Source organism: Rutidosis leptorrhynchoides, chromosome 5 (genome assembly GCF_046630445.1).
Source record: "Rutidosis leptorrhynchoides isolate AG116_Rl617_1_P2 chromosome 5, CSIRO_AGI_Rlap_v1, whole genome shotgun sequence".
Classification (NCBI taxonomy): domain Eukaryota; kingdom Viridiplantae; phylum Streptophyta; class Magnoliopsida; order Asterales; family Asteraceae; genus Rutidosis; species Rutidosis leptorrhynchoides.
Window position 1 is genome coordinate 63,609,902 of NC_092337.1, and position 72,089 is coordinate 63,681,990.

Sequence of the window (72,089 nt, forward strand, 5' to 3'; positions counted from 1 at the left end):
GTCCTTTGCAATTTCAACATTTATTATTGTGTACATAATAAATATTTACTTCCGCGAAACAATCTTTTACTTGTATAATCAATATACCTTACGAATCTTTCAAGTTCGCCGAAACGTTCATTGGGTAAAATATTGCGTTTAAGAATACGCCAAAACGTGTTATAGCGAAGCATCTAAGTTGGGCAAATTCACAACTTAGGAAATTAACATAATATATACAAGTTCCATCATTTCGCTAACACTTAAAAATATGTTCCATTATAGCGGGCTTTTCCATAGCTATCAATTATCACTGCGTCGTTATGCGCTAAGTTATCATAAGAGAATTACGCAATAGCATTTGCTAAAAATTGCGTTTATCATTTAAAAAGTTACAGCATAAACATGCTCTTAGCACAACATACAAAATGAAATTTTATACAATAAACGTGTTCTCAACACAACTTTCTTACAATTATTTCTAATACTGCGTTGATACTTTTGGTAACATACTGAAGTTATCACATGGATGGTGTAGTAAAATGCTGAAGTTTGCTATCATTGCGTAGCAACTTTTTTGAATACTGAAGCTCGCTAATCTGATTTTTCAATCTCAATCACATTTTTTGCATAAAATGGATCATTTGCGCGACCCTTTTGAGTTAACCTGTGCAACCCTGCTGTAAACAAACGCATGTTACGCACAAAAATTGCTGCAAACATTCCTTTGTTGCTCATTACAGGGGAAACTGATTTTCGTGTTGCGCAATGTATTTCTATTGCCAACTAATTCACAGACTTGTTAAAACCGCTATCACCTTGCTTTGGAATAATGCGATTAGTCACAACTTGATGACCTTCAACTCCTACGTTTTCCTGCGCAGTTATTAGCGCACAAACTGGCTCAAACTCTGCGGATGTAACAGTTGCAATTCCCTTGCATGTTGCAAATTTAACCATTCCATGATGTGTTGATGAGATCACGCCGAGTTTGCATAGCGCAGTGCGCCCGAGTAAAATGTTAAAGCGTGAAGTGGAACGCATGACATACAAGTTTAATTTTGTCTTTCACACACGTCTCGCATCCACTTCGTCAGCCAATTCAATGCACAATTCTAATTTCCCCAAAGGCCATGTTGCCTCAACAGAAAATCCAGAAAGTGACACTGCGGTCGGCAACAATTTTGCCTTGATGTTTTCTAGCAAATTGTTGTAACATTGTTCATACATAATGTCAACACTGCTCCCGGTATCAATGTGCACATTTCTTATGATAATCTCTGAGTCCGCAATCTTACTTGAAATAATTATTGGTTCATCAGACAATCCGCAATCTTGCACTGGTGGAAATGTTATTGGTGCAAATTGTCATTTGTCTAGAGTTTCTTCAGCTTTGCGTTTCTGCGCAATATTATTTATCTGAACCATGTTAATTACCTTGATTTCCTGCAAATTTTCTTTCTTCCCAACCACTTTTGCGCCCAAATTTTTTACAGCGGGAGCCTTTCGCTCCTGTTGAACATTAGCGCTGACATTTGGCGTCTTTGGTGTGTTGGTCAAACTTGGAACAATCATTGCGTCTGTGGTATTTGACATTTTATCATTCAACAAATGATCCAATTTGCCCTGTGTTGTAGCATCCGCAATCAGCTCAACTAGATCGCGACATCTATGGTCGTGACCATAATCGTCATGAAAAACACAAAATTTAGACTTGTCACGTCTGTTGTTCTCTGAAAGTGGCGGTGGATCTAGAAATGTTTTCGCAATCCTTTCTTGTAACAAAATATCTTTTGGCATCTTAGACAATGCCTGAATTATGCCAAACGGATCATTGCTCCATTTTCTTGTTGAATTATAATCACGGTTGTGATTTCCATTATTGCCATTATCGCCATTGTTGCGTTGTCTATCATTGCGCTGATATCCTCCGTTATTATTCCTTCGGTGATATCCTGACCCGCAGTTATTATCACGATAGTTATCTTGATTTCCATCACGATAAGAGTCATGATCATCATGCCAACTCCTTTCTTTACCCCAATTGCAGTTTTGGGCAATGTTGCTGTCCTCACCACATCGAATGTAATCATAAGTCTCTTGCATAACCTTTGCGAAGGTTTGCGGGACATCTCGACGCAATCTCCGCACTAAAGTGAGATGTTTCTACGGATTAATTGCGTGAACGAACCCAGAGATCTTTTGATCTTCATGCAGTTTTGTATTTTCTGACATTCATAAACATAACGCGTTAACAAGCCACCTAGCATTTCTTTGAAGCCTTGTTTGATGTCATGGCACTCAATGTGCGTCTTTTTTGTGGCAATAAATTCTAAAACTGCAGCAAAAATTTCTCCCGCAGGTCAATAAAGCCCGCAATACTTCGTGCACTTAAATTGTGGAACCACTCCCGCGCTAAGCCTTGCAATACCATAGGGAAAACTCTGCATGCGACAGGTTCGTCCCAATTGTACGTGCTCACAACTCCCTCGAACCGCTGCAAGAAGTCCAGCGGATCGGTTAAACCGGAATATACGCCCAAAGTTACGGGCACAATTGGCGGTGTCGTTATTAGATAATCAGAAATATGCGGGATGAACTTGTCGGTCACCGAAGTTATTTCTGTCGCTGTTTTCGTTTGCGTTTCTTTTGCTTCTGTGCAATATCATTCAATCATTTTCTGAATAACATCAGGTTGATCAAATTTATGCTGCATGTCTTTCGGCGCGATCTTTCTGAACATGTCAGTTAAAAGTAATTGTGCATTCTCCTTTTCTATAGCTTGCGAAGTTTCGCCTTCTTCAAAATAATGTGGAATTGGCGTTCCAGGCCTTCTACGCTTTACTCGCGTAACTTTCATAATTCATGGATCACTCTCCGAATTATTAGAAAGTTGGCGCTGAACCTTTGAATGTTTCGCCTTCTTTAAAAGCATCACAGGCGATCCAAATGCACTGCGATCATGCGCATCTTCATTCAAATCATCGCTATTTATGATTAATTGATTTTTTCGTGACAATATGTCATTAAGCGGCCACTCGTAATTTAAAGGAATATGAAGGTCATGTCCCTTCTCTTGAAGTAACTGTCGCGCCTCTAAAGACATTATAACATGTTTTGCAGTTTTAACTGCTGCATCTTTTGCTACGTTATTGCTCGTATCATTCGCAATGCTTTCAACTGCAGAGCTTTTATTCGCATTCCCTTGGGAATTGGCAGAATTAGCCTTCGTAACATTTTCTTCGCGCTGACTTATAGCTTGTTGAGTATTGCATTTGGCTGCATTTGCCTTTTCAATTACAACACTTTGTTGCGTTCCTTCATTAGCGATAGAATTTCCTGATGTTTTAGCAAGCAAATCTTTTATTTGCTTACTGATCTAAGGACTTGCATGAAAATCAAATGATGTTGAACTTCGAAAATCACATATATGAGTCGTGTTACTATTCTTCTTTTTATTGCGTGTTGTCATTTTAGCTTAACGCCTTCAATTGGATGTGGAAACCTGCAAATCATCGAACAAGAACATGAACACAATTAAATTCGCAATTAAATCATTCAATTACACAGAATAGATTTATCAAATTCAATTTTTAATTCATGTCCCACGGATGGCACCAATTGATCAATCCTAAATCAGATGTTAAGATCTAATTTAGGAATTGAGTGCAATGAGAGATGGATGATGGTGTTGATAATATTTTTGGGACCTTATGATCGTCTTTCACTTAGATTACAGTGATCAATCATCATGTCCCGGTCATGATTGCATTACCTTGGCTTGATTATGATTAAGGCTTGGGCGTATTCACAAGCAAACCATAAAAACCTTAGCAATTGCACAGAATCAACAACCTAAAATGAGAGACCAAGCTCCCTATTTATAGGTTTGGAATATCCGCGGAACCAATGATAGCGCAGCACCGACATACCCGCAATGTTTGTGCGGGACATCTTCGCACACTTTCTTTCTACGGTTTCCGCAATGTTTTAGGCGCAACGCATAAAATGCTAATCTCATATCCGCGATGCTGTTTGTGCTTGCATTCAAATTGCCTTTTGCACTTGAAATATACATATATATGCCTATATATATGACTAGTCTACCCAGTGCTAGATGCAGAGGCGCATAATAGAACGATATGAACATTATGAGTTGTCCCGTAATAAAACCAGTTCTTGCTGATACCTTCTTCTCGGTTCCTTCTTCTCCTTCTTCCATAACGTGAGCTCGGAGAAGGAAGAGATAGGAGGGTCCTATGGAGAATGTGGTCAGAAATCCATAATAGAGTCCGACCATAACGACCGAATTGATTATCTTCATGCATAAGGATACTAGATTACCTTTTCTATAGCTTGCGAAGTTTCGCCTTCTTCAAAATAATGTGGAATTGGCGTTCCAGGCCTTCTACGCTTTACTCGCGTAACTTTCATAATTCATGGATCACTCTCCGAATTATCAGAAAGTTGGCGCTGAACCTTTGAATGTTTCGCCTTCTTTAAAAGCATCACAGGCGATCCAAATGCACTGCGATCATGCGCATCTTCATTCAAATCATCGCTATTTATGATTAATTGATTTTTTCGTGACAATATGTCATTAAGCGGCCACTCGTAATTTAAAGGAATATGAAGGTCATGTCCCTTCTCTTGAAGTAACTGTCGCGCCTCTAAAGACATTATAACATGTTTTGCAGTTTTAACTTCTGCATCTTTTGCTGCGTTATTGCTCGTATCATTCGCAATGCTTTCAACTGTAGAGCTTTTATTCGCATTCCCTTGGGAATTGGCAGAATTAGCCTTCGTAACATTTTCTTCGCGCTGACTTATAGCTTGTTGAGTATTGCATTTGGCTGCATTTGCCTTTTCAATTACAACACTTTGTTGCGTTCCTTCATTAGCGATAGAATTTCCTGATGTTTTAGCAAGCAAATCTTTTGTTTGCTTACCGATCTAAGGACTTGCCTAAAAATCAAATGATGTTGAACTTCGAAAATCACATATATGAGTCGTGTTACTATTCTTCTTTTTATTGCGTGTTGTCATTTTAGCTTAACGCCTTCAATTGGATGTGGAAACCTGCAAATCATCGAACAAGAACATGAACACAATTAAATTCGCAATTAAATCATTCAATTACACAGAATAGATTTATCAAATTAAATTTTTAATTCATGTCCCACGGATGGAACCAATTGATCAATCCTAAATCAGATGTTAAGATCTAATTTAGGAATTGAGTGCAATGAGAGATGGATGATGGTGTTGATAATATTTTTGGGACCTTATGATCGTCTTTCACTTAGATTACAGTGATCAATCATCATGTCCCGGTCATGATTGCATTACCTTGGCTTGATTATGATTAAGGCTTGGGCGTATTCACAAGCAAACCATAAAAACCTTAGCAATTGCATAGAATCAACAACCTAAAATGAGAGACCAAGCTCCCTATTTATAGGTTTGGAATATCCGCGGAACCAATGATAGCGCAGCACCGACATACCCGCAATGTTTGTGCGGGACATCTTCGCACACTTTCTTTCTACGGTTTCCGCAATGTTTTAGGCGCAACGCATAAAATGCTAATCTCATATCCGCGATGCTGTTTGTGCTTGCATTCAAATTGCCTTTTGCACTTGAAATATACATATATATGCCTATATATATATGACTAGTCTACCCAGTGCTAGATGCAGAGGCGCATAATAGAACGATATGAACATTATGAGTTGTCCCGTAATAAAACCAGTTCTTGCTGATACCTTCTTCTCGGTTCCTTCTTCTCCTTCTTCCATAACGTGAGCTCGGAGAAGGAAGAGATAGGAGGGTCCTATGGAGAATGTGGTCAGAAATCCATAATAGAGTCCGACCATAACGACCGAATTGATTATCTTCATGCATAAGGATACTAGATTACCTTTTCTATAGCTTGCGAAGTTTCGCCTTCTTCAAAATAATGTGGAATTGGCGTTCCAGGCCTTCTACGCTTTACTCGCGTAACTTTCATAATTCATGGATCACTCTCCGAATTATCAGAAAGTTGGCGCTGAACCTTTGAATGTTTCGCCTTCTTTAAAAGCATCACAGGCGATCCAAATGCACTGCGATCATGCGCATCTTCATTCAAATCATCGCTATTTATGATTAATTGATTTTTTCGTGACAATATGTCATTAAGCGGCCACTCGTAATTTAAAGGAATATGAAGGTCATGTCCCTTCTCTTGAAGTAACTGTCGCGCCTCTAAAGACATTATAACATGTTTTGCAGTTTTAACTTCTGCATCTTTTGCTGCGTTATTGCTCGTATCATTCGCAATGCTTTCAACTGTAGTGCTTTTATTCGCATTCCCTTGGGAATTGGCAGAATTAGCCTTCGTAACATTTTCTTCGCGCTGACTTATAGCTTGTTGAGTATTGCATTTGGCTGCATTTGCCTTTTCAATTACAACACTTTGTTGCGCTCCTTCATTAGCGATAGAATTTCCTGATGTTTTAGCAAGCAAATCTTTTGTTTGCTTACCGATCTAAGGACTTGCCTAAAAATCAAATGATGTTGAACTTCGAAAATCACATATATGAGTCGTGTTACTATTCTTCTTTTTATTGCGTGTTGTCATTTTAGCTTAACGCCTTCAATTGGATGTGGAAACCTGCAAATCATCGAACAAGAACATGAACACAATTAAATTCGCAATTAAATCATTCAATTACACAGAATAGATTTATCAAATTAAATTTTTAATTCATGTCCCACGGATGGCACCAATTGATCAATCCTAAATCAGATGTTAAGATCTAATTTAGGAATTGAGTGCAATGAGAGATGGATGATGGTGTTGATAATATTTTTGGGACCTTATGATCGTCTTTCACTTAGATTACAGTGATCAATCATCATGTCCCGGTCATGATTGCATTACCTTGGCTTGATTATGATTAAGGCTTGGGCGTATTCACAAGCAAACCATAAAAACCTTAGCAATTGCATAGAATCAACAACCTAAAATGAGAGACCAAGCTCCCTATTTATAGGTTTGGAATATCCGCGGAACCAATGATAGCGCAGCACCGACATACCCGCAATGTTTGTGCGGGACATCTTCGCACACTTTCTTTCTACGGTTTCCGCAATGTTTTAGGCGCAACGCATAAAATGCTAATCTCATATCCGCGATGCTGTTTGTGCTTGCATTCAAATTGCCTTTTGCACTTGAAATATACATATATATGCCTATATATATATGACTAGTCTACCCAGTGCTAGATGCAGAGGCGCATAATAGAACGATATGAACATTATGAGTTGTCCCGTAATAAAACCAGTTCTTGCTGATACCTTCTTCTCGGTTCCTTCTTCTCCTTCTTCCATAACGTGAGCTCGGAGAAGGAAGAGATAGGAGGGTCCTATGGAGAATGTGGTCAGAAATCCATAATAGAGTTCGACCATAACGACCGAATTGATTATCTTCATGCATAAGGATACTAGATTACCTAGTAGAAAAGATTTCAAAATCATCACAAACCTCCTTTTTTCTTTTCTATTGCAATTTCTGGATTTTATATATATATATATAGAGAGAGAGAGAGAGAGAGAGAGAGAGAGAGGGAGGGAGGGGGGGAGAGCGGGCGCGTTAAACCCTATATATTAGAAAGATCTAGAGCTAAGCCCTTAATTTGTGACAAGCAAATAAGTGATTATTTACTTTTTGTTATATTTATAACATTAAAAGGAAAGTTCAGATTTGAAACCCAAAAAAGCCCGAGGTTAGTATTTAATTTGTAGATTCAGATAAAAATTAAAAAATATATTTTTTGCAACAGAATCTAAATCTAAAACCCAAAACCCTAAACCATAAGCCATAAAGCCTAACGGTTCCCCCATTTACTTTGTGTCATGGGATAGGGAGAGGTCGTAGGTTCGATCCTTAGGGATGATATGATTTTATTTAAACCAATTGAACACCAATAATGGTGGTATATATTGACCCTATAGTGAGGTTTTACATGATTCGTTCACGGACCTCTACCCGGACCACTGCCCGAATGGTTATGTTCCCGGGTACCGTCGATCGGGTTTGGGTTTCCGCCCGAACATTTGTGTTATGTGCAAATGATAAGGGTCGTTGAACTATATGATCTACCTAATGTCAAAAAATCGTCGCTCAAAAAAATAAACCCTAAACTCTAAATCGGGCTAAATATAGAAAAAAAATGGGGTTAGTATTAAATGTATGCTAACCTGCTGTTAGAAAAAAATAAAATATTTTTTAGAATCTAGACAATAAAAACTTGTTAGTAACTAGAGGGGGTGAATAGTTAGTTAATACGATTTTTAAAACTTTTTCGATGATCAATAAGATTTGAACAATCATTGATCAACTTAATCAACTCAAACCCAATGTATGTAGTGTTTATGTTTGAAGTAATGTGGAATGTAAAGTAAATAACATAAACACAAAGATTTATAGTGGTTCGGGTGGATGTTAAATAATCCACCTTAATCCACTCTCCGATTCACTAATCGGGAGTTTTGCTTCACTAAGCCTCTTTCTCCAAATCCGGTGGAGATCCGAATTACAAGTGTTGTACTTCTTTATAGACAACAAACCTAATCTTTATATCCGTTCGAAAGATTACCTCTAACTTATATCAATTTGTATTCACCTTGTACAACTACTAATCCCCAATGGAATTAATCATCGTAGTTCCCTTTAAGGAAGAAGATAGCTAAGCTAACTTATGCTTCTAGTTACAGACAAGACTCACCCTTTTCTAGTGATGATATTCCAAAGACAATTCAAAGGATTAATACAACACTAAATAAACTCACAAAGATAGTAATTTGATAGTAAGTTTACAACCCTTCTACAATCTATGAGATTATAGAACTTCTCTTGTTAATCACCAAAAGATATGAACTTGTGATTCTCTGATGTATTTGAGTTGAAGCATGCAAGAGGGTTAATTCTTCAAAGTTCTCCAAGTCTTGCTATTTATATGAAGAGATAAAAAAGTAGCCGTTGCTACGACTCGGACCACGATCGATCGTGGGTCTACCGCACGCGGTCCAGTCCAAAACACTTATTCGTTGTATAGCCGTTTGAATCAGTTTTAACCTTAAATCTTTGGACTCTTTACTTCATTTATTACCTGCAAAAGATACCCAACATCCTATACAAGTATTATATGCATAAAGTGTTTATTTATCTTGGATGTATTGCCTTGATAGTGACTTGTCATGTTTAAAGTAGTAAGTCTAACATTCTTGGATACAAGTCATGATAATTATTTGAGGCAATCTCAATTTTGTCTTAATCTTTTGTTTGTAATAAACACATTTGCTAAAGTCCTATTGGTTGGTCAACATGTCATTGATGACAATAACTCACTAATAACAAAGCACATTAATATTCATCTTTAAGCTTGTTTGTGAATTGATTAAGTGTGTTCATGATGTCTTAACAAGTGAAACAAGTAATATCAATTAAGCATGTTGTAAGTCATCAAATTAATCAAGACAACCATTCTTAAACTTGTTTCTAGACTTAAGCAAATCGTATGTGTGTTAACAATTCTTCATTATTAGATTATGACTCTTTAATTGTTATCCAAGTAGCACAATCATATATTGAAGTAGTCCAAATACAAGTTGATGGTTTTTCAACTTGTAGCACATAGCAAGACAAAGCGCGCGCACACACACACACATACATATATATATATATATATATATGTATATGTATATATATATATATGTATGTATGTATATATATATATATATATATATATATATATATATATATATATATATATATATATATATATTAAGTAATTATTAGCAAGTTAAAATTTAGCACATAGTCAAATAATACTCATGTATTAATAGCAAGTAGTCAAGTAATACACATGTAATGACTAGCAAGAAATCACTAATTAATCTAAGATTAAACATATAGTGATGACATAGCATTGTACCAAAACTATGTAAGTTTTACTTGCAAAGTGGCATTTGCAAAATTAATGTATAAGTATACATTAATGTCTAACACATGTACAAGGAAAGAGCAACTATTGGTTGGGACTTGATGATCATCCTAAGTATGTCTAGATACATTTTAGGAGCACATGTTATCCTGTAACACTTATGTGTTATCCCTTAATCAAGGCTAAATCATCATTAACGTGTCCTTAGGTGTGATTAATCAAGATTAGCGTTCTAGTGACAAAAACTCTTTTAGATATGAATGGGGCAACTATTCTAAGCATGTTTAAACAAGTTTCATAAAATTGTAGATGCCCCGAAGTGGTCAAACTAAATTTGATCAAAAGTTCGAACAGAACCTTCTGCGATCGATCCACGGTTGACCGTGGAGTCGACCGTGCACTCCTGGTTTCACAAACCAGGGTGCAGAGTTCCACGGTCTGACATGCGGTCGATCGTGGACTGAATCGTGTAGCTTATGCTCTCATTTCAAGCTTTGTTTGGTTTTGGTCTTTTGCTAGAGTAAGTGTGGATTATTGAACTTGTAAATTTATGCCAAGATGTCTACCATCACCTCTAGTTATGTGCATGTGTTATTATCAAAACACTTATTGTTATGGGTTAAGGTTAATATAATCGTTAAGCATAAACCCGCATTCTCCCCCAAAAAAACTAACCCCAGAAATTAAAAAATCTAAATTTCGAACTCTAAATCGAACTAAATTAAAAAAACAAGTTTGCTTATCCTCTTATCCGGTTTCGTTATTTTTCGCTTGGGCGTAAGTATATTCTTTCCCGCTCGGGTTGATCAACATCTGCTCTTGCATCTTTTATGCCTAATAGATATGAAGTTTAAACAAACTCTAACTAATGTGCTGTTTATGATAATCTTTATCTTCATGCTGATGACGATCCTTATCTTGAACGTGATTTGGTTTATTGTTAATATGTAATCTATTAAAAAAAATCAATAAAATAACAATATAAGAATACATATACCAAGAATCATAAAATGTCCAAGATTAAATGTCCATTATTCTTTTCGGGATATCTCAAATTAATTGTCACTTACATATATAGATAAAGATAATAATAGCGTTAGTTTATGCATATAAGACAAAATAGATAGATGAAAAGTAAGAGGTAAATTGTAAAGGTGACAAAAAAAAGTACAATGTGATAATTTTATTTCTTAAACTGCATTTTTGTTATCTAAAGACAATTAATTTGGTACGGAGAGAGTAATAATTAATAGCAATAGTTCTATGTATGAAACATATAATTTAGAACAAAAAGTAATTTCTAACTATATTAGATAACTGAAGGCATATACAACAAATATTATATGCGACATAAATTGTTATTAGAAGATGGATTTGAAAAAAAAAATACATCACTCGGCCATTTGCAGTGAACAGTGGCGGGGCCAGAAATTTTTTTTACCTTGGGCGAAATTTTTTTGAAAGTGTAGCAACATTTTTTGGACAAAATATGGAGGTTTTTGAACAAATACGGAAGTTTTTGGGTAAAATACTGAGGCTTTTGGGCAAAATATGGAAGCTTCAGAGGCAAACTATAGAGACTTTTGGACAAAAAAATACACCGTGTTCAAAATAAAAAAACCTAAAATTTTTACACTAAAAACTACAAATCTACTGAGGGCGGGCGACCGCTTCTACCCCTTATTGGCGCCGCCCCTAGCTGTGATTTGAGTAATTTTAGTTCTCAGTTTAGTTGTTCATATAATAATAATGTGAAACAAACTTAATTTTAAAGTGAGGTAAATAAAATACGAAGTATATGAGAATTGGATAGTTGAGCCAATAAATAAATTACTATTTGAACATATGATACAATTGAGATTGGGGTTTTGAGGAAGGCTCATCACCCCGCGGTTCCTCCTTGTCTCCGCCTTTGGTGTTCTACTTTTTGATGTAATTGCTACAGAAAATATTTGTGATCTAATATAAAAAGTAATTGTGTTTTTTTCTTATTTATCAATGAGATGTTATCTGGGAAATTAGTTTGCGATGGCTTAAAATTCAGTGTGATCTATATAAGCTAGAAAGCGGGTTGAGATGTTTTTAGATTGGGGAATGATAATGAGAAATAAAATCTGAAAGTGAAGTAATAAAGGGGTTGAGACAGATGTATCCACGTGACCCCGACACATATATAAGTGATGATATTTCCACTCATGAAAATGATAGATTCACTCATAGTTATGGTTAACATATATGTAAGTATACATGATTTAAGTGGATTTATTAATTTAATGAGTGGAATTATCACTATTGGGAGATAACATGATAGTTAATAGATATTAGGATAAATGATGACTTTGGGATTTAAAACTCATTATAAGGATTGTTTGTGTAATTTTTAATTGGAAGAGATGAAAAGTAAACAAAGTGACGATTAAGCAATTTTATCAATAATAAATATTATTGTTGTATTTGTCCTCATATTCACATTTCTTATTGTATTTGTATCCAAATTTATATTTTATATTTATATATTCATATTCGTCCTACATAAACTACATCCTGGTTTTTTTAACGTGTAACGATATTTCAGGGAAGAAACTTGGACCACTTGAAATTTAAATTTAGTGACATAAAGGCGGCAACTGATGATTTTTCGGATATATGCCAAATCGGGTCAGGTGGGTATGCGAATGTGTACAAAGCAGAACTCGAACATTTTGATGGCATAAATTCGTTGGCGGTTGAAGGGTACTACAAAGGTGATTTTCCTAAGAGACTTAGTACTGTAGCTACTAACGCATCAACAATATATTAAATGGGCAAGGAGGAGAAGGGTTTTTAGCAGAAATTGAAATGCTCAGCAAATGTAAGCATCCAAATATCGTTTGCCTTCTTGGCTTTTGTGATGAAGGATCCGAAATGATTCTAGTTTACGAGTATGCTTCTAATGGAAGCCTGGATGCTTATATGCGAAATGAGGACAACATGATTAGACTTTCTTGGGCTAAGCGTATACAAATATGCATTGATATTGCAAATGGTTTGTCTTACCTTCACACACCTACAGAGGACAAACAAACCATAATTCACCGTGATATAAAGAGTGCGAACGTTTTACTCAGTGATAAAATGGTGGCCAAGATTGCAGATTTTGGGCTCTCCAAGTTACAAAATGCAGTTCAACTAGGTAGCACACTCGTTACTAAGCATATTGCTGGAACAAAATTTTACTTAGATCCCGACTATGAGAGTTCAGGCAAGTTGAAAACGAAATCGGATATTTACTCCTTTGGAGTTGTTTTGTTCGAACTCATGTGCGGAAAGTTGGCGTACCATAAGGCTTACGGTGAGAAGGGGCTTCCTTCAATTGCAAGACGATGTTTCAAGAATGGAACAATAATGGAATTGGTAGATCCACTAATATATGAACTTGAAGAAAACATGTTAACGCTAAATGGAGGTGTCAATCAAGATTCTTTGGACACCTTCTCAAAGGTTGCATATCAATGTGTGGCAGAAACTCAATCCGAGCGTCCGAGAATGGAACTTGTCATTGCAGAACTTGAAAAAGCGTTGAACTTTCAAGTAAGTAGCTGTTTACATACTAGCTTATTTACTCTCATCATATATATATATATATATATATATATATATATATATATATATATATATATATATATATATATATATATATATATATAGTAGGATCGAGAGGGAAGTAACCATTCGGGGGAAGCAAAAACAATTTTTTTTTTTTTTTGTTTTTTGAAAAAACTTTGTTCACGAACATTATAGATGAGATGAAAATATGAACATTTAGTAGAGACACTTTGTGATAAATGTTTTTATTTTGGCGGGAAAACGCTCGAAGAAGTAATATATAACGATTATCGTGTTTTTCGAGCGTATTTTGAGATTTTAGCTATTGGGGTTTAGATATTAGGGTTTAGATATTAGGGTTTAGAAATTTAGGGTTTAGGGTTTATATTTAGGATTTAGATTGAGTTTTTAACACGAACGGTTTAGAGTTTAGGGTTTAGGGTTTAGGGTTCACCAAACCCTAAACCATAAACCCTAAACTCTAAATCGGGCTAAATTTTACTTCACAAAACATGAAGAAAAAAACATTCATATTCTTCACGAACAATATTATCTTGAATGTTATTTTTGTCGATCGTTTTCCCGCCTAAATAATAACATTCATCACGAAGTGTCTCTTCTAAATGTTCATATTTTTGTGTGATCTTGATGCCGGAAAAAAAAATTCAAAAAAAACGAAAAAAATAAAATTTTTGTTTCCCCCGCTTCCCCCCGATTGGTTACTTCTCCATTGATCATGCCCCTATATATATATATATATATATATATATATATATATATATATATATATATATATATACTAGTACATTTATTGGGTCAATGATGGAAGAATCGTGATCCGCCAGAAATAGGTATGTGTTGCATTCATGCGTATAAGTCCATATAATTAAGTTAAAAGGTTTTTCCTAGTTAGGGTTACCATTAGACCACATAGTCTAATGTACCCAATCCAACAGTTCGAACCCTTGTTGACCACCACAAAATCCAATCTAAGCAGGATTCGAACCTGAGACATTTTGTAAGAAACTTATGAGTTCAAGCACTGAACTAAATGGTTAACATAAGTCCATATATATGAGGAATATTCAAATGAATCTAACTTTTAAGTTGAGATCCAAGAGACCAATGAGAGTGCGACATGTGGCGCGACAATCACATGTGATTGAAAAAAAATTCAATTTTTTTTTCTTTATCACATGTCATTCCGCATGCCAATCACACGTGATTGTAAAACTCAATCAAACGTGATTCTGAATGTCAAATCCAATCACATGTGATTGAAAAAAATAATTTTTTGTAAAAATAAAAATAAAAAATTTTTAATTTTTTTTTCCAATCACATGTGATTGAATTTGACATGCAGAATCACATGTGATTGGGTTTTACAATCACATGTGATTAGATTTCAAATGCTAAATTAAAAAAAAATCGAATTTTTTTTTTCAATCACATGTGATTGTCGCGCTCTGATTGATCCGTTGGATTTCAAGCAAATTGTTGGATTCAAGATATTACACCTCCCACATATATAACGATAATTGTTACCTTATTAATTATAAGCAACGAAGACTCGTTTTTTTAGACCATTGACCAAACACCCATTTTAGCAACTAACTATAAGGATTATCCCTCAAACATATTTTTTTTTTTTTTTTTTGCCAAAATGCCCTCGCAAGTCGCAAGGTAGCCATGCGACCATGTGACTTGGAAATCACTCGTTCATACTAGAGAAAATTCGAGTCGCGACCTGTGATCTAGGCTCATGACCGAGACAACACGGGTCGCAACTTCGCACGATGATCTTGCGAGTTGCGACTAACCGTGTTTTAATGAGTCATACGTTGGCGATGAACGAGTCGCAAGGATCGCAAGGCTCACCTTGCAACTTATCCGAATAAGGTGATAAGATTCCCGATAGGATTTTCTATCATATGATAGATTTTAAAGTTGAAAGTAGAGACATCAACCCACTACTGCACCTGCATATTCGTCGAGTCGTCAACCAAATCAAGTAAGCTTTTTAAAGGTTGGGTTGTCATGAAGCATATTCGCTGAGCCGCTGGAAGGCCTTTGGTGAAGATATCCGCAAACTAGTAGCGAGAGGGAACGTGTAGCACACGAACATGACCTTTCAGAACAAGATTCAGAACAAAGTGAATATCTTGGTCCGCTAATGTTGAACCGGATTACCAGACATATAAATCGCACTAACGTTGTCACAGTAGAGGAGGGTGGCTGATGATAGCGGACAATGCAGTTGTCGAAGCAAGTTTCGAAATCAACAAGTCTCTGAAATGGCATTTACGACACCTTGATATTCGGCCTCCTGGAGCGGGACGGGGTGTGTTGTCGCTTAGAGGAACACGAAAGAAGATTATTCCCCAAAAACACACAATAACCTGACATGGATCGGCAAGTAGTCGGGCACCTTGCCTAGGCTGCATCGGAGTATGCTACCAAGGATGTGGTGGTAGAAGCAAATAACTGAAGACCGAGATGCATGGGACCCTAAACATAATGTATGATCCGTCGAAGAGCTGCCATGTGAGGCTCCCGAGGACCGTGAATGAATAGACAGAGCTGCTGTACAACGTAGGAAATATCCGGTCGAGTTAAAGTAAGGTACTGGAGAGCATCTGCGAGGCTACGATACAAAGTGAGATCCTTAACTAGAGGACCACTCGCGGATAGTTAGGTGCTAGTGTCAATCGGTGTCCTGCTTGAGTTACAACCAACGATGTCAGCACGCTCAATGATCTTAGAGATGTACTGCTCTGATAAAAACATACCAGAAGAAGTGCGAGTAAATGAAATACCCAGGAAGTAGTAAAGAGGTCCAAGATCTGTCATCGAGAACTCCTGTTGCAGGGAGCGGATGGCCCGCTAAAGAAAATTAGTAGATGATTCACTCAAAATAATGTCATCTACGTATAATAAAAGATAATATGTGCGCTCGTTGTAGATGAACTAGGAGGTGTCACATCTGCTGTGCTGGAACCAGGATATGAACATATCCATCAAATATTTGAAATCAGGGTGCCTGTTTTAGTCCATAGAGGGACTTCTGTAGTAGGCATACATGATCCTGGTGAGCAGGATCATGAAAACTGGGAGACTGATACTTGTAGAAGATCAGATAAATGACCATGAAGAAATGCATTCGTGACATCTAGCTGATGAACATGCCAGTGTCGAGAAGTAGCAAAGCTAAGAACCGTCATGATTTTAGTCAAGTTAACGACTGGGTTGAATGTCTCATCGCAATCTATACCAACCTGATAAATGTGACCATTTGAAATGATTCGAGCCTTATACATGCTTAGTGAACCATCTGCAATAAACTTGTGCTTAAACAACCACATTGAGCGAACTATGTTCGAGTCCGATGGGCGAGGCACAAAAGTCCAATTACCGTTTTTTATTAAAGCATTATATTCTTCGGTAGCAGAGGCATTTGAAGACGCGAAGAGTAAAGTAGTTTGGTGGATACTTGTAGAGGCGAGTTTGTGGAATATCGTGATTAATAACGGATGATGGTAGTAGGTTTAAGATATATGTAGCCATGTGGAGGGCTTCCACCCAGAAAGTAGGAGGTAAATTTTTATGAAAAGGGAGGATTCGAATAAGATTGTTGACGGTGCGAATCACGCATTTAGTTTTACCGTTTTGTTGGGATGTTTGAGGACAGAAAAAACGCATTTGAATGCCGTTAGTTTGGAAGATTTGGTGAGTTTTATTGTTGTCGAATTCTCCTCCATGGTCACATTGAAAAGATTTAATTTCACAATTGAATTAAGTTTTTATGTAAGCATGAAATTGTACAAAATATGTCAAACACTTCAGATTAATTGTGTAACGGTAACAACCATAAATAATGTGAAGAATAATCCAAAAAACATAACATAACATTTATAACCGCTAAGACTCGAAATAGGAGATGTCCTATTCGGAATAAGACAAAACAGGCGAAACAAAACTAGAAATTGGAAGTCTCACATGCTTACCAAGTTGACAAGCATGGCAGAGCATGGGAGAGTTCGTATTATTATTATTACATAAAATACAACTACTAGAAATAAGACGACAAAAAACATTAGTGATGAGATGTCCGACACGCTGAAGCCAGATACTTGGGGTGGTGAGGAGAGCATGATGAGCTGTTGTAGATAGATGATGCGTGAGAGGGTAAAGATCTTCGATGTTGTCACATCGGAGGAGCATGTGGTGAGTCAAGTAATCCTTCACAAAAAAACCAAATTCGTCAAAAGAAACGAAAACGTTATTATCACAAGTGAAACGAGGTACATAAATAAGGTTTTTAATTATATTAAACATGACAAGAACATTAGATAATTGAAGTGGGCGATGAATATTTGGCCAAACGTGATGGCCAGAATTGACAACGGGAATAGAGTTCCCGTCACAAACAGTGACCAAAGGAAACATGCAATGATTAATAACAGTACTTAAATTATTAAAGCTAGACGTAATATGAATGAACGCACCAGTGTCCATAGTCCAACCTGAATTACCATAATCTGGTATAGTGCTGGCAGTGTACGCGTGGGGAAATAGTGTCTCCTAATTGGGCTGATGTTTAGTAGCAAAATGGGCCCAGGCATGAAGGTGGCCCAGTAGTAGGCTGAGATGGCCCTATTCCAATCGGCAGTGACCCAGTAGTATGTCCAAGCATGGACTGTTGCGGCCTAACAACTGTTGGTCGAGGTACATGTGCAAAGTAGTTGGGCCCGAGAGTTGTGGTAGGTCCATTAAACATAAAACCACGCGATGGGTTATAAACAACCCCAAGGTTAGAAAATGGTGCATAGCGTATGAGGGCCCATCATAGTGAGCCTGTAGGCTCAGCGGTGGGAAATTCGGTGGACCCATAACCTGGGCCAAGGGTGTACGCGAACAAAATGATGGAATTGAAGGGATATGGGATCGATTCAACTGTTGTTGGCATATATAGCCCTGTTGGGTTGCAATGATACCAAGAAAATGGGCTTGTGTGTTTCCATTGGATCGTGATGTTGTAGCGTTTGAAGAGGAAAAACTGGCGCGGCGTTGTTGATGGAGATACTGATATTTTTCACCGAAACGGCAGTGACCACGGTTAAAGTTGTGACATATCTCGGGTGTGTTTGATGGCGGAAGATGATCAGGATTTGATGACGAATTTGACTGAGCAACAAGGACTGTTGGGGCTGAGGGAGTAACCGGAGATTCTGTATTCTAACGAACCTTTCGATTGAGTTGCATCTCTTCCAAAGTTATCGTCGATAAGACACTGTTCAGGTCGGGGAAAAGGCTCAGAGTGTAGTATAATATTCGTAGCGTGTGGGAAACGATCGTTGAGGCCGTTAATAGCGCATGTCACCAGTTCGTCTGCGTCAATTTTGGACCCGAGGTTATTTAGCATGGCTGCGATGGAATCAATCTTTCAAAAATAATTTTCTGCAGTTTGAGCACCAATTGCGAGGTTTCCAAGTTCGGTCCCTTTGGACCGCTTATTATCGAGAACAAGTTTATGTAAGAACACCCACGCATCATGGGACGTTTTTGGTTGCGAATTGAGAAGATGTTCAAGCAAGGGTTCAAATATGGTCAGGAAAATCCAACCCAAGACTATTGCATCCGCCTTCTTCATGTCTTCGGTAACAGGATCGGTTGTTGAGGTGCCATCGTGAAAATAGTCTACTTGAAACGCAACACAATGAGTACGAAAGAGAGTACTCCAATATGTGTATTTGAGTTTGGAGAGATCAACCTTTTATCAGAATTAAATGGGAGACGGAAGTAACGGTGTATCTTTTATCATACTTGCTTGTAACAACCATGGCAAATGACTAGAGGAAGAAGAAAGCGTCGTGGAAAGTATTAGGATTTATAGGTTATTGTACGTCAGATACCATGTTAAAATGCGTATCTTATTATTTTGTGATGTTTACAATCGAGGATCGATGCCAAATAAATAGTTGTGGCACATATAAAACCTAACGAGCTATAATACAAATAAAAGTTCCATTTTTGACGCATCAACATATATAAATATTGACATGTTTTTGACACTTACAAGTGTAAAATTAAAAGCGTCAAAAAATATGATGTCAAAAATATGGTGTCAAATTTTTTTGGTTTTATTAACTTTTTTACACTTTTAAGTATTAATGTTTTTTTTTTTTACGTTTTTAAGTTCAAACACTTTTTGATGCTTATAGTTGTCAAAAACATGTCAAATTATTCATATTTTAAGACGTCAAAAATAAATCCAATGTGACAAAGTGAATTTTTTTTTTAGTGAGAAAATGAGCCCTTATAAAAAGACGGGCCAGTAATAAATAACGATAAAATATGGACTGGACTATATCCGGCTAATAGTGACTTGCCAATGCATTTTGACATTAGCTTTTTTTTACGGCGAATACTTATAGTTGGTTGGTAAAATAGGTGTTTTGGTCAATAGCATTTTTTGTTTCTTTTCCTTTTAGCATACTAAACTCATGATAGATATGAAATTTAAATTTCTTTTGAGTTACAAAGTTAATATAATAATGTCATGATTAACAGAAAAACAGCAACTCCAACCTCCATATGTCACTTGAAACTATAATAACGGGCACACAAAACTTCAGTGACGAAAATTGCATAGGAAGTGGAAAATATTGGAAACTGTACGAAGGAAAAGTTTCGGATGCAAGCAATGCTAATGGATGTACCTTTTTTCTTGCAAAGCGGTGGGATAGCAAGTCTGGTGAAGGACATGATCTATTTTGGAACGAGCTTGAAGTTCTTTCCATTTTTAATAATCATGATAATATCATTGGTCTTTTCGGCTATTGTGACGAGTTTGATGAAAGAATCATTGTTTACAAGCATGCCTCAAATGGTAGACTCGATAAGCATTTGGATGATTCTAGTCTTACATGGATGAAGCGTCTCAAGATAGGCATCAACATAGCAAGCGGATTAAAATATCTTCATACATCTAGTATAGAGGAACGTGCTACGATTATGCATACCAACCTCAAAAGTAGTGCCGTTCTTCTCGATAATGAATGGATTGCTAAAATCTCCAATCTTGAGCTTTCTCGCAAATCAAAGGAAAAAAGTGTACGCAGATATGACTCTTTTGATGGATATTACCCAGCGGCACCTATACCACATGATTTTAATTACGTAACACAAGAATCAGATATATATCCATTAGGTGTAATTTTATTGGAGATGTTGTGCGGGAAATTAGCGTGGGGAAAGGTATGTAAGGATCATAATCAGTCATTAGGCCCTGTTTGTGTAAGACACTACGGTAAGAAAAGAAGTCTCAATAAATTGGTGTTTCAAGGTATAAAGGAACAAATTGCGCCGAAATCATTGGCTGAATTTCAAAGGATTGCCATTATGTGCTTAACAGAGACCGGGTATGATCTGCCAAAGATTAAGAGTATAGTAAGAAGTCTTAACAAGGCATTGAAACTCCAAGTTAGTTTCTCGATCATTTTTCACACACGTATAGCTAGCTAGCTAGCTAGCAAGTTTTAGTTTACTAATTTATGCCATAAACTGTATTATAATATAATTAATATAGATAACACTAATAACATAGTACAATTGGTATAGGAGGATCATGATATGTGGGAGTTGAAACTGCCGAGCGATTATACAGAAATAATAAATGCGCTGGAAACACCCGAGAAATACTCTAGAATGAAAATGAAGGCCGATCTTTATGAGCTATTCGTCAAAGGGATTCTCCTTCAAGATGGCAAACTGGTAATTAGTTTGCTAGCATTCTTATATATCTAATTAATTTTTAGTACGTTTGCATTTCATGCATGTTTTGCGTGTTGTTTTATCTTTAAAAAAAAAAAAAAAAAAAAAAAATATCGGAGTAGGTTTGTTTTGGATTATTATTGTTTATGTTGTTTATATTTATGTAGTGGTTGTCGCTGAGCAGTAAGGGGGAATGGAATGAAACGATATCAGCAAAAACATTTTCATATGGAAATCGTGGATCATATAAGTGGAGATCTATTCAAAAATCAAGGTTTGATGCATAATCTATCTATCTATCTATCTATCTATCTATCTATCTATCTATCTATCTATCTATCTATCTATCTATCTATCTATCTATATTTAATGATTATAAACGATCATATATCACCACCTTATGTTTATATCTTATATATCTCCGGCAGGTTTAAAACAGTCGCAAAGTTGCAGGATATATCAAATCTAAACATTCAGATCAAGAGAAAAACTCAGTATTTATCTACAAATGTGATGTATGGGGCTTATCTTGTGTTCAAATTCTGTGATCCAAAAAAGTATACAAGCCAACCAAGGTATGTGAATTTGAAGTACAGAATGGGGGGCGAATCCTTACAGGCATATTTTGCAACATGGAAAGACGAAGAGTGGATGATGATCGAATTGTGTCGCTTCCAAAATCATAAGAAAGATACGGATTTTGAGGTTTTAATAGAGAGCATGTCACGAAGCTACTGTGGTGGCGGTGCAATCTATGTCGAAGGCATTGAGTTTCGAGTCATTGACAACAATGCAAGTTTGATCAAAATACTCTTTTTGGTGTTCTCTTATGAATTATTTTCCGCACATGTTAATTTCTATGGAAACTATTTTGATTGATTGATTTTACGATTGAACAGGTGAAACGTGAAAAAGTTGAGACACTAAAGGAAGTCCAAGTTCCGGAACCAGAATGGATAACGGACATGACCGAGCTTTCGAATGAACAAGTGTGCGTCGTAAAAACAAGATATGAAGATGAAACAATGTCGCCAGATACAGAATACATGTGTTACTTTATTTTCAAGCTATCTGAAAACTGTCACGGGTTGCATTGTCCAGTCATAGTACGAGACGTACTCCGCTGGAAAAACAAAGATACTAGAATTGTTTATTTTAGACAACCAAGTGAATCGAATTTACCAGATAATTGTTGGGTTCCAGAAGAGAGGGAAGATGGATATATGGAAGTACTCATAGGGAAATTTAACTCCACTTCTGATATTAGGGATGGTGGTATTCCTATTCATTTGAAGCTCATTGCTTATGAAGGCAATTTTTCTGGCCTTATACAAGGTGCCTACGATATTCGAAAACTGTTATGACTAAAGTTGAAGTGAAATCCAAACGTGTCAAGAGACTTGGTCAGCTGGTGGTTCGTTCTGAGTTTATGTTACTACAAATAAAAAAGTGGAGCATGTGGGTTACGTGCATCACTAGGAAGTTTGTTGGTGTTTTTAGCTACGTATTTAATTTTAATAGGAGTTAACGTTTGAGTTTTAGAAATCAAGTTCTTCCTTCGTCCGCAATTTCTTTCGTATGTATTAATTTTACTTTGAACCAATATATATAATCCCAGAAAATTCCCCATATCATAGTGCATTATTCATTCATTCGTTCATTCATTCATATTTTAATCATATGGATACGAATTGACTGTTTTTTATGAACATTCAGATCCATCTTTGTTACGACTTTAATTTAATATATGTGATTGTAATTGTATGTTGTAGTGGTATGAAGTGATGTATGTGGTGACGGTATGACCATATAAATACCATCACCTCTTAGTTTCATTAAGCTTTTAGTCACAATTCACACACACATAAGGTGTGATCACCTCTCCTCTCTCCCTGATCTCCCTAACCACATTGTAACTAACTGTAACAGATTTCCATTTTCAGATTCATTGTGTATTGTTCATCATCTATTTCTTAGCTCATGTTCATCAAAAACACCTCCTGCTCTTATTCGATTAAATTTATAAACACGGATTGAAAGCTTAACTATGACCAAACATGTGGTATCAGAGCTTAAGTAAGTAGCTAGCCTACATCGATCCGAAATCATCAATTCGTGTTTATTGCAGCAAATTCGATCAGAATTGTTCAGTTTTTGATTTTAACAAAAAATCAATTAGTAATCATTTAGTAATCGTGTCTACAAAATTTCAGAAATTAATTCCAAAAATCGAGCTCTAATTTTGAAATTTTCATTTCGAAAAAGTCACAACACAGGTCGAGGTCGAATTCGTGTGGTCAATTCAGTGTGATTTTGGAAAAAGTAATAACGTAGAAGTGTTAGAAATCGATTACCTCAACATTCTAAAAATTTTAACGTACTAATTCACGATTTTGACCTATCTCCGCCGTAGGTCAGCCGTCGACCACCACGAATCACCATAATCCGATCACCAGAAACAAACTTTGAACTTCTTTCGTTTCCAGTTTCATCTAAGTACGACAATCATATACGACACACACTATCGCACGAATTAGCGACAATCGTATAGCATACCTTCGTATCAAAACTAGATACAATCGCACGAAGCTCCGTTTGATTTAAATTGATACGAAATTGGAAACCGTCGCATCATTTACAAGACTATAGCACGAAGAATCCAAGACTGTCGCACCATTTTATATTTGCAAAAGACAAAATTGCGTTGTTGGTCCTTGATCTTTGTATCAAAAAACACGAATAACCTTTAACTAATTTTTTGACCTGATTGACCCTCAACTGTCAACTTTCAACATGGATGACTCAAACACTGACTTTTGTTAGTTTGAATCCCTTAAGTTGTGTCATGTGCGTGTCACGTGAGGGCATGTGAGGACAAATTTGTCCTTTAACATCTTTCATCACTTTCATCTTCATATTCATGTTCATCTTTTATGTCTATCAAAATCAAAAATCTAATATCTACATCTTTAATAACACTAACAATTTATAATTTATGAACACTAAAATAATCAAACGTATAAAATTGTATATCCAGATTTGTGAACCTAATAATGAAGTTATGATGTTTGGTGTAGTTAAACCGGACGCGTTATTGATTTGTAAATTTTAGTTTGGATTTGGATTTAGATACTTGATTATTTTAGTGTTAATAAATTATAAATTGTTAGTGTTATTAAAGATGAAGATTTTTGATTTTTGATTTTGATAGGTATAAAAGATGAACATGAATATGAAGATAGAAGTGATGAAGGATGTTAAAGGACAAAATTGCCCTCACACGCTTTCACGTGACACACACAGGACACAACTTAACGGATTCAAACTAACAGAAGTTAGTGTTTGGGTCATCCATGTTAAAAGTTGATAGTTGAGGGTCAACCAGGTCAAAAAAAATTAGTTAACGGTTATCCTTGCTTTTTGATACAAAGATCAAGGACCAACGACGCAATTTTTTCTTTGCAAAATAATTAGGGTTGTTATGTGGTGAAGATGATAACGAGGTACAGAGGTTAAAAGAAATAAAGTGCGAATTATTTTCAAGAACTTAACTTTTTTAACTTAGAACACTCTCATCGCATCGTTAGTCCCCATCCGTCAGTCTAGTTGGCCAAACTGATGAAAGTTGACGGAATTTAACGGGGCGTTAGTTTTCGTAATATCAGTTAGTTTTCGTAATATCAGTTAGTTTTCCGATGAAAAAAAATGTCAGTTTGACGTGTCGCGCGATGATTGGGCCACGTGTAGGAGCCGTTATTCAAACGGCTATAAAGCCGTTACCTTTTTTTTTTTTTTTTTTTGTAAATATACAATAATTTAACTATAAATACCCCATTTCTATTCCATTTTTTACTCAACAATCTTCTTTTTCTCTCATTTGTTATACAATCTATTCTTAAAATTTATATTACTATGGCATCGTTTAATTTTGGAGTTTCCGATTCCGATTCAGAAGATCTCTGAATTACCCAACTTATTCAAGAAATGGACGGGAATCTGAAGTCGAGTCCGTGCCTCGTATTCTTAGAGTTCGAGGTTACATTTCGAGAGATCATGAGTCAGCTGCGGAACAATTGTGGAAAGATTACTTTGCTAAGTCACCAATTTTTCCGGCGAAGAAATTTAAAAGGCGTTTTCGTATGAGAATAAATTTATTCCTCCGAATTGCACAAGGTATAACATCCTTTTCTAGTAACTCTAGTAATCCTATTCCGAAGCATTTTAGTTATTTTATAGAACGTGAAGATGCCACCGGTAGGCAATCGTTTACTACTTTACAAAAATGTACTTCGGCTATACGTCAAATGGCTTATGGAACCGCCCCGATGAATATTTACATATGAGTGTGCAAACATCAGTAATATGTTTATACAACTTTTGTAAATGTATTATCGATTTAAATAAAAGTCGATACATGAGATCTCCCACAGCAACCGATGTTGCACGATTATATAGTGCACACGAGGAGAAGCATGGGTTCAAGGGTATGCTCGGGAGTATCAATTGAATGCATTGGGAGTGGAAGAATTGTCTGGTTGCTTATAAAGGACAATACACTAGGGGTGATCACAAGAAACTGACAATTATGCTTGATGGTGTGGCTTCATATGACTTGTAGATTTGGCATGCTTTTTTCGAGATGGCATGTTCCAACAATGACATAAATGTTTTGATTCAGTCGCCTATTTTTGATGCATTAAAGAAGGGAATAGCTACATCCGCACCATTTGAGGTAAATGGTAATGAATACACCAAACTACCAAAGGTTATTACCTTGCCGATGGTATATATCCCGATTGGGAGACACTTATCAAAGGAATGTCGTGTCCCACAGATGAGCCAAGAATTAAGTTCACAAGATTTCAAGCTAGTGCCCAAAAGGACATAGAGAAGGCATTTGGGGTTCTTCAGGGTCTGTTTTATATTTTAAGTCTAGCTGCACAGACTATGAAAGTAAACAAGATGCGAAGAGTAATGGATTGTTGTCTCATTTTACATAATATGATTTTACAAGACAATGATTTTGCGCTGTGTAAATGGAAAGAAAGATTTATAACTGACGAAAGGGCGAATCGTGCACAACGGGTGAGGAACAGAGGACGAGATCAAGACACTATCCGAACATAAATAAGGGATAGTACAATGCACAACCAACTTACCAATGATTTAATCGAACATATATGGAATCTTCCGGTTTCATTTCGACCTATGAATTAGTGTTTCTTTATGTAATCTTTATTTTTAATATTTTTTAGTTTATCTTTATTTTTTTTAATTTTTTTTTAAGTACTTTTTTCATTTATAGTTTGTATTTTTCTTTTATAATTTAATGAATATTATATTATTAGTTTTATTAAATAATGTTTTAAAAATATATAAGAAAATGTAAAAAATCAAAAATTAGTGGACCTTACTGAAAACTGACACAAAAAACTGCCATAATTGGGGTTTGGACAAAAGAACGACACTTGTGGAAATTAGACTATGGGTTATTAATGGGCTTTATATTTGTTTATTTAAATGATAGTTTGTTAATTTAATATAAAGATTTACAATTGGACGTACCTATAAATAACCATATACACTCGATCGGACACGATGGGCGGGATATTTATAAGTACTAATAATCGTTCATTTAATCGGACACGGGAATGGATTAATAGTAAATGGACTTATTAAAACAGGGGTGAATTATATACAAGAAAAATTGGTGTAATTACAGTTTAAGTCCCCAATTAGTTGGAATATTTGACTTCGGATATAAGGATAATTTGAAGAGGACACTCGTACTTTATATTTATGACTGATGGACTGTTATGGACAAAAACCAGATGGACATATTGAATAATCCAGGACAAAGGACAATTAACCCATGGTAATAAACTAAAATCAACACATCAAACATCATGATTACGGAAGTTTAAATAAGCATAATTCTTTTATTTCATATTTAATTGCACTTTTAATTATCGCACTTTAATTTATTGTCATTTTAATTATCGTAATTTTTATCGCAATTTTATTTATTGTCATTTTATTTATCGCACTTTAATTATTGTCATTTACTTTACGCTTTAAAATTAAGTCTTTTATATTTTTATATTTTACATTAGGTTTTAACTGCGACTAAAGTTTTGAAATCGACAAACCGGTCATTAAACGGTAAAAACCCCCTTCTATAATAATAATACTATTTATATATATATATTTATATAAAAGTATAGTTTTTTAAAAATATAGCATTAAACTTGGCTAGTTCCCGGTGGACGAACCGGACTTATTAAAAACTACACTACTGTATGATTAGGTACACTGCCTATAAGTGTTGTAGCAAGGTTTAGGTATATCCACTCTATAAATAAATAAATAACTTGTATAAAATTGTATCGTATTTTGTAGTAAAAATTAATAGTATTTTATACCCCTTCGCTTTAACATCAATTATTAAATCTGCTTTTGAGTCCTTCTCATAGAGCTTGTGGATTTTCTTCAGTCACATAATTTTTTTTAAGCAATCATCAATATGTTGATGAATAAAGCAACATGCCGTTGCTTGTTCCTTTTCAGAGCAAGTGTCATCTTCTTTTATGGCATCTATAATTCCCATTGATTTAAGATGCATTTCCACTTTTATAACCCATGGCATGTAGTTCTTTCCAGTTGATTCTAAAGGAGCAAATTTAAGTTTTTCCATATTCGACATTTTCCATTATCAAAATTTAAACAAACAACATGATAAATTAGAATCAATTTATACTCATAAGTAGCAAACAACGGAATAATGGCAGAATTACAAATAATAAAACGCCAAGGGAATGGTAGAATAAATAAACTTCATCTCGTGATATACTGAAAACAAGGATGATACATAGCATGACTAATACAGTAGGGAAAATCATCCTCGGGTGAATCATCTTTAAAAACTTTTGAGAGTAGTAATATGAGAAAATGAAGATTGATTTGTAGAAATGTGAAAATGTAAAAACGGAGATGTTGAATTTATATTTGAAAAATATAGTCGTTGTAACGTCGTCAGTTGACGTTAACAACCGTTATGTATATATGACCGTTGTAACGTCGTTAGTTAATGTTAACGATTGTTATGTATTCGTTGTATAAAAAATGATTTTAATAAAAAAAATTTAATTAGTATAAATACGATTACTATAAATACGAAGATTAAGAAATAAGCAAATTATGCATAAATAATAAATTTAAAAATAAACAATAGCATGCATGAAATAAATAATGATTAGTTGCATAAGTAATTATAGATCAATGTTAGAAAACATAAATATAAATGTTAGTGAAGTTAATAAAAGTTAGATAATAGAAATATAATGTTAGTAAACATAAATAATACTTTAGGCGATAGTGTCGACCATATATCATTCAGGCGGTATAACCGACCATATATCACTCAGGTGGCAGAGCCAACCATATTTAGTATAAATGAGAAGATTATCGTACTGATAACGTGTCAATATTTAGTAGTTAATAACTACCTTTAGTGGCCTATGCTCTAAAATAAGAACTTGTCATTGTAGAGGAAAGGAAATATATTGTAAGGAGTATATTGAAAGTGGTTTATTGTAGGATACATCCATCTATACTGCTTATAGGATTTTATATTTATAGCAAATAACAATGACATAATGTTAAATAATGAACATAAGTTGGTTAGTGGTCTTTTGGCAGATTCACACAAAAAGTTTTCGTAGTAATAGTGTTCACCTCAAATACATGTGATATTTACCTTGCAGTCAATGTGAAATAGTCATGAATATGTATCAATAAATTGTCAGACATATCTATGACTTTTGTGGATCATAACAAGCATAACAATATTTTTTCTATTTTTTTTAAGCAGAATTTATTAATATCCCGAGATTCGCAACAATTACAATAACGTTCACACGATATCTACAAGCATAGAGATACCGAGCTAGAATCCTACGCTATATTGGATAAAATACACGAAAGTCTCAAAAACTAATTACATATAAAAACACTTGTGGATTATGCAACCAATCATGCCACTCGATCTTTCTTCCTTTACATCGCTTCGCGATCCATTCATAACTCTTAACTTGTATCTCACTTAGCGCGACCAGAGGTGACCAATTTAAGTTCTTGAAAACCATTTGATTTCTATTTTTCCAAATGAGATAGCATCATGTCCATTCCACCGCTTGCCATATTTTTCTACCTTATTCGAAAATTGATAAGGACAAAAACCGCGAATGAGATTTCCAAAAGAAGGAGTTACCGAACAAAACCCCCACCAATATAGAACTTGTTTGCACTCGAGTAAAGAATGTTTGGCCGATTCAATATCATCATCGCAAAGAGGACAACGAACGGAATGAAGATCAATACCCCGTTTGTCAAGTTCGGCCAAGACGGGCAATCTTTCCCGCTTTGCCCTCCATACGAAAACGCCCACTTTCTTTGGTACAATATTGTTTTTCATAGTTGCCAAAGGATTCACACTTGAAGGATTCACACTTGAAGGATAAAACTTTGCCATTATATTTTTTTGTTAACTTTTGTGTAGAGAATTTACGCACCCACTTAGTTTCCAATTCCAAGAATCTTCTTTTTTGGATCCATTATCATCGATGCTAATAATGTCTCCAACTCATCCAATTTGCCTTTTGTTCGTCCCGTAACCACACGTGACCAATCCCACTTGAAAATCGCTTTTTGTTCCACCCATGAAACTCGAGCCGCCACCGACGCGTTAGGGTTCGATTCAAGTCGCACCAATCTTTTAAAAGTCTCCTTAAGCGGTTTATCCATTATCCAAGTATCATCCCAAAATTTTGTATTGTTTCCATTCCCGATCACTTTTGCAAAAGACTTGGTAAAATCCACTCCCGAGTTATCAATCTCGAGACCTGCTTTAAGAATGTTACTCCACGTAGTGTTACAACATGCAAAAGTATTATTCCCACCGAAGTTAAGTAGCCTCGAACTCCCATAAATGCTTTTGATAACATTAACCTACAAGGAAGTAGTTTCGGTAAGGAACCTCCACCACCACTTGCCGATTAATGCTAGATTTTTGAAATTGAGAGAACCCACATTAAGTTCGCCATCCGCCCATGAGCGAAAGACATCATCCCATTTGACCCACGAGATTTTTACCTCGTTACCCGCCCCACCCCAAAAGAATTTATGTCTTACACACTCAAGTTTTTTACGCACACTAGGCAGAGCACGGAAGAGCAAAAAGTAATACAACAGTAAACTATTAGAACCGAATTCACGAGTGTTAAATGTCCACCGAATGACATCACACGCGCTTTTTAATCTGATAACCTTTTCTCAAATTTTTCAATCACCGGTTTCCAACTTGAAATTTTACTCATTTTTGCACCAATTGATAATCCGAGATAGATAAACGGAAAAGAACCAACCTTACAACAAAATAAACTAGCCGTCTCTTCTACTTCTTTTTTATCGACTCCCACACCAAAGAGATTACTTTTGAAATAATTAACTTTTAAACCGGAACTTAGCTCAAAACATTTAAGAAGTTTCATGAGATTTTCAATATTTTCCAAACTCCAAGAACCAAAGAAAATGGTATCATCCGCATATTGGAGGTGCGAAATAGGAACTTTGTTTGATCTGATTTCCACCCAACTAAATAACTTTTTCAACACCGCAGATTTAGCTAGCCAATTAAGTCCTTCCGCCGCTATAATAAAAAGAAAAGGTGAAAGAGGATTGCCTTGTTTTACCCCACGCCCAAGTTTAAATTCTTTTATCGGAGAGCCATTAACAAGAACGGAGATTGAAGCCGATTTTAAACACGAAGAAATCCAACTTCACCATTTCACACCGAACCTCATGAAGCCCATCATATCATCTAATAACTCCCAATTAAGGCTATCAAAAGCCTTTTCAAAATCCACTTTGAAAACCATCTTTTGGAGGTACTTAGCCCATTAGTTCTTTGTGATTGTCCGTAGGGGCGACATGATTGAAGAAGTTCGACACGACATGTATAAGCCTGTCATCTCGAACTTGGGGAACTTAATGACGTGTGTATTATTAATACCCACAGACCATTCTTAACGGTCTATGTTAATGGGTCACCTTTGATAGGCTTCTATATTATTTAGTCTAGAACTATCCTTAGCCTGCTATTTATTACTTGACTACTTGTTGGTGGGCTTCTTCAAGTGGATCACTTGAAGTGGGCTTGGCTCACTCCTTCCTATATACAGAAGAAGACTAAGGAGGATTCCTGGAGGACACATTCATAATCAACACACATACACAACATGAGATGGAGAAACTCCTCCTTTCATACATTCATGAAGGCTCGGCAAAAGTCAACCACCAACACCACCTCCATCTCCAATGAAACGTCTATTTACCATCCTCGATGAGAACTATCTCGACGGGTTACCACAGCCACCCGGAGTGTAAAGAGACAGTTCCCCACAAGATGCACTCAGTTTTTGGCTTGATCACTGAGCAATCTGACTCAATTCAATGATACTTTGCTCGTTCCTGCCACCAATATACGATATATTCCAACTCCATATTCAAGTACCATCAATTAATTTATCAGCAATTGTAGCATTCATTGTCTGAAGCCAAATGATAAAGAGGATTAAAAGTTACGCAAAAAGGCTTAATTTAGGCCCAATTGACTAATCAATTAATAATAATTGATTTACTGTTAGTTATATATATGCATGTTATATATTCCTGGATTCATAAACAATGACTCGGTTCTATTTCTATGTATACTTGTAAGCCGACAATTATCACATGTCTACGTAACGGGTTTGATGGATCTATCCATAATCTATATAACTAATTAAGCCCAATTGAGTAATCAATTAATAATAATTGATTTACTGTTAGTTATATATATGCATGTTATTATATATTCCTGGATTCATAAACAATGACTCGGTTCTATTTCTATGTATACTTGTAAGCCGACAATTATCACATGTCTACGTAACGGGTTTGATGGATCTATCCATAATCTATATAACAATATACTCCGTATAAGAATCTCTAAAATTTGTCTAATTTAATTAAGACTTCAAGTCAATTCCTTAAAATCACAAAGATAGAGAATATTAAAGATATACAAGTTGAATAAAATAAAATAATATTAAAATAGATAACAATTAATATATATAGTTTACATAGTTGTGAGATTGCCATACACACCTTGATTCCTTCTATTCTAGGATCTTGTTAATATTTTGGCATCAGTGATTACTTGATCAACAAATACATCATCATGTCTTCAACTTCCAAAAATACAAACCGCCTGAAGGTATATGAATATATAAAATCCTTAAAGATCCCAATCAAAGAGCTAAAATTAGCCACCAACAACTTCTCTGATGAAAATCTCCTCACAAAATTATCAGATACTTCGTCTTCAAAAGTACTTTACAAAGGCCAACTTTTGGAATCAGGGAAGATGATCAATGTTGTTGTCCGAACATATCATTCCGAAAGGCTGTTCTTCAATGAAATGGGGATAAACAAAAATCTGAGTCACAACAATATTGTTCCAATTTTTAAGATTGCTGATTATTATAAGGTTGATGATTATTATGATGATAATGATTATAATGGTTATGTTAGTGATGATGGTGAGGATGAGGATGACAAGGAAAGTGACGATGATGTCGACAAATATGGTGAAGGTGATGACGAGGAAGATGGCGACGGTGAAGGTGTTGGCGACGAAGGTGGCGACGGTGAAGGTGATGGCAACGAAGATGGTGATGGTGATGGCGACGAAGATGGCAACGGTGAAGGTGATGGCGACGAAGATGGCAACGGTGAAGGTGATGGCGACGAAGATGGTGAAGGTGATGGCGGTGAAGGTGGCGACAGCGAAGGTGGTGGTGACGATGAAGGTGATGGTGAGGATGATGATGAAGATCAATATGTGTGGTACATCATAACCAAGCAAGAAGCAAATGAAAGTTTGGATAAGCATCTAAGTGGGTCAAAACTTACATGGATGAAAAGATTGAATATATGTGTTGGTGTTGCACAAGCATTGGTTTACATTCATTATTATGCAGAAGAAAATCATAGTATCATACACGGTAACATCAGAAGCTCCAAGGTATTACTGGACGAAAAATGGGAACCCAAGTTACATGGTTTTGGATCCGGTGTTAGAGCTAAAAGGGATCGTATTCATGTTACTAGTAATTATAGTGGCTCAGTACAATATGTGGATCCATTATATGAAACCACAAGAGGTTTGACTCATAAGTCAGATGTTTTCTCTTTTGGAGTGGTGCTGTTTGAAGTTTTATTTGGGAGGGAAGCCGAATCAGTTACAATTGATCCAGACGACGAGGATCAAGATCGGTGGTGTTTTGCTCGATTGGCCAGACTTAAGTATGAAAAGAATAAACTCGATGATATGATCGATCAGGATCTACGAAATCAAATGAATTTGCAATCATTCAACATCTTCGCTAAAACAGCTTATTGTTGCTTGAAAGAGCAGCGATCCGAACGTCCGAATATGATTCATGTTCTAAAAAAACTTAAGCAAGCTTGGGGAGTTCAACACCGATATGTAAGCTAGCTAGACAATCAATTAATCATTTGGCTTGCTACCTTAATTCATGTTACTAATATATTATGATTATTCATATATGCTATAAAGGAACTATCAAAAATTGCTGCAGCTGAAGTCGATGAAGGCACATCATCCAATCACTGGAAGGTAAGTAGTGTTTAAAAATAAGAATTGTATTGCTTTGAATATGAATATTTTACTGAATTCAATTATCTTTACATTTTGAAGATAAATGCTATCTTATACAGAAAATAGCCAACGGCTCTATGCCTAAATCATTAAGAAAATAAAGTATGTTCTCCTTTTTGTAAAAGGTTGCTTTTGTAAAAATGGGAAATGATGAGCTTGATCCCACATTCTATTTTATTTCTAACACTCCCCGGCAAGTTGAATAGTGGGGTTTCCGATGTTCAACTTGGAGAGTATTTCTTTGAAGAGTCTTCCGTTGACTGACTTGGTTAAGATATCTGCTAGTTGGTCTTCTGATCGGACGTGAGGTAGAGATATGATTTCGGCTTCTAATTTTTCTTTAATGAAGTGTCTGTCAATTTCTATATGTTTGGTTCGATCGTGTTGAACTGGATTTTCTGAAATTGCAATTGCCGCTTCGTTGTCACACATGATCTTGATCGAAGTATTAGGAGGAAAACCAATTTCTGTCAAAAGTTTCTTGATCCATAAAGCCTCGGTTACACCTCGTGAAATTCCCCGAAATTCAGCTTCAGCACTAGACAAGGCGACAACCTTTTGTTTCTTGCTTTTCCAGGTAACCAAATTCCCTCCAACAAGGGCAAAGTATCCGGATGTTGATTTTCTATCTCCCTTTTCTCCTCCGTAACCCGCATCGGTGAATATTTGTGCTTTTAGATGATTGTTTTTCTCGAACAGGACTCCATCTTCTGCAGTGCCTTTTAGATATTTGATAATCCTCCATACTGCATCCATATGGTGTTGTTGGGGTTGATGCATGAATTGACTAACAACTCCAACAGCATGTGATATATCTGGACAAGTGTGAGCTAGGTAGATAAGTTTTCTCACGATTCTTTGATATTGACTTCGATCCGCTGCTTTGGAATCATCTTCTATATATAACCTTAGGTTTGGAATCATAGGAGTATCCGCGGGTTTGCAGTCGACCATTCCTGTTTCTGCAAGAAGATCAAGTATATATTTCTTTTGACATATAAAAATCCCTCTTTTTGAACGTAAAACTTCGATTCCCAGAAAGTATTTCAGACCTCCAAGGTCTTTCATTTCAAATTCTTTAAAAAGGTTAGCTTTTAAGTTTGTAATTTCCTCTTGATCATTTCCTGTGATAATCATGTCGTCAACATAAATAATGAGACATGTGATAAGTTTCCTCTTTTTTTAAAAAATAAAGAATGGTCGGAATTACTTTGTTTAAACCCGTAATTTTTCATAGCAATAGTAAAACGCCCAAACCAAGCCCGAGGGGATTGTTTTAAACCATAAAGAGATTTTTTAAGATGACAAACTTCCCTTTCTTTGAATTCTGATGTGAAACCGGGAGGACCTTCCATATAGACTTCTTCTTTGAGTTCTCCATGTAGGAAGGCATTTTTAACATCAAATTGGTGAAGTGGCCAGTCTTTGTTTGCGACAACGGAGAAAAGAATTCTAATAGTATCAATTTTTGCAACTGGTGAGAAAGTTTCTGAGTAATCAACGCCATAGGTTTGAGTGTACCCTTTGGCAACAAGCCACACTTTATATCTTTCTACAGATCCATCGGCTTTGTGTTTGATTGTGAATACCCATCGACATCCTACCGGTTTCTTTGATTCTGGAAGGACACATTTTTCCCAAGTATTATTTACCTTGAGAGCCTCCATTTCATCTTCCATTGCTTTCCTCCAGTATGTTGATTTTAGAGCTTGTTCAACCGTTGTTGGGATTTCTTCAGAGTATAATGCGGAAGTGAACTTTGTTGCTTCTTTTGATAGATTTCCTCTAGCAATATTTGCCATTGGATATCTTGATTTTGAGGCTGTTCTCTCAGGAGAGTATCTCCTGGGAGGAATCCCTCTGTTGATTCTTGGAGGAAGAACATATTGTTCCCGTTCTTGTTGTTGTGTTTCATTTTCAGGATATACTTGATCGCTATTTTCCTGTAAAATCTCCTCTAAATTTTCATGATTAGTTATATCAGGAGATTCGGTGTTTACCTCTGTATGGTCGGGAAGATCATTAACCGTAGTACTGACTGGAGGAGGACTTTGTGGAGTGGTATGATGAGTTACTTCTTCAGATGATGGAATATCTAGCCAACTCACAGCGTCACCAGAGTCTGTCTCCCCCTGACTTGTGTGTTGGGTATAGAAGTATTCAGTTTCCAAAAAATCACAATTCATTGTAGTGTACATGTGTTTCCTTTTTGGACTATAGCATCTATACCCCTTTTGATTTACCCCGTATCCCACAAATACACATTTTTCAGCACACGCATCTAATTTGGTTCGTTCTATTTTAGGAATGTGAACAAAAACCGTGCACCCAAATATTCGAGGTCTTAGGGTGAGATTAGATGGAGGTTTATAAAATTTAGTTAAGGCTTCAAGAGGGTTCTTAAGTTCTAGAGCTCTAGTTGGGAGTCTATTTACAAGATAAGTTGCGGTGGCAAGAGCTTCAGGCCAAAAAGACCTTGGAACATTAGATTCAATCATTAAAGCACGGGTTATTTCTAATAAAATACGATTTTTCCTTTCAGCCACCCCGTTTTGTTGAGGTGTGTGTGGACACGTGGTTTGATGAATAATACCCCTTTCTTCACAAAAAAGTTTCATTTGACTGTTGACAAATTCACCACCATTATCGGATATTAAAACTTGTATTTTGCTTTGGAATTGTGTTTGAATCATTTTGGAAAAAGTGGTAAATTTATCAAATACTTCGGATTTGTTAGTTAAAAAATATGTCCAAGTCATACGAGTACAATCATCAATAAATAAAAGAAAATATCGAAAATTGTGCCCCCCATTAACCCTTGCGGGTCCCCATACATCGGAGTGAACTAAAGCAAAGGGACGTTCGGTCTTTGTATTACTAGTTTTAAACGAGTTTTGATGGCTTTTGGCCAAAATACAAGTTTCACACTCAATACTATTATTTGAAGAAAATAAATTAGGAAATAAAATGCGCAAATATCCAGCAGACGGATGACCAAGACGTCTATGCCACAACCATGCTTGTCTATCTGGAGTCCCGTGAGCTAGCATGATCCTACCATCTTTAGTGACCTCATCCACATAGTACAGACCATCCCGTTCAGTACCACGCCCAATTATCTCCCCCGTTCTAATGTCCTGTAAGATACAGAATGTAGGGTGTAATAAGACGGTACAATTAAGTTCTTTTGTCACGTGACTAACAGAAAGTAATTTATGGGAAAGATCGGGAACATAAAGACAGTTTTTTAAATTTAAATTTGGTGAAATTTCAACTGTTCCCCCGCCCTTGACTTGGATAATACCGCCATTAGCGGTTTTAATTTTGGTTTTGTTTGGTTTTGTATTTATAATAATATCATTTTTATTAAAAGTCATAGTATCGGTGGCACCACAATCAATAATCCACTTATTACTTTTGGTTTTATTTGAAACAATATTAGTTGACGAAACGTTATTTTTAACTTTAAAATCTTTAGTGTTATTTAAAAAATGTTTTGTTTTAAAACAAGTTTTGTTAAAAAACGTTTTACACTCAAAAGTTTTGTTATTTTTACAATAAATATTATTTGGGTCCACATATTTATTTGAAGCATTATTTTCGGTGTGGGTGTCGACTCACCATCTATCTCATCATCTCATTTTAACCTACCCACTTTATTTATCTCATCATCGACACCCACTTTATTTGAAGCATTATTTTCGGTGGTGGGTGCCGACTCATCATCTATCTCATTATCTGTATTTACCCTACCCACTTTATTTATGTTGGTGGGTATGAAATTTGGGAATTTAAACCCTAATCCCAACCCCTTGTTACCTTCACCGGATGATGATGATGGTGGATCGGCATCAAGTAAACCAAAACCACCTTGAGAGGTGGTGCCGGTTTCGTTATCTCCTTGTTTGCCTCTGGTTGTAGCCGTCGTTACCATCGAAGCTTTTCCCTTTTTGTGTCCATCAGGCCACCAATCGGGATATCCAACGATTCTGAAGCATTGATCTTTGGTATGTCATTTCATACCACACTCTGTACATTTAAGGTTGTCTTTATCCCGGGATGATGACGTGGAGTCTGACCGGCGCTGTTGATTTCTTGATAGCAACCCATGGCCGTCGAAATCCTTGGATTTTGATGCCGGTGCTACCAGGCCAGTGGCTATGCCAGATTGGGTAAGGGCATCCGTTTTATTGTTAAATATAAATTGGTGTGCATTTTCTTTTCGAATAGCAGCGTAAGCTCCTTCGACAGTGGGTAATGGATCGGTTCTTAATAGCTCACGTTTGATATTGTCATGTTTATGATCTAAAGAATTTAAAAACTGGAATAGTTTTTGTTCTGACCTGATGTTATTATACTTGACAATATCATTCGGATGTTCCATTGGATTTGGATCCCTTATGTCGATTTCAACCCAGATTCCTTGCAATTTCAACCACAGTTCTTCAATTGATTTACCATCTTGCCTGATATTGTTGGCTTTGACATGTAAATCAAAGGTTTGAAGCTTGTCTTTTCCAGAACTGTAGGTTGTTATTAGAGCATTCCATAGTGTTTTTGCTGTTGGAAACTGAGTAAGATTGCTTACAATATGTGGCTCTATGTTTTGAATGATCCAGGAAAAGACCACCAAGTCTTCCTGGTTCCACTTCTGGTTGTTGCTTGTTGGTTGATCTTCTGTTAAGTGATTGAGGAGGGCCTCGGATTTACCTCCGATGGCAACCTTAATCATACGAGACCAAAGTGAATAATTTGAGTTATTAAGGGTAACACTGATTTTTAAAGAATCAGGATGCCTTTGTGATTGATTTTTATTGTTGGTTTGAAGAATTCTAGCCAATTGACTAGTTAATTCTGTGATAAGTTGAGTTTGGATGTCATCGTTTCCAGACATGATAACCACTCAAAGCAGGAAAAAAAAGAAGGCAAATGATTGAGTTGCAGTGATTTGAATGATCCTAGATCATCAACACTTGCTCTGATACCATGTTTAAAAATAAGAATTGTATTGCTTTGAATATGAATATTTTACTGAATTCAGTTATCTTTACATTTTGAAGATAAATGCTATCTTATACAGAAAATAGCCAACGGCTCTATGCCTAAATCATTAAGAAAATAAAGTATGTTCTCCTTTTTGTAAAAGGTTGCTTTTGTAAAAATGGGAAATGATGAGCTTGATCCCACATTCTATTTTATTTCTAACAAGTAGTTCCATTATTATTAACGAACTAAATAGATGTACAACTGAACAAATTCAATTATTGATTGATAAGTTGTTTCTCTTTATATATATGTATGTATATATATATATATATATATATATATATATATATATATATATAGGGAGAGGATCCCCTGAGAACTCAACATGTGTGAGAACTCTAGGAACCCTAATTAGAACAAAAAAAAAAAAAAACAAGGGCGAACAAATTTGAATTTATTAGAACAAAATTAGATGTATTAGAACAAAAAAAATATAATAAAAAAAAGGGTGAACAAAATTGGATGTATTAGAACAAAATTGAAGGTATTAGAACAAAATTGAAGGTATTAGAATATAAAAAAAACAAGGGCGAACCATTTTTAAGTATTAGAATAAAATTGAGATGCATCTTTATTTTGTAGAACAAAAGTTCTACAAATAAATGTAGAACATCGATGTAGAAACGAGTGTAGAACATGTCGTTCTACAAAAATTGTAGAAACAAAGCAAATGCATCTAAAATTGTAGAATTGTTCTAATAGCTCAAAAATTGTTCGCCCTTCTTTTTTTTTTTTTTAATACAAAAAAATGCTCGCCCTTCCTTTTTTTTTGTTCGAATATCACTTTTTTGTTCGCCCTTGTCCCATTTTTTGCGCGAATTGCTCTTTTTTTGTTCGCCCGTGTCTCTTTTTTGCTCGAATTTCCCTTTTTTGCTCGAATTTCCCTTTTTGCTTGAATTTCAGTGTATTTTTGAGTTCTCAGAGTTCTCACACAAAAAAGTTCTCATTTGATCCCTCTACTATATATATATATATATATATATATATATATATATATATATATATATATATATATATATATATATATATATATATATTGTCATAACCCGACCTTAACCATAAGGACGAATACAATAACATTTGATTTCATCGCGAGGTATTGACCTCTATATGCGACATTTTTCAAAAACTGCATTCGTTTTTACAATACAAACCATAGCTTTTATTACAAATACAAGATTTAAACAACTTAATAATGATTATCGTTTAGCGATAATCTTAGACTTACAAACTTTACATGTGATAATAACAATACGACCTCCAACATATTTTACATTACAAATCCTCCGATATGCAGTTTTATTTTTGACACAAATATGCATACTCAAGATCTTGCTTAAATTCAACATGTTGCAGCGGAAGCTTTTAGTTATCACCTGAGAATAAACATGCTTAAAACGTCAACATAAAGTTGGTGAGATATAGGTTTAATGCCGGCAGCGTTATGAATATAGACCACAAGATTTCATATATAAACGTTTTAATAAAAATATTCTAAGTTGTTGAGCACTTGATAACCATACTTAACATTTAATCAACGTCGCATATTCCCTTTATTATGAAATCTTACTACACCGTACCAAGTGTAGTCACCGAAACGAAGTACTGTGCAACCGTTGAATACTGGTCGTCCAGTCCGGTTGGGGTTGTCAGGCCCGATAGATCTATCAACAGGATTCGCGTTTACAATACTTCATGTAAATAGTAGTTACCAAGTTACAGGGAAGTATGCCATTGGTACAACTCAACGTAGAATATATATTTTGAATCACTTGTGTCCATAACGTAAATCATAAAATGCATGTATTCTCATCCCGAAATATTTAGAGTTTAAAAGTGGGACTATATACTCATTTTTGTCTTGAAGGTATTTAACTCGACTTGGTCTCCGATAGATATCACGAACCTAACCATATATATAATATATCAACATATTTTATTTTCAAGTAATCGTTATATATATATATATATATATATATATATATATATATATATATATATATATATATATATATATATATACTTTTAATACTTTTAATATTTTCTTAGTCCGTAGTTAGCAGTCCGATGTCAGTGGTCCACAATTAGTTGCTTAAATAAAATAAATAAAGACCCCATCGTATTCGTGTTGATCAGAATTAATCTTGACCCATGGTACCATGTTGTCAAATGACGTGTTGCGTACATAAAGTACCGTGTTGTCAAATGACGTGTTGCGTACAATCATGAGGTCTTATGATTAATCTTCTCGTGTTATTTACGGGTGGTCCTGAAATATATAAAATAAAATCATAAGTAAATATATATTAAATATTATGTTAATTAGCCAAGATATGATTAATCCGATTTTGTCATAATATGATATATTACAGGTCTTGAAGTGTTTTTAAAAATCAAATTAGAAGGATCTATTTAGTTTGTGAACAAGTTTGAAATCACTCAAACTATGTTCTTGTTGTTAAAATTTTATAACACAAAATAAGATAGCTATATAAATATGAATCGAATAAGGTTATGAATAAGGTTACTACCTCAAGTTACTTGGACAAAGCTACTGGAAAAGGTAAGAAAAATCTTGGAATCAAAAGAGTGGTGGAGTGGGATTGAAAGATTGAGAGTAATCTCCTTGAAATCGGATGACTATATTGATACGTTATTGAGTAGGTAAATGAAGAGAGATTAGGGAGTGAATTAACTTGAAAGAAAATTGGAAATGAAATTGTATGTGTGTGTGTGTGCAAAATAGCATGATTATGGGATGGATATATAGGAGATTTAGTTTGTTTTCTTGCACAAAAGTCACACATGAGGTTAAATGGCTGGTTCCCACATGTAACATCATGTCTAGTGGCTGATCATTGAAGTTTATTGTTGGTATATACCAATAGTAAATACGTATAGAAGCTGGGTATGATACGGTTACATATACCCTAGATATACTTGTAGAAATTTTGAGGAATCGGAACGAGAATTCAAATATGGACGGGTTTATAACTGTAAAAGAGGCTCAAAACTGGGCTTTTATTTTTGGGTCAAACCGGGCCAAAATAAAATTTTAAGACATTTTTAATAAAGCTCGACCCCAGCCAGGGGCTCTGCCCCTTGGACCCCGCCAGGGGTTGCCACCCCTTGGACCCCGCTTATCGGGGGCGCTGCCCCCGAACCCCCGTCATAATCAAGATAAGTTCAAACAAGTGTGCACTCCACACTTCCCCAAACTTGTTCGATATTTATCAAGATTATTTTGGTTACAAATTAATCCCATTACACTTAAATCATATTGGTGACATAGATCACCAACACATTATATATTGTAAGTATATATGTCAAAGAATGTTACATATAGTTATCGTTTTGATAACTTAAGTTAGTGGTCTCAAAGTATACTTATAACTCATTGTTGTTAGTTCACAATGAAATGTTAAACCATCCTTAAATCATGTTAAATATGTATAGATATGTACATATACATAATCGTATAATTATCGTGTGTTATATAGTTCGTGATATCATCGGTCAAATTGGACGGTCAAACGTTGTGTGAAACTCTTTTCAAAAACATAAGTCTCAACAGTTTGGATTGCTTATCATGTTGGTAAGGTTTATTTTATGTAAATATTAATCTCATAAGTATAAAACGATCGGAAAAATCCGGGTCGTTACATATATATATATATATATATATATATATATATATATATATATATATATATATATATATATATATATAGGGGCAGGATCAATGGGAAGTAACCAATCGGGGGAAGCGGGGGGGAAGGAAATTTTTTTTTTCTTCGTTTTTTTTGGAATTTTTTTTTCCGGCATCAAGATCACACGAAAATATGAACATTTAGAAAAGACACTTCGTGATGAATGTTAATATTTAGGCGGGAAAACGATCGACAAAAATAACATTCAAGATAATATTGTTCGTGATGAATGTTAACGTTTTTTTTTCCATGTTTTGTGAAGTAAAATTTAGCCCGATTTAGAGTTTAGGGTTTAGGGTTTGGGGTTTGGTGGTTTGGGTTTATTCCATAATTTAGCCCAATTATTCTGATCCACAAACCCGACCCAATAATCTCGCAATCCACTCCGCACAAGCCTAATATGTTTACCAAATCCTGCATCAATTTCATTTCATATTAAAAAAAAAACACTTGATGTCCAATGGATATCTGTTAACTCGTTTAATCTAATGGATATCGATATGAATGGATCAATTATATTTAAATGCATACGAATATAGATATGGATTTAAAAAATTTAATGAGTATGAATGTTAATACAGGATCACCCCATACATATCCGATCCATTTTCATTCTTAAAAATAACCATTCAACCATTTAATAATCAGACCATATTCTCTACACACACATAACCGCTAAAACAAACCAAACACCAGAGCACTAAACGGAAAATCTGAACAATCTATTCCTTCAAAGCTGCAATATCCGACCACCGTAAGATGAACAATCGTAGCCAGACCCAATAGAGCGCCGGATAAAACACATCAATTGCCGGAAACATGAAACGACCAGCGGTCAAAGGCACTGACCGCCGGACAAAACCCATACTCCGCCTGAAAGCACCAAATGGGCTTGGCCGATGGCCATTTGATCGGAATAAAGTGAGAGCTCACGGGAGAAAAGAAGACGTTGTAGAGGAAAAAACAACACGGCAACCGACGAACACCTACGTACGTAACCAACCACTTACGCCCTCGACTCCACCACCACCACCAGAGCGCTAAATACAAGAGGAGCCCCTACGTCTTTGCCGCCAGCGCCGTCGACCGAGGACCGGAGAGTGAGGTTGAAACGCAGAAAACTCACCGGGCCAGGGAAAAGGAGGAAGGAGAAGAACGAAAAAAGCGGGAAACACGGTGAAAAAAGATGAACTCCGGGCAGGATAAAATTGCGAGCGGGAAACTTCTTTTGAAATTTAGGGGCGCAAATGAGAGGGGATAACTTGTAAAAAACAGAATTTATTCAATCTCTATGTATCAAAATAAATGTCCAAAAATACTGTTGATCCTTACTAGCAAGTCTATATATACATCCCTGGTTTTTTTTTTTATATATTTTTTTTAACGCGTAGCGATATTTCAGGGAAGAAACTTGGATCACTTTAAGTTTCAATTGAGTGACATAAAGTCAGCAACCGATGATTTTTCGGAAAGATACAAAATTGGGTCAGGTGGCTACGCAAAGGTGTACAAAGCAGAACTCGAACATTTTGATGGCATAAATTCGATGGCGGTTGAAGGGCACTACAAAGGTGATTTTCCTAAGAGACTTAGTACTGTAGCTATTAAACGCATCAGCAATAAATCAGATGAGCAAGCAAAAGAAGGGTTCTTAGCAGAAATTGAAATACTCAGTGCATGTAAGCATCCAAATATCGTTTCTCTTCTTGGTTTTTGTGATGAAGGACCTGAAATGATTCTAGTTTATGAGCATGTTTCAAATGGAAGCCTTAATGATTATATGAAAAATGGCGACAACATGATTAACCTTTCTTGGGCTCAGCGTATACAAATAGGCATTGATATTGCTAATGGTTTGTCTTACCTTCACACACGTACAGAGGACAAACAAACCATAATTCACCGTGATATAAAGAGTGCAAACATTTTACTCACTAATAAATTGGTGGCCAAGATTGCAGACTTCGGTCTCTCCAAGTTAAACCATGCGGTTCAGCAAAGTGGTTCAATCGTTACTAAGAATATTGCTGGGACAAGAATTTACTTAGATCCAGAATATAATAGTTCACTTAAGTTGAAAACGAAATCTGACATTTACTCTTTTGGAGTTGTTTTGTTTGAAATCATGTGTGGTAACGTGGCGTATCATAAGGCTTACGGTGAGAAGGGGCTTCCATCAATGGCAAGACAATATTTTAATGCTGGAACAATAAGGAAATTGGTAGATCGACAAATAAATGAACTTGAAGAAAACATTTTAACGCTAAATGGAGGTGTCGATCAAGATTCTTTGGACACCTTCTCAAAAGTTGCAAATCAATGTGTGGCAGAAACTCAATCCGAGCGTCCTAGAATGGAACTTGTCATTGTAGAACTTGAAAAAGCGTTGAACTTTCAAGTAAGTATCTGTTTTATTTTATACAACTTCTTTATTTTATTTTTTTCATTTTTTTGAACGGCGATTTTTTGGCATCACTAGATCATTTATTTCAACGACCCTCATCATTTGCACGTAACACACACGTTCGGGTTTCCCACATCCATTCGGGCAGTGGTCCGGGTAGAGGTCCGTGAACGAATCCGGTAAAACCTCCCTATAGGGTCAATATATACCACCATTATTGGTGTTCAATTGGTTTAAAGAAAATCATGTCATCCCTAAGGATCGAACCCATGACATCTCCCTATCCCATGACACAAAGTACATGGGGAGAACCGTTGGGCTATGCCTGCAAGTTCTATACAACTTCTTTATTCTTTTCGTATACTTTTCCTTAATAGTGTCTAGTTTGATAATCACGTAATTAAATAATGTACACTTTATGTTCACATTAATTTGTGAATGGTTTTTATTAAATATAGAGTTATGATCTGGCCATGTATATATTCTTTAGCTACACTATATATCTCTCTCTACATGGTATATACGCCTCTGTATCTATGTATATGTATTTAGGTTATATATATGTACCTACTACCTATGCATATTTTTGTATCTATATATGTATGTATGTATGTACGTATGTATCTAAGTGCACGTATTCTAGGTGTATGTATGTCCGTATATGTACCTAGGTACATATATCTCTGAAAGTATCTATATGTATATATGTTTAAGTATACATGCTTGTGTGTGTGCGTGTGTGTGTGTGGGGGGGGGGGGGGTGGTGGGGGGGGGGGGCATTTTGCTTGTTTGTATGTCTACTTGAATTTACATGTCTCTGTGCACTATATTACTCATGCTATATGTCCTTCGGTTGTGCGTTACTGCTATATGTGTCCTCTTTTTATGGCTACTTTGTATGGTTGCATTTCCCTAGACGCACATAACTCTTACAGGTACGTATCATTTTGAAATGTCCCGTTCTTATTGATTAAAAACGTTCCATATTAATTGATTTCGTTGCGAGGTTTTGACCTCTATATGAGACGTTTTTCAAAGACTGCATTCATTTTTAAAACAAACCATAACCTTTATTTCATAGATAAAGGTTTTAAAAAGCTTTACGTAGATTACCAAATAATGATAATCTAAAATATTCTGTTTACACACGACCATTACATAATGGTTTACAATACAAATATGTTACAACAAAATAAGTTTCTTGAATGCAGTTTTTACACAATATCATACAAGCATGGACTCCAAATCTCGTCCTTATTTAAGTATGCGACAGCGGAAGCTCTTAATAATCACCTGAGAATAAACATGCTTAAAACATCAACAAAAATGTTGGTGAGTTATAGGTTTAACCTATATATATCAAATCATAATAATAGACCACAAGATTTCATATTTCAATACACATCCCATACATAGAGATAAAAATCATTCATATGGTGAACACCTGGTAACCGACATTAACAAGATGCATATATAAGAATATCCCCATCATTCCGGGACACCCTTCGGATATGATATAAATTTCGAAGTACTAAAGCATCCGGTACTTTGGATGGGGTTTGTTAGGCCCAATAGATCTATCTTTAGGATTCGCGTCAATTAGGGTGTCTGTTCCCTAATTCATAGATTACCAGACTTAATAAAAAGGGGCATATTCGATTTCGATAATTCAACCATAGAATGTAGTTTCACGTACTTATGTCTATTTTGTAAATCATTTATAAAACCTGCATGTATTCTCATCCCAAAAATATTAGATTTTAAAAGTGGGACTATAACTCACTTTCACAGATTTTTACTTCGTCGGGAAGTAAGACTTGGCCACTGGTTGATTCACGAACCTATAACAATATATACATATATATCAAAGTATGTTCAAAATATATTTACAACACTTTTAATATATTTTGATGTTTTAAGTTTATTAAGTCAGCTGTCCTCGTTAGTAACCTACAACTAGTTGTCCACAGTTAGATGTATAGAAATAAATCGATAAATATTATCTTGAATCAATCCACGACCCAGTGTATACGTATCTCAGTATTGATCACAACTCAAACTATATATATTTTGGAATCAACCTCAACCCTGTATAGCTAGCTCCAACATTCACATATAGAGTGTCTATGGTTGTTCCGAAATATATATAGATGTGTCAACATGATAGGTCGAAACATTGTATACGGGTCTATGGTATCTCAAGATTACATAATATACAATACAAGTTGATTAAGTTATGGTTGGAATAGATTTGTTACCAATTTTCACGTAGCTAAAATGAGAAAAATTATCCAATCTTGTTTTACCCATAACTTCTTCATTTTAAATCCGTTTTGAGTGAATCAAATTGCTATGGTTTCATATTGAACTCTATTTTATGAATCTAAACAGAAAAAGTATAGGTTTATAGTCGGAAAAATAAGTTACAAGTCATTTTTGTAAAGGTAGTCATTTCAGTCGAAAGAACGACGTCTAGATGACCATTTTAGAAAATATACTTCCACTTTGAGTTTAACCATAATTTTTGGATATAGTTTCATGTTCATAATAAAAATCATTTTCTCAGAATAACAACTTTTAAATCAAATTTTATCATTGTTTTTAATTAACTAACCCAAAACAGCCCGCGGTGTTACTACGACGGCGTAAATCCGGTTTTACGGTGTTTTTCGTGTTTTCAGGTTTTAAATCATTAAGTTAGCATATCATATAGATATAGAACATGTGTTTAGTTGATTTTAAAAGTCAAGTTAGAAGGATTAACTTTTGTTTGCGAACAAGTTTAGAATTAACTAAACTATGTTCTAGTGATTACAAGTTTAAACCTTCGAATAAGATAACTTTATATGTATGAATCGAATGATGTTATGAACATCATTACTACCTTAATTTCCTTGGATAAACCTACTGGAAAAGAGAAAAATGGATCTAGCTTCAACGGATCCTTGGATGGCTCGAAGTTCTTGAAGCAGAATCATGACACGAAAACAAGTTCAAGTAAGATCATCACTTGAAATAAGATTGTTATAGTTATAGAAATTGAACCAAAGTTTGAATATGATTATTACCTTGTATTAGAATGATAACCTACTGTAAGAAACAAAGATTTCTTGAGGTTGGATGATCACCTTACAAGATTGGAAGTGAGCTAGCAAACTTGAAAGTATTCTTGATTTTATGTAACTAGAACTTGTAGAATATATGAAGAACACTTAGAACTTGAAGATAGAACTTGAGAGAGATCAATTAGATAAAGAAAATTGAAGAATGAAAGTGTTTGTAGGTGTTTTTGGTCGTTGGTGTATGGATTAGATATAAAGGATATGTAATTTTGTTTTCATGTAAATAAGTCATGAATGATTACTCATATTTTTGTAATTTTATGAGATATTTCATGGTAGTTGCCAAATGATGGTTCCCACATGTGTTAGGTGACTCACATGGGCTGATAAGAGCTGATCATTGGAGTGTATATACCAATAGTACATACATCTAAAAGCTGTGTATTGTACGAGTACGAATACGGGTGCATACGAGTAGAATTGTTGATGAAACTGAACGAGGATGTAATTGTAAGCATTTTTGTTAAGTAGAAGTATTTTGATAAGTGTATTGAAGTCTTTCAAAATTGTATAAATACATATTAAAACACTACATGTATATACATTTTAACTGAGTCGTTAAGTCATCGTTAGTCGTTACATGTAAGTGTTGTTTTGAAACCTTTAGGTTAACGATCTTGTTAAATGTTGTTAACCCAATGTTTATAATATCAAATGAGATTTTAAATTATTATATTATCATGTATGAATATCTCTTAATATGATATATATACATTAAATGTCTTTACAACGATAATCGTTACATATATGTCTCGTTTAAAAATCATTAAGTTAGTAGTCTTGTTTTTACATATGTAGTTCATTGTTAATATACTTAATGATATGTTTACTTATCATAGTATCATGTTAACTATATATATATCCATATATATGTCATCATATAGTTTTTACAAGTTTTAACGTTCGTGAATCACCGGTCAACTTGGGTGGTCAATTGTCTATATGAAACATATTTCAATTAATCAAGTCTTAACAAGTTTGATTGCTTAACATGTTGGAAACATTTAATCATGTAAATATCAATCTCAATTAATATATATAAACATGGAAAAGTTCGGGTCACTACAGTACCTACCCGTTAAATAAATTTCGTCCCGAAATTTTAAGCTGTTGAAGGTGTTGACGAATCTTCTGGAAATAGATGCGGGTATTTCCTCTTTATCTGATCTTCACGCTCCCAGGTGAACTCGGGTCCTCTACGAGCATTCCATCGAACCTTAATAATTGGTATCTTGTTTTGCTTAAGTCTTTTAACCTCACGATCCATTATTTCGACGGGTTCTTCGATGAATTGAAGTTTTTCGTTGATTTGGATTTCATCTAATGGAATAGTGAGATCTTCTTTAGCAAAACATTTCTTCAAATTCGAGACGTGGAAAGTGTTATGTACAGTCGCGAGTTGTTGAGGTAACTCAAGTCGGTAAGCTACTGGTCCGACACGATCAATAATCTTGAATGGTCCAATATACCTTGGATTTAATTTCCCTCGTTTACCAAATCGAACAACGCCTTTCCAAGGTGCAACTTTAAGCATGACCATCTCTCCAATTTCAAATTCTATATCTTTTCTTTTATTGTCAGCGTAGCTCTTTTGTCGACTTTGGGCGGTTTTCAACCGTTGTTGAATTTGGATGATCTTCTCGGTAGTTTCTTGTATAATCTCCGGACCCGTAATCTGTCTATCCCCCACTTCACTCCAACAAATCGGAGACCTGCACTTTCTACCATAAAGTGCTTCAAACGGCGCCATCTCAATGCTTGAATGGTAGCTGTTGTTGTAGGAAAATTCTGCTAACGGTAGATGTCGATCCCAACTGTTTCCGAAATCAATAACACATGCTCGTAGCATGTCTTCAAGCATTTGTATCGTCCTTTCGCTCTGCCCATCAGTTTGTGGATGATAGGCAGTACTCATGTCTAGACGAGTTCCTAATGCTTGCTGTAATGTCTGCCAGAATCTTGAAATAAATCTGCCATCCCTATCAGAGATAATAGAGATTGGTATTCCATGTCTGGAGACGACTTCCTTCAAATACAATCGTGCTAACTTCTCCATCTTGTCATCTTTTCTTATTGGCAGGAAGTGTGCTGATTTGGTGAGACGATCAACTATTACCCAAATAGTATCAAAACCACTTGCAGTCCTTGGCAATTTAGTGATGAAATCCATGGTAATGTTTTCCCATTTCCATTCCGGGATTTCGGGTTGTTGAAGTAGACCTGATGGTTTCTGATGCTCAGCTTTGACCTTAGAACACGTCAAACATTCTCCTACGTATTTAGCAACATCGGCTTTCATACCCGGCCACCAAAAATGTTTCTTGAGATCCTTGTACATCTTCCCCGTTCCAGGATGTATTGAGTATCTGGTTTTATGAGCTTCTCTAAGTACCATTTCTCTCATATCTCCAAATTTTGGTACCCAAATCCTTTCAGCCCTATACCGGGTTCCGTCTTCCCGAATATTAAGATGCTTCTCCGATCCTTTGGGTATTTCATCCTTTAAATTTCCCTTTTTTAAAACTCCTTGTTGCGCCTCCTTTATTTGAGTAGTAAGGTTATTATGAATCATTATATTCATAGATTTTACTCGAATGGGTTCTCTGTCCTTCCTGCTCAAGGCATCGGCTACCACATTTGCCTTCCCCGGGTGGTAACGAATCTCAAAGTCGTAATCATTCAATAATTCAATCCACCTACGCTGCCTCATATTCAGTTGTTTCTGATTAAATATGTGTTGAAGACTTTTGTGGTCGGTATATATAATACTTTTGACCCCATATAAGTAGTGCCTCCAAGTCTTTAATGCAAAAACAACTGCGCCTAATTCCAAATCATGCGTCGTATAATTTTGTTCGTGAATCTTCAATTGTCTAGACGCATAAGCAATCACCTTCGTTCGTTGCATTAATACACAACCGAGACCTTGCTTTGATGCATCACAATAAATCACAAAATCATCATTCCCTTTAGGCAATGACAATATAGGTGCCGTAGTTAGCTTTTTCTTCAATAACTGAAACGCTTTCTCTTGTTCATCATTCCATTCAAATTTCTTCCCTTTATGCGTTAATGCAGTCAAGGGTTTTGCTATTCTGGAAAAGTCTTGGATGAACCTTCTGTAGTAACCAGCTAGTCCTAAAAACTGGCGTATGTGTTTCGGAGTTTTCGGGGTTTCCCACTTTTCAACAGTTTCTATCTTTGCCGGATCCACCTTAATACCTTCTTTGTTCACTATGTGACCGAGGAATTGAACTTCTTCCAACCAAAATGCACACTTTGAAAACTTAGCGTACAATTCTTCCTTCCTCAATACTTCCAACACCTTTCTCAAATGTTCACCGTGTTCTTGGTCATTCTTTGAGTAAATAAGTATGTCATCAATGAAAACAATGACAAACTTGTCAAGGTATGGTCCACACACTCGGTTCATAAGGTCCATGAACACAGCTGATGCATTAGTTAAACCAAACGGCATGACCATAAACTCGTAATGACCGTAACGTGTTCTGAAAGCAGTCTTTGGAATATCATCTTCTTTCACCCGCATTTGATGATACCCGGAACGTAAGTCAATCTTTGAATAAACAGACGAGCCTTGTAGTTGATCAAATAAGTCGTCGATTCTCGGTAGTGGGTAGCGGTTCTTGATGGTAAGTTTGTTCAACTCTCGGTAGTCGATACACAACCTGAATGTACCATCTTTCTTCTTGACAAACAAAACAGGAGCTCCCCACGGTGATGTGCTTGGTCGAATGAAACCACGCTCTAAAAGTTCTTGTAATTGGCTTTGCAGTTCTTTCATCTCGCTGGGTGCGAGTCTGTAAGGAGCACGAGCTATTGGTGCAGCTCCTGGTACAAGATCTATTTGAAATTCAACGGATCGATGTGGGGGTAATCCCGGTAATTCTTTCGGAAATACATCGGGAAATTCTTTTGCAATGGGAACATCATTGATGCTCTTTTCTTCAGTTTGTACTTTCTCGACGTGTGCTAGAACAGCATAGCAACCTTTTCTTATTAGTTTTTGTGCCTTCAAATTACTAATAAGATGTAGCTTCGTGTTGCCCTTTTCTCCGTACACCATTAAGGGTTTTCCTTTTTCTCGTATAATGCGAATTGCATTTTTGTAACAAACGATCTCTGCTTTCACTTCTTTCAACCAGTCCATACCGATTATCACATCAAAACTCCCTAACTCTACTGGTATCAAATCAATCTTAAATGTTTCGCTAACCAGTTTAATTTCTCGATTTCGACATATATTATCTGCTGAAATTAATTTACCATTTGCTAATTCAAGTAAAAATTTACTATCCAAAGGCGTCAATGGACAACTTAATTTAGCACAAAAATCTCTACTCATATAGCTTCTATCCGCACCCGAATCAAATAAAACGTAAGCAGATTTATTGTCAATAAGAAACGTACCCGTAACAAGCTCCGGGTCTTCCTGTGCCTCTGCCGCATTAATATTGAAAACTCTTCCGCGGCCTTGTCCATTCGTGTTCTCCTGGTTTGGGCAATTTCTAATAATGTGGCCCGGTTTTCCACATTTATAACAAACTACATTGGCATAACTTGCTCCGACACTACTTGCTCCGCCATTACTCGTTCCTACACCATTTGTTCGTTTCATTCTATTAACCCCTGGTCCGTAGACCTCACACTTCGCCGCGCTATGATCATTTCTTTTACACTTGTTGCAAAATTTGGTGCAGAACCCCGAGTGATACTTTTCACACCTTTGGCATAGCTGCTTCTGATTGTTGTTGTTGTTGCGGTTATTATTGTTGTTGGGATGATTGTTGTAGTTGCTGTTGTTGTTGTTGTTGTTGTTGTTGTTGTTGGGCCGTTTGTTGTAGTTGCGATTGATGTTGCGATTGTTGGGATAATTGTTGCGATTATTGTTGTAATTGCTGTTGTTGTTGTATTGGTGATTTTTATCACCATTTTCCTCCCACTTTCTTTTGACTTGCTTCACATTGGCCTCTTCAGCAGTCTGTTCTTTAATTTTTTCTTCAATCTGGTTCACTAGTTTGTGAGCCATTCTACATGCCTATTGTATGGAGGCGGGCTCGTGTGAACTTATATCTTCTTGGATTCTTTCTGGTAATCCTTTCACAAACGCGTCAATCTTCTCTTCCTCATCTTCGAATGCTCCCGGACACAATAGGCACAATTCTGTGAATCGTCTTTCGTACGTGGTAATATCAAATCCTTGGGTTCGTAATCCTCTAAGTTCTGTCTTGAGCTTATTGACCTCGGTTCTGGGACGGTACTTCTCGTTCATCAAGTGCTTGAATGCTGACCATGGTAGTGCGTACGCATCGTCTTGTCCCACTTGCTCTAGATAGGTATTCCACCATGTTAACGCAGAACCTGTGAAGGTATGCGTAGCGTACTTCACTTTGTCCTCTTCAGTACACTTACTTATGGCAAACACCGATTCGACCTTCTCGGACCACCGTTTCAATCCGATCGGTCCTTCGGTTCCATCAAATTCCAAAGGTTTGCAGGCAGTGAATTCTTTGTAGGTGCATCCTACACGATTTCCTGTACTGCTAGATCCAAGGTTATTGTTGGTATGTAGCGCAGCCTGTACTGCGGCTATGTTTGAAGCTAGAAAAGTACGGAATTCCTCTTCATTCATATTCACGGTGTGTCGAGTAGTCGGTGCCATTTCCTTCAAAATAGTCAAATGGAACAAGTTAATCATACAGAATATTAAGAGTAGTTAATAGTATTTCGTAGCATAATATGAACTCATTTATAAAAGCTTTTTCTTCATATTAGCATTTTATAAGTTTAAATTCGGGTAGTACCTACCCGTTAAGTTCATACTTAGTAGCTAATATACAATTCAACTACTACAATTCTATATGAAAAACTGATTATAATAATATTTCGCGTTCAAACTTTTACACAATATTTTACAAACTTACAATACCGCTTATTTTACATATAGCATGAAATATAGCACACAATAAATTTGATACAAGATAGTTGTGAAGATAATTCTAGCTAGTACACAAGTCATTCAGCAAAGGCAATAAAGACATGTAATTCATACATCCAGAAACAAGTCATGCATTCTGGTTTTACTAGGATTACTTCCCATCCTTGGTCTTGTGGAACATAACCGTTATGGCCGTTGATAAGACAGCGTGTTGTAACGTCGTCAAAGGGACGAGGGTTACGTAATGTCCAACAGTCCCGTAACAATCTAAAAACCTCATTTCTTACCCCAATTACCGACTCCGTCACTTGTGGAAAGGTTTTGTTTAATAGTTGTAGCCCGATGTTCTTGTTCTCACTTTGGTGAGAAGCGGACATTACTAATCCGTAAGCATAACATGCTTCTTTATGTTGCATGTTAGCCGCTTTTTCTAAATCACGAAGTCCAATATTCGGATATATTGAGTCAAAATAATTTCTTAACCCATTGCGTAAAATAGCATTTGGGTTCCCCGCAATATATGCGTCAAAGTAAACACATCGTAACTTATGGATTTTCCAATGTGATATCCCCCATCTTTCGAACGAAAGCCTTTTATAAACCAAGGCATTCTTGGAACGTTCTTCGAATGTCTTACAAACTGATCTCGCCTTAAATAGTTGTGCCGAAGAATTCTGACCGACTCTAGACAAGATTTCATCAATCATGTCTCCGGGTAGGTCTCTTAAAATATTGGGTTGTCTATCCATTTTGTGTTTTTATACTGTAAAATAGACAAGAGTTAGATTCATAAAAAAAAAATACTTATTAATACAAGCAATTTTTACATATATCATAAAGCATAATCACACTATATTACATATATTACACCACACGAATACAACTATCTTATTCCGACTCGCTTGTTTCTTCTTCTTCGGTTTTGGTTCGTTTTGCCAAGTTTCTAGGGATATATGATGTTCCCCTAATACGAGCCGTCGTTTTCCACATTGGTTTAGAAAAACCTGGTGGTTTAGAGGTTCCCGGGTCATTGTTACAACTTAAGGACTTCGGGGGTTGACGATACATATAAAGTTCATCGGGGTTGGAATTAGATTTCTCTATTTTTATGCCCTTTCCCTTATTATTTTCTTTTGCCTTTTTAAATTTAGTTGGGGTAATTTCTATAACATCATCGGAATTCTCGTCGGAATCCGATTCATCGGAGAATTGGTAATCCTCCCAATATTTTGCTTCCTTGGCGGAAACACCATTGACCATAATTAACCTTGGTCGGTTGGTTGAGGATTTTCTTTTACTTAACCGTTTTATTATTTCCCCCACCGGTTCTATTTCTTCATCCGGTTCCGATTCTTCTTCCGGTTCCGATTCTTCTTCCGGTTCCGATTCTTCTTCCGGTTCCGACTCTTCTTCCGGTTCCACTTTGGGAACTTGTGAATCAGTCCACGAATCATTCCAATTTACATTTGACTCTTCATTATTATTAGGTGAGTCAATGGGACTTGTTCTAGAGGTAGACATCTATCACATAATATCAAACGCGTTAAGAGATTAATATATCACATAATATTCACATGTTAAAAATATATAGTTTCCAACAAAATTTGTTAAGCAATCATTTTTCAAGTAAACACGGTCGAAGTCCAGACTCACTAATGCATCCTAACAAACTCGATAAGACAACTAATGCAAAATTCTGGTTCTCTAAGACCAACGCTCGGATACCAACTGAAATGTCCCGTTCTTATTGATTAAAAACGTTCCATATTAATTGATTTCGTTGCGAGGTTTTGACCTCTATATGAGACGTTTTTCAAAGACTGCATTCATTTTTAAAACAAACCATAACCTTTATTTCATAGATAAAGGTTTTAAAAAGCTTTACGTAGATTATCAAATAATGATAATCTAAAATATTCTGTTTACACACGACCATTACATAATGGTTTACAATACAAATATGTTACAACAAAATAAGTTTCTTGAATGCAGTTTTTACACAATATCATACAAGCATGGACTCCAAATCTCGTCCTTATTTAAGTATGCGACAGCGGAAGCTCTTAATAATCACCTGAGAATAAACATGCTTAAAACGTCAACAAAAATGTTGGTGAGTTATAGGTTTAACCTATATATATCAAATCATAATAATAGACCACAAGATTTCATATTTCAATACACATCCCATACATAGAGATAAAAATCATTCATATGGTGAACACCTGGTAACCGACATTAACAAGATGCATATATAAGAATATCCCCATCATTCCGGGACACCCTTCGGATATGATATAAATTTCGAAGTACTAAAGCATCCGGTACTTTGGATGGGGTTTGTTAGGCCCAATAGATCTATCTTTAGGATTCGCGTCAATTAGGGTGTCTGTTCCCTAATTCATAGATTACCAGACTTAATAAAAAGGGGCATATTTGATTTCGATAATTCAACCATAGAATGTAGTTTCACGTACTTGTGTCTATTTTGTAAATCATTTATAAAACCTGCATGTATTCTCATCCCAAAAATATTAGATTTTAAAAGTGGGACTATAACTCACTTTCACAGATTTTTACTTCGTCGGGAAGTAAGACTTGGCCACTGGTTGATTCACGAACCTATAACAATATATACATATATATCAAAGTATGTTCAAAATATATTTACAACACTTTTAATATATTTTGATGTTTTAAGTTTATTAAGTCAGCTGTCCTCGTTAGTAACCTACAACTAGTTGTCCACAGTTAGATGTATAGAAATAAATTGATAAATATTATCTTGAATCAATCCACGACCCAGTGTATACGTATCTCAGTATTGATCACAACTCAAACTATATATATTTTGGAATCAACCTCAACCCTGTATAGCTAACTCCAACATTCACATATAGAGTGTCTATGGTTGTTCCGAAATATATATAGATGTGTCGACATGATAGGTCGAAACATTGTATACGTGTCTATGGTATCTCAAGATTACATAATATACAATACAAGTTGATTAAGTTATGGTTGGAATAGATTTGTTACCAATTTTCACGTAGCTAAAATGAGAAAAATTATCCAATCTTGTTTTACCCATAACTTCTTCATTTTAAATCCGTTTTGAGTGAATCAAATTGCTATGGTTTCATATTGAACTATATTTTATGAATCTAAACAGAAAAAGTATAGGTTTATAGTCGGAAAAATAAGTTACAAGTCGTTTTTGTAAAGGTAGTCATTTCAGTCGAAAGAACGACGTCTAGATGACCATTTTAGAAAACATACTTCCACTTTGAGTTTAACCATAATTTTTGGATATAGTTTCATGTTCATAATAAAAATCATTTTCTCAGAATAACAACTTTTAAATCAAAGTTTATCATTGTTTTTAATTAACTAACCCAAAACAGCCCGCGGTGTTACTACGACGGCGTAAATCCGGTTTTACGGTGTTTTTCGTGTTTTCAGGTTTTAAATCATTAAGTTAGCATATCATATAGATATAAAACATGTGTTTAGTTGATTTTAAAAGTCAAGTTAGAAGGATTAACTTTTGTTTGCGAACAAGTTTAGAATTAACTAAACTATGTTCTAGTGATTACAAGTTTAAACCTTCGAATAAGATAACTTTATATGTATGAATCGAATGATGTTATGAACATCATTACTACCTTAAGTTCCTTGGATAAACCTACTGGAAAATAGAAAAATGGATCTAGCTTCAACGGATCCTTGGATGGCTCGAAGTTCTTGAAGCAGAATCATGACACGAAAACAAGTTCAAGTAAGATCATCACTTGAAATAAGATTGTTATAGTTATAGAAATTGAACCAAAGTTTGAATATGATTATTACCTTGTATTAGAATGATAACCTACTGTAAGAAACAAAGATTTCTTGAGGTTGGATGATCACCTTACAAGATTGGAAGTGAGCTAGCAAACTTGAAAGTATTCTTGATTTTATGTAACTAGAACTTGTAGAATATATGAAGAACACTTAGAACTTGAAGATAGAACTTGAGAGAGATCAATTAGATGAAGAAAATTGAAGAATGAAAGTGTTTGTAGGTGTTTTTGGTCGTTGGTGTATGGATTAGATATAAAGGATATGTAATTTTGTTTTCATGTAAATAAGTCATGAATGATTACTCATATTTTTGTAATTTTATGAGATATTTCATGCTAGTTGCCAAATGATGGTTCCCACATGTGTTAGGTGACTCACATGGGCTGCTAAGAGCTGATCATTGGAGTGTATATACCAATAGTACATACATTTAAAAGCTGTGTATTGTACGAGTACGAATACGGGTGCATACGAGTAGAATTGTTGATGAAACTGAACGAGGATGTAATTGTAAGCATTTTTGTTAAGTAGAAGTATTTTGATAAGTGTATTGAAGTCTTTCAAAAGTGTATAAATACATATTAAAACACTACATGTATATACATTTTAGCTGAGTCGTTAAGTCATCGTTAGTCGTTACATGTAAGTGTTGTTTTGAAACCTTTAGGTTAACGATCTTGTTAAATGTTGTTAACCCAATGTTTATAATATCAAATGAGATTTTAAATTATTATATTATCATGATATTATCATGTATGAATATCTCTTAATATGATATATATACATTAAATGTCTTTACAACGATAATCGTTACATATATGTCTCGTTTAAAAATCATTAAGTTACTAGTCTTGTTTTTACATATGTAGTTCATTGTTAATATACTTAATGATATGTTTACTTATCATAGTATCATGTTAACTATATATATTTATATATATATATATATATATATATATATATATATATATATATATATATATATATATATATATATATATATATATATATATATATATATATATATATATATATATATATATATATATATATATATATATATATATATATATATCCATATATATGTCATCATATAGTTTTTACAAGTTTTAACGTTCGTGAATCACCGGTCAACTTGGGTGGTCAATTGTCTATATGAAACATATTTCAATTAATCAAGTCTTAACAAGTTTGATTACTTAACATGTTGGAAACATTTAATCATGTAAATATCAATCTCAATTAATATATATAAACATGGAAAAGTTCGGGTCACTACACATTTGCCCTCTCTATTTCGTTTTTATGAGCATTTCTGGTCGGAGGTCCTTTAGGAAGCAATCTCTTTGCTCTCGAGTAGAGGGAGAGACGACCTTATCTAGTCGCGGGTTCTATACCTGCGGGTGAAGTAGTGACTTCCTTCTATCTAGGGTACGAGGAATAATTGTCTACACACCACCTCCAACATACCCTACATTCGTGGGATTGGGTATTGTTGTTGTTGTATTGTTATGATCTGGCCCATAGATGGGCTAAGGACCCATTAGGGTTTAGGTTAGGGTTGATGTACACAATCTATAAATATGTATCAATGTAATACGAACAACCTACAGGGTTCTATTATTATACATGGTATCGGGCTCTAGGGTTCCTACCTCATTCTTTCTGTCGCTACTCTTTCTTTTGCCGCCACCAAAAAAACAGTTGGCCGTCGCTTTTCTTACTTTCTTTCTTTTCGCGCTACCCGTCCGCGAATAATCTGTATTTATAATAATAGAAAGCCCGTAATTTGTTCGTATTACATTGATATATAATAATTATGTACATCAACCCTAACCTAAACCCTACCTTAATAAAATTTATATTTTATACATGCATTTAAATATAAAATATTGAATTAATAAATTATTAGATCATAATCTAGGGTACGAGGAATGATTGTCTACACCCACCTCTCCCATACCCCACTTTTGTGGGATTGGGTGTTGTTGTTGTTGTTGTTGTTGTTGTTGTTGTGTAGATCTATATACATAGGTGAAAACTACATATATGTATTTTTATCAGTATCATAAATTTCTTTGATACAGATTTACAGAGTTTAAGTTTATTAAATGTCATGATTCACAGAAAAACAGCAATGGCAACCTCCAGATGTCACTTCAAACCATAACAATGGGCACGCAAGAGTTCAATGATGACAATATCGTTGGAGAAGGAAGATTTTGGAAACTATATGAAGGAAAAGTTTCGCCTGTAAGCAATGCTTATGGATGCACTCTCATTCTTGCAAAGCGGTGGGACAACAAGTCTAGAGAAGGAGTTGATCAATATTTGAGGGAGCTTCAAGTTCTTCTCACGTATAATCACGATAATGTCATTGGTCTTTTAGGCTATTGTAACGAGTTGGATGAACGCATCATTGTCTACAAACATGCATCAAACGGTAGACTCGATAAGCATTTGGATGATCCTAGTCTTACATGGGTGAATCGCCTCAAGATATGCATCGGTGTAGCAAGAGGATTAAAGTTTATTCATTCACATAGTGTAGAGCAAGAGGATACTTTGTTACATAGAGATATCAAAAGTAGTTGCATTCTACTCGATAGTGAATGGAACGCTAAAATTTCCAATCTTGAGTTGTCTCTGAAAACTCAGGAAGATGGGACAACCGAACATGCCACTGATAATGATTATGGTTCATTAGCATTCATCGACCCACAATACCATATTGATGGTTACTTTACGCAATATGCAGATATATACTCAGTAGGTGTAATCTTATTGGAGGTATTATGTGGGAGATTGGCATGGGGAGAGGGATGTGAGGATCATTCTCAGTCTTTAGGCCCTGTGGCTCAAAGACACTATGATGAAAAACGAAGTCTCGATGAGTTAGTGTTTCAGGGTATAAAGGAACAAATAGCACCAAAATCACTAGGTACGTTTCAACGGATTGTCATGAGCTGCTTACAAGAGAAGATCGAGGATCGGCCATGGGCAGAAGGAATAGTAAAAAAACTTAGGAAGGCATTGAAACTCCAAGTAATATTTTTTTTTTTTTTTTTTTTTTTATAGCAAATTTTAGTTTACAAACTTATGGAAAAGCTTCGTGTCCTAAAATATAAATATAATTGGTATATATATAGGAGGATAATGACATATGGGAATTGAAACTGCCTGGCGGTTATAAAGAAATAATAGATATGCTGGAAACACCAAAGGAATACTATAGCATGAAAAGGAAGGATCTTTATGAGCTATTCGTCAAAGGGATTCTCCTTCAAGATGGCAAACGGGTAATTAGTTTGCTCGTATTCTTATATCTCATTTTTCGGTACATTTTGCATTTCATGCATGCATGTGTACGGTTTTCCTTATAATATTACTTTAAATTAATTTCTCCAGTACGGGGTATAACATAATATTTTAATTAATTACTGTAATTTTGATGAAGCGTCTATGTAACTAACAATGCTTCTAGTTTGAGCTTTGACAAAATAAAAGATTAAGCTCTCGAAAGTTTGCCATCCAAACACACATTATAGATAATATAGTAAGAGTAGGATTGTTTTCTTTTGTGTTATGTAGTGCTTGTCACTGAGCAACAACGGGGAATGGAATGAAGCTATATCAGCGAAAACATTTTCGTACGGAAATCGTGGATCATACAAGTGGAGATATATTCAAAAATCAAGGTTCTAAGCATATTCTCTCTATGTATACTTTTATGATCATCAACGATCATCTATTAGGCCTCATGTTAATTATTATCTTATATTTTCTGCAGGTTTAAAACAGCCATAAAGATGCTGGATATTTCAAAGCTAAAGATTCAGATCAAGATAAAGACTCAATATTTATCTACAGATGTGATGTATGGGGCTTATCTTGTCTTCAAATTCTGTGATCCTAAAAAATATACAAGCCAGCCAAGGTATGTGAATTTGAAGTACAAATTGGGGGCCGAATCTTTACAGGCATATTTCGCAACATGGAAAGACGAAGAGTGGATGATGATCGAATTGTGTCGATTCTTAAATCATAAGAAGGATACGGATTTTGAGGTTCTACTGGAGAGCATGTCACGATACTACTGTGGTGGCGGTGGAATCTATGTTGAAGGCATTGAGTTTCGAGTCATTGACATTAATGCAAGTTTGATCAAAATACTCTTTTTGGTTTCTCTTATGAATTATTTTCCGTGCATGTTAATTTCTATGGAAACTATTTTGATTGATTGATTGATGTTACGAATGAACAGGTGAAACGTGAAAAAGTTGAGACACTAAAGGAAGTCCAAGTTCCGGAATGGATAACGGACATGACCGAGCTTTTGAAGGAACAAGTGTGCGTCGTAAAAACAAGATATGAAGATGAAACAATGTCGCCAGATACAGAATACATGTGTTACTTTATTTTCAAGCTATCTGAAAACTGTCACGGGTTGCATTGTCCAGTCATAGTACGAGACATACTCCGCTGGAAAAACAAAGAGACTAGAATTGTTTATTTTAGAAAACCAAGTGAATCGAATTTACCAGATAATTGTTGGATTCCAGAAGAGAGGGAAGATGGATATATGGAAGTACTCATAGGGAAATTTAACTCCACTTCTGATATTAGGGATGGTGGTATTCCTATTCATTTGAAGCTCATAGCTTATGAAGGCACTTTTTCTGGCCTTATACAAGGTGCCTACGATATTCGAAAACTGTTATGACTAAAGTTGAAGTGAAATCCAAACGTGTCAAGAGACTTGGTCAGCTGGTGGTTCGTTCTGAGTTTATGTTACTACAAATAAAAAAGTGGAGCATGTGGGTTACGTGCATCACTAGGAAGTTTGTTGGTGTTTTTAGCTACGTATTTAATTTTAATAGGAGTTAACGTTTGAGTTTTAGAAATCAAGTTCTTCCTTCGTCCGCAATTTCTTTCGTATGTATTAATTTTACTTTGAACCAATATATATAATCCCAGAAAATTCCCCCATATCATAGTGCATTATTCATTCGTTCATTCATTCATATTTTAATCATATGGATACGAATTGACTGTTTTTTATGAACATTCAGATCCATCTTTGTTACGACTTTAATTTAATATATGTGATTGTAATTGTATGTTGTAGTGGTATGAAGTGATGTATGTGGTGACGGTATGACCATATAAATACCATCACCTCTTAGTTTTATTAAGCTTTTAGTCACAATTCACACACACATAAGGTGTGATCACCTCTCCTCTCTCCCTGATCTCCCTAACCACATTGTAACTAACCATTTTCAGATTCATTGTGTATTGTTCATCATCTATTTCTTAGCTCATGTTCATCAAAAACACCTCCTGCTCTTATTCGATTAAATTTATAAACACGGATTGAAAGCTTAACTATGACCAAACATGTGGTATCAGAGCTTAAGTAAGTAGCTAGCCTACATCGATCCGAAATCATCAATTCGTGTTTATTGCAGCAAATTCGATCAGAATTGTTCAGTTTTTGATTTTAACAAAAAATCAATTAGTAATCATTTAGTAATCGTGTCTACAAAATTTCAGAAATTAATTCCAAAAATCGAGCTCTAATTTTGAAATTTTCATTTCGAAAAAGTCACAACACAGGTCGAATTCGTGTGGTCAATTCAGTGTGATTTTGGAAAAAGTAATAACGTAGAAGTGATAGAAATCGATTACCTCAACATTCTGAAAATTTTAACGTACTAATTCACGATTTTGACCTATCTCCGCCGTAGGTCAGCCGTCGACCACCACGAATCACCATAATCCGATCACCAGAAACAAACTTTGAACTTCTTTCATTTCCAGTTTCATCTAAGTACGACAATCACATACGACACACACTATCGCACGAATTAGCGACAATCGTATAGCATACCTTCGTATCAAAACTAGATACAATCGCAGGAAGCTCCGTTTGATTTAAATTGACACGAAATTGGAAACCGTCGCATCATTTACAAGACTATCGCACGAAGAATCCAAGACTGTCGCACGATTTTATATTTGCAAAAGACAAAATTGCGTTGTTGGTCCCTGATCTTTGTATCAAAAAACACGGATTACCTTTAACTAATTTTTTTGACCTGATTGACCCTCAACTATCAACTTTCAATATGGATGACTCAAACACTAACTTTTGTTAGTTTGAATCCCTTAAGCTGTGTCATGTGCGTGTCACGTGAGGGCATGTGAGGACAAATTTATCCGTTAACATCCTTCATCAATTTCATCTTCATATTCATGTTCATCTTTTATGTCTATCAAAATCAAAAATCTAAAATCTACATCTTTAATAACACTAACAATTTATAATTTATGAACCAAATAATGAAGTTATGATGTTTGGTGTAGTTAACCCGAACGCGTTATTGATTTGTAGATTTTAATTTGGATTTGGATTTAGATATTTGATTATTTTAGTGTTCATAAATTATAAATTGTTAGTGTTATTAAAGATAAAGATTTTTGATTTTTGATTTTGATAGGTATAAAAGATGAACATGAATACGAAGATGGAAGTGATGAAGGATGTTAAAGGACAAAACTGCCCTCACACGCTCTCACGTGACACACACAGAACACAACTTAACGGATTCAAACTAACAGAAGTTAGTGTTTGGGTCATACATGTTGAAAGTTGATAGTTGAGGGTCAACCAAGTCAAAAAATTAGTTAACGGTTATTCGTGCTTTTTGATACAAAGATCAAGGACCAACGATGCAATTTTGTCTTTGCAAAATAATTAGGGTTCTTATGTGGTGAAGACGACAACGAGGTACAGAGGTTAAAAGAAATAAAGTGCGAATGATTTTCAAGAACTTAACTTTTTAAACTTATACCACTCCCATCGCATCGTTAGTCCACATCCGTCAGTCTAGTTGGCCAAACTGATGAAAGTTGACGGAATTTAACGGGGCGTTAGTTTTCGTAATATCAGTTTAGTTTTCCGATGAAAAAAAAAATGTCAGTTTGACGTGTCGCGCGATGATTGGGCCACGTGTAGGAGCCGTTATTCAAACGGCTATAAAGCCGTTACCTTTTTTTTTTTTTTTTTTTTTTGTAAATATACAATAATTTAACTATAAATACCCCATTTCTATTCCATTTTTTACACAACAATCTTCTTTTTCTTTCATTTTATACAATCTATTTTTGAAATTTATATAACTATGGCATCGTTAAATATTGGTGTTTCCGATTCCGATTCAGAAGATCTTCGAATTATCCAACTTATTCAAGAAATGGACGAAGAATCTGAAGTCGATTCCGTGTCTCGTATTCTTAGAGTTCGAGGTTACATTCCGAGAGATCATGAGTCAGTTGCGGAACGATTGTGGAAATATTACTTTGCTAAGCCACCAATTTTTCCGGCGAAGAAATTTAAAAGGTGTTTTCGTATGAGAATAAATTTATTCCTCCGAATTGCGCAAGGTATAACATCCTTTTCTAGTAACTCTAGTAATCCTATTCCGAAGCATTTTAGTTATTTTATAGAATGTGAAGATGCCACCGGTAGGCAATCGTTTACTACTTTACAAAAAATGTACTTCGGCTATACGTCAAATGGCTTATGGAACCGCCCCTGATATGTTCGATGAATATTTACATATGAGTGATCAAACATCAGTAATATGTTTAGACAACTTTTGTAAATGTATTATCGATTTATATAAAAGTCGATACATGAGATCTCCCACAGCAACCGATGTTGCACTATTATATAGTGCACACGAGGAGAAGCATGGGTTCAAGGGTATGCTCGGGAGTATCGATTGCATGCATTGGGAGTGGAAGAATTGTCCGGTCGCTTATAAAGGACAATACACTAGGGGTGATCATAAGAAACCGACAATTATGCTTGATGGTGTGGCTTCATATGACTTGTGGATTTGGCATGCTTTTTTCGGGATGGCAGGCTCCAACAATGACATAAATGTTTTGATTCAGTCGCCTATTTTTGATGCATTAAATAAGGGAACAGCTCCATCCGCACCATTTGAGGTAAATGGTAATGAATACACAAACACCAAAGGTTATTACCTTGCCGATGGTATATATCCCGATTGGGTGACACTTATCAAAGGAATGTCGTGTCCCACAGATGAGCCAAGAATTAAGTTCACAAGATTTCAAGCTAGTGCCCGAAAGGACAAAGAGAGGGCATTTGGGGTTCTTCAGGGTCTGTTTTATATTTTAAGTCTAGCTGCACAGACTATGAAAGTAAACAAGATGCGAAGAGTAATGGATTGTTGTCTCATTTTACATAATATGATTTTACAAGACAATGATTTTGCTCTATGTAAATGGGAAGAAAGATTTATAACTGACGAAAGGGCGAATCGTGCATAACGGGTGAGGAACAGAGGACGAGATCAAGACACTATCCGAACAGAAATAAGGGATAGTACAATGCACAACTAACTTACCAATGATTTAATCGAGCATATATGGAATCTTCCGGCTTCATTTCGACCTATGAATTAGTGTTTCTTTATGTAATCTTTTTTTTTTTTTTATATTTTTTAGTTTCTCTTTATTTTTTTAATTTTATTTTAAGTACTTTCTTTCATTTGTAGTTTGTATTTTTTTTTATAATTTAATGAATATTATATATTATATTATTAGTTTATTAAATAATAATGTTTTAAAAATATATAAGAAAATGTAAAAATCAAAAACTAGTGAACCTTACTGAAAACTAACACAAAAAACTGCCATTTGGGGTTAAAAAATGTCAGAAACTACACTGCCTAATCACAATCAGTTTGCATTTTTATGCAAAAAATGCAAAAACTGCCTGTGATATTACAGATACGGTTAGGAATGGTCTTATTGTTTCAGTTGGCTAACAGCAGTCCTAATGGTCAGGTCTTGGAGGCGGCTCTTAAGCCCACGGGCGTCGATGGCATCTGCTCGCCCTGCCTAGCGCCCTGCCCTTCACCCTCCTCTTGGCTCTCTCTTCTCTTTATAAGCATGTAGCAAGACGGAGTTCATATGAATTGTATTTAATAAAAAACTTGTACAATTACTTTTTATTGACAGGAATATATATTAATTTCAATCTTGATTGATTAATGTATTCAATTCAATATAGTTAGTTTTGTACTAGCATGTAGCAGGAATATATATTAATTTCATTCTTCGATTGCTTATTGATATCTCCAACTTCATATCGTTAGAAAAAGTTATGTATAACCAACTTAGGCAGATGCCAAATAAATTTGCAATATACTCTTTTGATTAGAACATGAAATGAAATATATACACTATTCTAACATCACTGGTATACGTAACCTACATCTCTGACTATAAAAAGTTTATCCAATCAAATTTATGCTACATTATTATTAGTGAGACGCTGACCCGTTTACTGCACCTACTTGGAATCTGTCAGTTTGTTGAATAACAAAATGATCAACGACCCGGACGGTATTTACAGGGTCCTGATGAGAAGAATTTGCGGTCCACTTGCTTGGAAACTTTCTATGGTGACTTGCGTGATGTTGATGCTTAACCTCGTTTTCCCACTCTGGATCCACCTTCCATTCCTTTGGGACCTGCGTATTTTACTTTTTATATCAAATCGTGCTATAGATGAGTGGTGAAACAAGTGAGTTTAGTGTTTAGAGTTGGCAAATCAATACTTGTATAAGGATGTTCATCGGTTCGGGTTTCAGTTCCTCGGTTTATTCGGTTTGGTTTGTTCAGTTTTTAAAATTTAGTAGGCAAAACCAAAAACGGAAACCGAATTCAATATCAAAACCGAAAACCTAAACCAAATTCAATATCAAAACCCAAACCGAACCGAAAACAAAATTCGTATTCGGTTCGGTTTCATTTTCGGTTAAAACTAAAAAAAGCCCATAAAAAAAATCATAATTTGACCAAAATAATTATAAGAGATCGATTTTAAATTCGACTTCTGATTTAAAAATCGGTTTTTTGTCTATATATTAAGAACTTAATACTCCGTATATTATTAGTTGAAAATGGTATTCGGTTAACCGAATTCGAAAAAGCAAAACGAAATCCGAATTCAAATTTTAAAACCGAACCGAATTCAAATTCGGTTTGGTTTTTTTCGGTTTTCGGGTTAATCGGTTTAAAATTAAATATTGAACACCCATATACTTGCAGTAATGTTTGGTTCAAACTTCAAACATAAAAATAGGAATAACTTTTTTGAATATTAGCACTAAAATATTAATAAAATTCTATTTAATTTACTCTATGGGCGTCTTCCAACTCTTAAACGTTTCCATTTTAACTATAAAAACCTTTACTAAGCTCTTTTGACTCATTAAAGATAATACATAGCTAAATTGACCCAGTAAGTTACCAGTATTAAAAGTGATACCTTGTCAACTGCAAGAGTGAAGATTTCGAGATCACCATTCTCCTTTATGTGAAACCGTGTGAACGATTTGTAATTAGCAATGCGTAGTGACGAAAACGCTTCATCAAAGTGTAAGTGAAGCCAATTGATACAGATATACAGGTAACTTCCAAATACAAGAGAAACGACAGGTGTAGACAACACCCAAAAATAAAGAAACACCGACGCATAGTATATGGTTGCACCCCCTCGTGAGAGTGAAATCATACCGTTCTTGCATATATTTGTCCGCGTTACAGCCATCACCTGGTTATTTACGCAAATATAATCATTAAAAAAACATTTAACCAAATAAAATAAGGATATTGTTAAAGACAACTCATAGGATTGTCGTTAACACGCAAAAACACTTGTACATAATGGTTGGTTATTGAACCCGCCTTCATGGCCGAGCGATTCACCCTAACACCCGTGTTAGGAGGGTAGAGGTCATAAGCTCGATCCATGGGTCTATCATACCTCCGAAGAAGTCCCTAGGGAGGTTTTAACCCTGCGCATACGGGAATTCGGCCCGACCCACATGCACGTAGGTATTGATGGATCGGGTCCTTGTTATGCGGTTCGGGTTTCCGCCCGAAAGTGCGTGCGTGGAAAATGATCGGGTGGGTGGATAAAACCCCCATGAGTGATAAATTAATGGTGACGGTTACATAATTGTATGTTTTATGCGTGTTCATGACAGCCCTAAGGGCTGTCCTTAGGTATAAATGAAAATTATGAAACTCGGACCTCTGGAACATCGAAGGCTGACATGAGATACTTGATACATGCTGGGTAAAGGCCAAAAGTCCATTGCTCTATACGGGCCCGAAGACCGGTTGGGTCCGGAAAGTGCTCACTTTCAACTGATCGGTACCATTCATATAACGTGTGATAACCTGACGTCGCTAAAAGTTTATGTTGAACACATAATTGAACTCCCAATTCCATTAGTAACATGAGAATTAAAGCAGCTGAAAGATGTGCCGAAAAATGCAGAACACCAATTACTACTTTCCTTTTTCGTGACACTTTCGAAGGAACGAACGCTATTGCTGACACTAATAGTAATATAGCACCCATTAATGATACATACGATTGCCCGAGCATGTACAAAAATGCATCCCATAAGGTGCTAAAAAAGTTCCTTACATGCCCAGTAAAAGTATCATCTTTTTGTAAAATATGCCCAAGGTTGCACTGCCGGAAAAATATATAAAAATTGAAAAAAAAAAAAAAAAAAAAAAAGAAAAGAAAAAATTAATAAAATATAATCGATATCCAAGTAACAATTAACAGAAACTATCAGTGGAATACATACCTGTGGGAACATTGAAAAGGTCAATATAAAATAAAGGAACCCACCAATAAAATCAAACTGCCAATTCTTCTTTGGAAATTTCAAAATGTTGCCGAGAGCAATCTGCAATTATACACAAGGTTGCAAAAATCGTTACTCGGGATACTGGGTTGGGACCTTTAACGGAGTAATCGGCAACTCGGGGAGTAATCCGGGTAGTAATCGGATGGGACTTTTTATACATTTATGTTATAAAGTTCGAAATTATTGTTTAAATATACAAGAAATCCATAAACATAAACATAAACATAAACATAAACATAAACATTAATGTAATTGTCTAGAAACACAAAAGTTATTTAAATAATCTTCATTTGTTCAGATCCTAATTAAATTTAAATTTAAATTCATATTAAAAATTAAAATGTTAATCGATATTACCTGATTTTGACTGACTAAATCCGATTTTGCCTCATTGACCGATGTTAAGCAATTAATTACTCGGATTTTAGTAAAACCGAATCGGCCAGATCCAAAAAAGGAGTAATCGGGGAGTTTTACATCACTGATTATACACAGTCGTAAATAAGATTCATTTGGTATTAACACATATTGTTTTATATGATTATTTTTTTTTTTTAAAGGCAAGTATTTGGAATCACTGACGGGGATCGAACACCACCCACCCGATCATTTTCCACTCACACAAAAGCTTTCGGGTGGAAACCCAAACCGTATTACAGAGACCCGATCCTTAAACCATCCCGAGGGGGGCAGGCAGAGTAGGCCGAATTCCTGGAATACGGGTCATCCCCGGGGTCAATCCATAATCAGGTAAATACATTGGAATGTTTTAAGAGAGGACTCGAACTTGAGACCTAAAAGAGATTCATTTGGTACTAACTCATATTGTTTTATCAAATAAAACAGAACACTTACCCTACTCGAATCTTCAACTTCAGGATAAGCGGCTTTCATTTCATAAGTTGTACCATACGCTTTATCAAAATTACTAAACACGTGTGTAGGATGCAAGAAGGCCCCACCACAACCGTTCACAAGTAAATGTTGTATAGAGTCGGGATTCTCAGACGGAACACGCGAATGACGCATGTAATGATGTAAATCGCCCGCCATTCGAAGTTTACACCTTCCTTTTAAATGATCTTTAACAAGATGTGAAACGTTCTTTCCGGTAACATCGTTCCAGTACCAATCGAGAATCCAATTCGGTTCGTGTGTCATTATAATCACAGAATCATTTTCTTTAACCTGGAAAATAGATACTGATATATAAGTATATAACAAAAATAAATAGACCTTTTGGATTATATATCAACATGGTTGAATATTTACCATGTCCTTTATTAACTCTGCAAAGAATTTGAACTGGTAAACGTCAATGTCGCAATGAAGGGCTAAATCGAGACCGAAAACCCACCATCCCTTTGGTAACTGCAACGCGAAGTAGCTTTTCTTTTGTGGCATTAACCATCCACCTAACCAGCTCTTGTGACAAATGTACCTCATAAAAGTTTGAAGTCCATCAAACCAATCTGGAAAAAAAAAAAAAAACACATTAGTACAACAGACCCGAATAATTTTAGGTATCACCAAGGTTGTAAAAGTCGCGAGTCGGGACGAGTCGGTCGGGACCTTGGAGGGACAAGTTAATCAAGTCGGGGATGATACAGGCGTTGACCAACGTTGACTTTTGGTGATAAATAAATTGCACGCACCAGGGGCGAATCTAAAGGTAAGCCCATGGAGTCACGGGACAACACTAGTTTGAAAATTTTTATTAGAAAGTACTCTTCAAATTGTATGGGACACCATTGAATTTAATTATAGGACCCCATATATATTTAGAATTTGTAATTTTTTTAGCTAAACCACCACTATACTATTAAAATTGTATACGACACTACTATTTTTAACTATCGGACCTCATATATATTTAGAAATTATAGTTTTTTCCAAGTAAACAACCACCAAGTAACATTCAAATATAATTATTACTGGAAAAAAATTGGGACCCCATTGAATTTTGTTTATGGATAGCCTCACGCACGCACAGGTATATATTACAAATAAATATATCAAACATAACACATAAATATTTCAAACATAGGCACAAAATCTAAATTTGAATAAATATGATTTTTTTTTACCTAACTTAGTCTTTGACTAACTTTGATCGACTCA

The 72,089-nt window shown here is 35.4% G+C and overlaps 5 protein-coding genes across 5 annotated transcripts in view; 3 read left to right on the forward strand and 2 right to left on the reverse strand.

Moving 5' to 3' along the window:
• The first annotated feature begins 11,457 nt into the window (after window positions 1-11,457).
• LOC139848690 (probable receptor-like protein kinase At2g23200) lies at window positions 11,458-21,359 on the forward strand. Its single transcript, XM_071838398.1, has 5 exons — window positions 11,458-11,463; window positions 12,544-12,712; window positions 12,778-13,538; window positions 20,124-21,035; window positions 21,174-21,359. Exons 1-5 carry the CDS (start codon window positions 11,458-11,460, stop codon window positions 21,357-21,359), a joined length of 2,034 nt encoding a protein of 677 aa, XP_071694499.1.
• A 721-nt stretch (window positions 21,360-22,080) lies between these two features.
• On the forward strand, window positions 22,081-22,690 carry LOC139848691 (F-box protein PP2-B7-like). Its single transcript, XM_071838399.1, has 2 exons — window positions 22,081-22,122; window positions 22,226-22,690. The coding sequence occupies exons 1-2, from the start codon at window positions 22,081-22,083 to the stop codon at window positions 22,688-22,690; spliced, it is 507 nt and encodes a 168-aa protein (XP_071694500.1).
• Window positions 22,691-29,900: 7,210 nt separating this feature from the next.
• LOC139848692 (uncharacterized) lies at window positions 29,901-31,261 on the reverse strand. The gene is made up of 4 exons (XM_071838400.1): window positions 31,177-31,261; window positions 30,651-31,032; window positions 30,414-30,537; window positions 29,901-30,332 (listed from the first exon to the last, which is right to left on the reverse strand). Exons 1-4 carry the CDS (start codon window positions 31,259-31,261, stop codon window positions 29,901-29,903), a joined length of 1,023 nt encoding a protein of 340 aa, XP_071694501.1.
• A 34,631-nt stretch (window positions 31,262-65,892) lies between these two features.
• On the forward strand, window positions 65,893-67,188 carry LOC139848693 (uncharacterized). The gene is made up of 2 exons (XM_071838401.1): window positions 65,893-66,429; window positions 67,021-67,188. The coding sequence occupies exons 1-2, from the start codon at window positions 65,893-65,895 to the stop codon at window positions 67,186-67,188; spliced, it is 705 nt and encodes a 234-aa protein (XP_071694502.1).
• Window positions 67,189-67,464: 276 nt separating this feature from the next.
• Window positions 67,465-72,089, reverse strand: part of LOC139848252 (uncharacterized) — a 7,619-nt gene continuing 2,994 nt past the window's right edge. The window contains exons 9-14 of the mRNA XM_071837989.1: window positions 71,241-71,440; window positions 70,824-71,156; window positions 69,906-70,007; window positions 69,335-69,784; window positions 68,567-68,851; window positions 67,465-67,766 (exon numbers count right to left, since the gene is read on the reverse strand). Of these exons, the coding sequence (XP_071694090.1) occupies window positions 67,557-67,766; window positions 68,567-68,851; window positions 69,335-69,784; window positions 69,906-70,007; window positions 70,824-71,156; window positions 71,241-71,440 (1,580 nt within the window). The 3' untranslated portion in view covers window positions 67,465-67,556. The remainder of the gene's footprint in view (window positions 67,767-68,566; window positions 68,852-69,334; window positions 69,785-69,905; window positions 70,008-70,823; window positions 71,157-71,240; window positions 71,441-72,089) is intronic.

Excerpts from the sequence above, each read along its gene's own strand:
- LOC139848690 (XM_071838398.1), top strand. Across the intron at positions 12,713-12,777 it reads GGTTGAAGGGTACTACAAAG|GAGGAGAAGGGTTTTTAGCA; the intron begins GTGATTTTCCTA and ends TAAATGGGCAAG. Across the intron at positions 13,539-20,123 it reads AAAAAGCGTTGAACTTTCAA|AAAAACAGCAACTCCAACCT; the intron begins GTAAGTAGCTGT and ends CATGATTAACAG.
- LOC139848691 (XM_071838399.1), top strand. The coding sequence starts at position 22,081 with ATGTCGAAGGCATTGAGTTTCGAGTCATTGACAACAATGCAA. Across the intron at positions 22,123-22,225 it reads AGTCATTGACAACAATGCAA|GTGAAACGTGAAAAAGTTGA; the intron begins GTTTGATCAAAA and ends ACGATTGAACAG.
- LOC139848693 (XM_071838401.1), top strand. The coding sequence starts at position 65,893 with ATGAGATCTCCCACAGCAACCGATGTTGCACTATTATATAGTGCACAC. Across the intron at positions 66,430-67,020 it reads TAGCTGCACAGACTATGAAA|ATACGGTTAGGAATGGTCTT; the intron begins GTAAACAAGATG and ends GTGATATTACAG.
- LOC139848692 (XM_071838400.1), bottom strand. The coding sequence starts at position 31,261 with ATGGTTTTCAAAGTGGATTTTGAAAAGGCTTTTGATAGCCTTAATTGG. Across the intron at positions 31,033-31,176 it reads GATGGGCTTCATGAGGTTCG|CGGCGGAAGGACTTAATTGG; the intron begins GTGTGAAATGGT and ends TTTTTATTATAG. Across the intron at positions 30,333-30,413 it reads GGGCGGATGGCGAACTTAAT|GTTAATGTTATCAAAAGCAT; the intron begins GTGGGTTCTCTC and ends ACTTCCTTGTAG.